We start from the raw sequence: 71,915 nt of genomic DNA, 5'->3' as shown, positions 1-71,915 counted from the left end.
TGAAGCAGCATCAACCTTCTTGGCAAGTCTTTTGTGTCTGAATCTGAGTCCGAGAAAGCAGCCCATGACGATGACAAGCAAGAGAAGAAGCAGTAGAGAAGCAGTGAGAGGTATGGCGAATCTATGGTCAAAGAGAGAGCGGTGGTGTTTTAAAGTAATAGCTGTCGGTGGATGGATAGCAGTACTGGGGGCGGCGGCAGTGGTGGGTTGCTGAAGGGAAGCCACGGAGAAGGTGAGAAGAGACAATAAGAAAATACTTGAAGGGATGGGCCAAAACCTGCAGACAAATAGATCTCTGGTTGGAACAAGTCTCATACTGCCAGAACTCACAGAAACATCATCTCTTATGCAGCAGTCTTAGATTTGTGTATGGTAAGTGAGGGCTTATATGGAGTCAGAATCTGACAGCCTTCTTTTAAAAAAAAATATACTTGGAAATTAAATAATTATTCAAGAACATGATTAACTTATTAGCACCGGTTGTTTACCTGTCAAGCAAAATTTTGTCCTATTTTTTAAAAGTAAACAAGGACTTCATCTCTATTAGCAAATATTGGTCAAAAGACATGCTACATGACTAAATGATTGTTTGAAAAACAAAAGGTAACTCTTGTAATATACAAGTTACAGAGAAAAGATTTGTGATCTGCAGAAAAAATGTTTCGGAACGCCGTGCAACTGTATTACATCGAAAATTTTAATTTTTTTTTATTAAAAATTAATTTTTTTTTTATTTTGAATTGTTTTGATGCTCTAATTTTAAAAATAATTTTTTAAAAAATAAAAAAAATTATTTTAATGTATTTCAATATGAAAAACACTTTAAAAAATAACCACAACTACGCTCTAAGTAGGTAATATCACATTAAAAAGTTAATAAATTATATCCACTTTAATTTATATTTAACTATAACTTTTATTTTCATTTAATTTTGGGCATGTTTGGTAGCCTTAGTCAATTGAATAAAAAGAGAATAAACTTCCATTCCTTTTATGTTTTGAAACGACATGAATTTATTTTAAAATCATTACAAAAACAAATTTATTTGTATTTATTTATTCATATTTCTCAAACCAAACATGCTTTTATTTTTTTTTATCTTTATCTTTTTTATTCCGAGTCATTATCGAAACACAATCTTTGTCTTCGTTTGAATACATGGGTATTTTTTATATTAAAAAAATGAATAAAAAAAAAAAAGACAAGCAGCTCTCAAACCTTTCAATTACCATATAGGTTTCAATTTGATCTCCCATCTACCAAAAGTTCAATTTCACTGCTAACAACAGTTGCAATAACTTGTACCTAATCTGTTCACATCAGATGCATAAGAAAGTAAAGTTAAAAACACTCAAATCTCCAAATCAGTATTAATAGTGAGAAAAATAATGTAGATATGAATTGATAGGTTTTGTTTGAAAGGAAATATCATAGTTTTGATACCCGACCCGGCAAGTCGACCCGAGACTGAAACCGGACCAGAATGAAGAAAAAACAGAGAAAGAAAAAATCTGTATGACTCGGTGAGACTCCAATTAAAAACCCGATTACAAACTCGTTGATTTTTTTTTACTAAAAAGATATCGTTTTGATTTAAAAAAAATTAATCCAGTCAAAATTCAGAACCCGAATCTTAAACTACACCGGTCACCAAACCGAGTCTACAAACTATGAAAAATATCATGAACATTACTCCTATGTGCATTTTGATACAAAGATAAATAGTTGTATTCCAGGGAAGGCTGACATTACATCAATAATTATTATTATATAATAAATTTGTTATTAAAATAAATTTTTATATTTTTAAAATATAATAAAGTATATATTTATCGTGTTTGTTTATTCTATCACGAGACAATAACTAAAAGCTACCTAATTTTCTTTTATAAACTCTATTTATTGCATAGATATTATCATATTATGCTATTTAAAATGATATATGTAAATAATTAAAAAAGAAAAAGAAAAGAGAATTGTAGATACAAAGGAAGGTAACAGCGAGACATGGGAGAAGAATTATACTATAAACAAATGCCAAAAAGAAGAAGAAAAGATTAATTTAAAAACATGAATAATATTTCTGTAACAAAATACACAGCACTGGTGGAAGGATTTCAAACATAGTTTTTAAACCCGACTTTTTTCGGGGTTTAGGTTTTAAGATTTGGCCGGATTATTTAAGTTAAATTTTTTTTAAATCAAAATAATATTATTTCAATAAAAAAAATAAAAATTAACGGGTTGTAACTGAATTTAAAATGAAATATGTAAATAATTAAAAAAGAAAAAGAAAAGAGAATTGTAGATACAAAGGAAGGTAACAGCGAGACATGGGAGAAGAATTATACTATAAACAAATGCAAAAAAGAAGAAGAAAAGATTAATTTAAATACATGAATAATATTTCTGTAACAAAATACACAGCACTCGTGGAAGGATTTCAAACATGGTTTTTAAACCCAACTTTTTTCAGGGTTTAGGTTTTAAGGTTTGGCTGGATTATTTAAGTTAATTTTTTTAAAATCAAAATAATATTATTTCAATAAAAAAAAATAAAAATTAATGGGTTGTAACCGAATTTTTGACCGGGTCATACTAAATTTTTTTTATATATATATTTTTTTAACATAGTCCCGATTTTAATTTTAAATTAATTAAGTTTTAGCCAAACTGAATTTAAAAACTATGATTTGAACACAGGAAACCAAGACAACAATATTTATTAATCGTGAAAGGCATGAGAAAGGAAGATGGCTGCGTGCTAACAGCAACACGCAAGTGCTCATTATTAAAGTAGAAAGAAAACAAAAAAGATTGATTCTTTAAATCCAACTATGTGGAAAATAAAAAAATAAAATTGGCAAGTCAAATTTAGGTTGCCTGTTCTTTTCATTGCCATGCTTTGAATTCAAGAAGGCAATCATTCACTCGGAATATAATAATATATAGGCCAGCGTTTTATCATCCACAAATTTGGACCTTAACCTTGAGTAAAGTGAAGTGTTTCACGTAGCTTTGTTATATTTTTAGTTTGAAAAAATATTAAATTAATATTTTTTTATTTTTTTATGGTTCTAATGTGTTTAAGTTAAAAAAAAAAACTATTTTAATATATTTTTAAATAAAAATTTATTTTAAAAGAGACACAAACACCATCTTAAAGCAATGTTTCACTAGAAATTAAATATAATAATAGCCCGCATTTTGTCATCCACAAGAATATTTGGACCTTAACCTGGATTGGATTAGATTGTTTCTTTCTCTCAAACTTTGTAGGGTTCTAATACACTGTAGGTGATAAGATGGTACGTTAAATGTCATTATTGAGATTAATGGTTGATTAGTTGTCAATTTGCAAGTCACTGTTTTATTTATATTATTAGCATGCAATTATGCATGGCTTTTAATTAATGCTTGTTATGCTAAGGCAATGCTTGTTTTTTAATTTTAAAAATATTTTTTAAAAAAATAAATTTTTATTTTAAATTAATAATTTTTTAATATTTTTAGATTATTTTGATGTACTGATGTCAAAAATAACTTTTAAAAAATAAAAAAATATATTATTTTAATATATTTTAAATAAATAAAGCAAAGATTTGAAATATTCATGTTATTGTATCTACAATTCATGCTATTGTATCGGTAGCTTCTCAAAAGGATCACCGGAACACGAAAAGATTTGTGATTTTGGAAGAGAAAATTATATGAAAGAGATAATAATGATGTAATTGCCGATAAATTATTTTTTTAATGAGATGTCACGCGTCGAAACAAGGATTTTATTAAATTTTAAGATTTTTTTTTTTTTTCTTATGAAGATCCTTGGAGGAAGAGTCGGTAGAAAAAATAAATTAAATTCGATAACATGGTGAATGATTGCAAGTAATATTGGTGATAATTGGTGCACATGGTACTTTTTTATCACTCTTAATTAGTATAGATTAGTGGGTGATAATTTAATTGAAATTTACATCAATTTTAAGAAACATAATTATTTCCCCCACTAATTAATAATCAACTCAAATCATTTTTTAGTGAATTAGAAAAACAAAACACATGAGAATTATCATTTTTGAGGATGCAAAATTTAGTTTTCATATACTAAAAAAATATTAAAGGCTTAATGATTATGAGTAGTGTTCACCTTACCAAAATTCTCTTATTAAATTCACTTTTATAGAGTTTCAATAAATGTTTGAGATTTTTACGAGAAAAACAAATAAAAATATTAGTATTACACACTTAGCTTAAACCTAAAACTTAGATCAATCTCGGTTAAAAAAAAAAATAGACAAATAAATTAACAAGGATTGATCCGTAACCAGGACAGGTCTCTATAAAACTTGTTGATTTTTATTTTTTTTAGAAAAAATCTATTTAAAATAATATTATTTTGATTTTTAAAAAAATAAAATTAAGTTGATTAACGAGTTACTCTTAATGTTAGAATGATTTCTAACTCCATTACTCTTTTATGAAACACATCCTAATTATTTATCTTTTCTTCTTCTTTTTTCCTGTTTCTTCGTAGTCAAATCAATCCTCTTCCTAGTGAAGGGATCGTCCAATATGTAGCACCACACTTCTATGTCTCTTTGTTTTTATCAATTAGAGTTCTACCAAATATTCTTGTTGCTATTCCATCTAATCAACAAAGTTTATAAAGTAATTATAGGCATGTGTTTAAAGGGATTAAAGGAAAAAAGAATTATGGAGAGATCGCCTTCCATTAAAAAAAAAAAAATTGAAAAAAAAATCCAAGATTTTTCTTTTGTAAATGGAAGTCGGATCATTTTAGAATACATCTAGTGGTCATTATCATATCAATTCACTAAACTTGACAATTAAACAACTTAAACTTTATATTAATGGGGGTATTAATTGATGATGTAACATTGATATCATAGTTTTCAGACCCGATCTAGTTCAAGATCCGGGTTTTGACCAGGTTACCTGTATTAATTTTTTTATATAATTAAAACGATGTTGTTTTAGTAATAAAAAAAAAATCAACGGATTGCAACCGGATCGCAACAAGTTTTTTCTTTATTTTTTCTTTACTAGACACGATTTTTAATACCGAGTCAGCCAGATCCCAAAATAACCTGTCAGTTTGAATTTCAGAACTATAATTGAAGTCAATCATCATCATCATTGACAGATAAAATTAAATAAGATTTTTGAATTCATATTGTGGTCATTATCATGATATCAACTCGCTAACCTTGACATTTAACAAAATAAAATTTATAATTGAGTATTATTAATTGATGATGTAACATTGATATCAATCATCATTACCGACAAATAAAATAAAATACAACAAAGATGTAAAACCATATAAATATATGATAAATTAATCTTTTGATACGTACGAAAGCAGTGTGAATAAATGTTAAGGCGTCTATAATTCGACGGGTGTTTTTGTTTTTATTCTCTAAAAAGGTTTCGGGTTTCGCATCTTTTCTTTGAAAAAAATACATAATGGCATAGCTGTAATAATACAAAACTCCTTAATTATTTATTTCTATCTCTATCAAGCATTCTTGTGATGAATTATTCCTCTACAACAATTCGTGTAGTGGGAAATTAAACAATTATTTATTTATTCATTAATTTTGTAATGTAAGCACACATGTTCAATATTTGCTACTGAATATATATATATATATATATATATATAATTTTAACATTAGTATTAGAGGTAGTATTTACTATTAGGTCGAAGTAACATCAACTTATGAGTTATATGAACAAATAAATAACTATATTAAAACTAATATGATTTTTTTTATTTAGAAAAAAAAATAATATATGAAAGTAACAAAGAAAAATCTCAATTCTTTTAACGCAATATGTCAATTTATTCATGTAACTCGCTGTATATATTTTCTTTTCTACAATATTAAAAATTTTAAATTAAAATAAGAAACAAAATGTTTGTAATTAAGTAGGAGTTGATGGTAGATCAATGGTGTTTATGATTGTGGTGTATGGTGGTTTTCAAAATAATTTTTTGTTTAAAAATATGTCAAAATTATTTTTAAAAAATTTTTATTTTATTTTTAATATCAGCATATTAAAGCAACCAGAAAACACTAAATTAATATTAAATTAATATTTTTTTAAAATAAAAACACTTTAAAAAAACTCTTAAAAGCATAAGAGAAACTATGTCAACCATCCAAAAACCTGAATAATTTCACAGGGAAAAAAGAAAAAGGGAAAGAATAAAAAAAAAAAAAAAGGAAAAGAAAAGAAAAGCAAAAGAGCCAGGGAATTTCCAATACTTTAACCTGTTCTCTTGGCTCTTTCCTGCTGGTTTGACCTTTGTGTTGCAGGAATATTACATTGGAGTAGTTATTTTATTAATTATTATAGAACAGTCTGCTGGTAGATTCTGTCAAAATAATAATAATAATAATAATAAATTTAAACGTGCAAAAAGCATCAAGAGGCATAGTGATTTATTAGTGATTTATTTCTCTAAATTGCAGCCATGCCATCCTTGTCATGAATCTCTTACCAAATCCAACTATTAATCAATTATACATATATTTTTTAAATTTGTGTGCATACGCCATAACCCGTGTTCCATTTTTATTCTAATCTAGTTTCAATCACAATAAACAATCACTAAATTCAATTTATAGTTATTAAATGATAGAGATTGGATGAGATAATCTAAGTTAATAATTTAAAATGGTGTCATTTTTGTTAAAAAACCATCTTAACCTAATATCTTAAGCTGTTATGTAAGGTTCTAGGATTTGATTTATATTATTTTCTAACACACTCCCTTAAGTGAAAGCTTTTTGGGCTTGAAACTTGCACAGATACACATTATCTTGTTCTTAATTTTTATCAAATAAATAGGAGTGGTGAGATTTGAACTCGTGACCACTTGGTCATCAAGGTTCTGATATCATGTTAAAGAACCATCTCAACCCAATAGCTTAAGCTGTTAAATAAGGTTTCAGGATTTGATTTATATTATTTTCTAATAATTTTAATTAAATTTTTTACAATTAATATGTTTTTAACTAGATCGTTTGAGTCATGATTCTATTTGATTTTTTTATCTAACAAGTTATATCTTAGATTAATTAAATCTCGGGGTGACTCGCCAAGCCGAGCATGATTTAAAAACCTTGTTATATAAAATGACTTCCTAATGGTTGTGAGAGTGATTGACCATCTACACCAAATCGCTAGGATTTCATTGTCTTCCCGTGTGCCAAAACAAGAGACAAAGTTTAGGGGTTTTTTTAATTTTTTTTTATAAGGAAAATAAGAATCAATTAGAACAGGAAACGCGCTCCATGCATGTATATTTCCGAGAATTCAACCTGCCGAAATTGAAGAAACACAAAGAAACAAGATAAAGGACAAGCACTCACAACCACCTCTATATCAAAATTGTCTTTCAATGGTTTCTCAATAAAGATATTCAAAACATAAGAATTGTTACTACACGTGTATTCCATGGAGACTTTTTTGCAAATTGTTGTGTTATACACTATTTCAAGTGTTTTTCGAGATGTTTTTATTGGAGTTTTTTTTAAAATTAATCTTCTTAGTGTTTTTGAATCGTTTTAATATGTCAATGCCGATATCAAAAGTATTTATTCTATGAAGATATTTTTACAAATTGTTGTTATGTTATATATTATTTTGAGTATTTTTCGAGACGTTTCAACCAGAGTTCTATTTAAAAAATTAATTTTTATTTAATGTTTTTTAATCGTTTTGATATGCCGATACTAATATTAGAAGTATTTTAAAAAACAACCGCTACCACTATCTCCAACATTCTTTTTATTCTTCAATGGAGGTTTGAAATGATATAATATCATGCCAAATGACTCTTGTGTAGCTAATGTAAGATTGATTCATGTTGTTAAGTTGATGTGGACATTCTTTTAAATATGTAGTGGGCTTCAATATACATTGGCCCAAACATTTCATTTTTTTTGCCACCTCTTTGGGTTACGAGGAATACCAATTGGACCAATTGAGGGCCCATAAACTCCCATGAAAAAACATGACTTTAACCTCTTTGGGTTACGAGGAATACCAATTGGACCAATTGATTTTTTTTAGTGGCTTTTATAATGATAATTAAAATATTTGTGGAACCATGAATCCCTATCCAAACCCAACACCAATCTTGGCTTGAATCTTGAGTGCCCTAGATCGAGTCCTGGATGGCCACCGAGCACCCTGACCCATGTCCAAGCTCGTACCTAAACATCCATGCCTTAACTCTTGAAGGTGGCTCCAAAAATACATGCTAGAAATATAAAAAATCTATTTTTAAAAGTTTTGATTTTCAAAACTTGTTGTCAATTTTATTTTCTCGAAAACCATAAACAAAAACAAGATTTTCATATCTTAATTAAGTCAAACTATTTGAAATGTAAAATGAAAATTACTTTGAACCTTCCAAAGTAAAAACACTATAATATTGATTTAAAAAAAAATGTGTTTGATGAGGTGGTGTATGATGGTTTTGCAAAAGTATTTTTTTAATTAAAAATACATCAAAACAATTTTTTTATATTTTTAATAATAACACTTTAAAATCATAAAAAACACCTAAAAATCTTGATTTTTTTAGATGAAAAACAGTTTTAAAAATAAGATTAATTCCATTATCAATTAAGATGGTCTTTGATTTATGCTTCTTGGAGTGGCTAAAATGTAAACAGAAAAATAACAGCTTAAATATCCACATCACATGAAGCAGAGGTAATCGGAATGGATGGGGCTACGTAGAAAAAAAATCCATGCAAAATGTGTATCAGTGTATGCAATTAATGAGCGACACACCCAATTACTTATTACATCAAAGTGTAATTATAATTATTTTTTAAAAATATTTTTTACTTAAATCTATATTAAAATAATATATTTTTAAATTTTAAAAATCATTAAACGAGGGACAGACAGCCAATTGATTAGTCAACTATTATTGTTTTAAGTTTTCAAATATGATAAAAAAAATACTAATGATAGAATATGATAAAAAAAATATCAAAATTAAATAATTATATTGTATTTTTAAAGTGAATACCTACTTTTTAGTTTGAAAACAAACGAAACATTATTTTTAAATTAAAAAAAAAAACTAAAATCATCAGTTTTAAAAGGAAAGAGAATACCAAACATGCACAGAGTCTTTGATTCATACTTCTTGGAGTGACTAAAATGTAAATAGTAAAACAACAACATCAAATGCCCACATGAGAAGGGAGGTAAAGTGTGCAACTAATAAGTGAGCGACAAAGACACAACACAGTTTATTTTTGGATTTAAAAATGTGTTTGGGTACGTTTTAAAAATATATTTGATTTTAAAAAAAATATTAAATTAATTTTTATATATATATATTTTTATAATTTTAATGTATTGATATAAAAATTAAAAAAACATACAAAAAAATTATTTTGATTTAAGTTCAGGTAAAAACACTTTTAAAAAGCATATTGCACCATAATACTAAACACGCACAACAAGCAGTCAGTTGCTTTCACATTGTTGCCAAGAACTTTTCGGTAATGTTATTAAATTCAGCCAAGCTTAGGTTTTAAAGTAAACCAAGTGGGAGATGACCTAGTGTTACTCAACTGGCCTAATAGGTGCGCATATGACTGGGTCGATAACATGATCAAAAGATTGATGTCTTATTCCAAGTGCAGGAGTGTCGAAGTAATAAATAACCCGACAAGATCGGGGTCGAACCACATGAAGGTTAACTATATAAATTATAAATAACAATAACAACAACAACGATGATGATGAGTTAAAGATGACTTTAAGATGTAAGATTAATATTAAGATTAAACAATGATAAAAATAGTTGTCAAGGCTAGAAGATCCACTAGTGGTATTAGAAACAAGTATAGTATAAACTCTTTGTATTAATCAACTGGAAAATACACACAAAGGAGGTTATAATCGGATGATTTATCCTTAATAATTCATTATAAATTGTTAACATGATCATATTAATTATCTTATTTAAGTAATACCAAATTTTAAATATTGTCAGGAATTCATAATGCTACCTTATGTTAACAACAAATCAAGTTTCTTTCATAGCACATGTGTAGGTTATACCATATGGTGGCTATGAAAGTGTCAATCATTTGCTGTACCAAGTGTTATACAACACAAATCTAGATTAACCATTTAACAAGCAATGTATTAATAATTAATAAGATAAAAAGATAAGACATGTTAATAACAAACTTTCTTGGATATAGACATTGAAGTCCATGTTGAGCTTATATTATAATTCTAACATCATTAGTGAAACCTTTTCACCTTAACATAATAAGCTTAACTAAACATAATGAAGAAGATAAACATAAATAAACAATATAAGAACATAAGTATAGTAAAGGAAATGAAAAGCATAAATAAGAGATTAAGAAAAATATAACATGAAATAAAACTTAAACATTACAAAAATATAAAGAAAGAAATAAAGAGCATGATCTTGATCTGAAAATTAAGATGCCTAAATGCATGGCAAATGCCTCCTTTTATAGGCCAAAATTCGGAACTATTGATTTGATGACTAATTGTTGAGTGGGTGGCCACATCTTGACTTGATGACAATCCTTATCTTTTTATCTGCTAAAAACATCATTGCTAACGTTAGAATTTGAACAGATTTATGTCATAAAAGTTCTAGGAAATTGTCTCATCTTTCCAACAAAATAAGAATAGGTGCATTTGGACTTTTAGAACTCAAGATATGGGCCGAACACTGAATAGTATCAGGGCTGCAGGACAGATTCATACTTCTCTGTTATTGCTACAATTTGAACTTGAAACAGACTTTTTAAATCTTGAACTCCTCATGAAAGTTTTAGACCTATGTATTAGCTTTCTATCCATATATATCATACCTAAATCAAAATTCTACAGCTCCAGTTATGATTCAATAACCAAGTGGTGTTTCAGTTTGGACTGAACCAACATCTCTTTTCTAAGTTTAACCCTCTCTTTCTCTTCTTAATTTCAATAGTTAAATTCATCAATCAATCCCTTGTTTTATGTGATAGGCTTGCATTTAAGATGGACATTTACCATAAATTAAATGTATTTTATATTATTAGATATGCTATTATAAAACATGCTCTAACTAAAGAGTTATTGATACTTCAAATGCAAAATGATGTTATAAAACCTTGATAAAAAAACACTTTTAAGTACTAATAAATCGACTTAACAAAACCAAGTGATTTGCTTCTTTTTCTTTTTTTAAAAAATAATAATTTCAAAATGATGTTGATTTAACATTTTTTTATATAAAAAAAATAGATTGAAATGATGATGTTTAAAGATTGACCTAGGTCAAACCAGGTTAACCTGTCCAACTCATGACCTAGGTCATGGTCTTGGTCGGGTATAATAACTTTGTTTTTTTGAAATATATTTTTTATTTAATTAAATGATTATAGAAAAAAAAACATTTACAAGAAAGAGAATAAATAACATTATTGAAAAGAATTGTATTTTTTTTTTATCAAAATTGTCTTTCTTAATCATGTGATTTTTTTTACAACAAAAAATATTGTTTTTATTAGTAGCATGATTCATTGAATAAAAAGCCACAACAATCAGTAAAAAAAAAAGTTTGGAAAAACTACGATGATTGAAAATAAAAAGGAAAAAAGTGTATATTTTTAATTAAAAAAAACTAATTTTAATGTATTTTTAACCTATTTTCATATATAGACATCTAAAAGCACCATTAAAATCTTAACAAACGAACTTTTCAGCTCAAAACACTGCTAAATTGATTCAGAAACATAAAATTAAGCTTAGAAAAAAAATCCACTTTTTAATTTGATCTATTTTTTCAACTATCTGACGACTTAAAACTATCTCAATATACTCATCTCATCAAGAAGAATATATTGGCACAAGTTTCTTTGTTTTTTTTGTTTTTGGTATATGGCCAGCTGAGTGTTTTTTCTCTCATCCACTATTTTACAACAACTCAACCATTTACCGATGACCCTCTTTCCTCACAAAATCTAGGGACCAAAAAGTATAGGAATAAAATGTCAAAACCTTAATAAATAGGGACCAAAAAGTAAAAATAATAATCTTGAGGACCATAATTTCTAAAAACACATCTTATGAATAGTTTAAAAAAAGAAAAAGAGGATAGTTTTTTTTTTAATTAAATGTTAAATTTAGTCTTCCAAGTTTCAATTCAGTTTTAGCAATAAAATTAAATTCTATCTTACCAAATCAAGGCAATAATTTAATATGGGGATATTTTTTTGATATCGTTATAATCCTATAACAAACACAAACTAATTAGAACAAGGTATTAACCTGAAATGCGAGTGAATGCAATGTATAATGATGAAATTAAAAATAATAATTTAGTGGCTGAAATAAAGAATTCTTTAAAGATAAAAAAGTAAAACATGATACATGCTTTGTTTTCAAAGTAAAAATAACATGTATGGGTGTTTAGTAATTCAGTGTAATATACTTTCATAAAAGTATTTTTTTTATTGAAAATATATTAAAATAATTTTTATATTTTTATTTAATTTTTATATTATCATATCAAAATTATGATAAAACATCTAAACAACATCAATTTGATATATTTTTTTTCATGCGAAAAACAGTTTGAAAAACACTTTAAAAAGCTAATTGCACCACATTAAGATCCTGTTTGTTTTTACGCTTCAAAAATAGTTTTGAAAAAAATAACTTGTTTTATTTTTTTCTTTGCTTTAAAATTAAGTTTTTGTATGTTTTTAGATTATTTTGATGTAATGGTGTCAAAAACAAATTTTAAAAAAACAAAAAAAATTATTTTAATATATTTTCAAGTGAAAAATACTTTAAAAAACAACCATTATCATAATACCTACTAATATTGATCAACATTAAAAGCATAACAATATCAAATATGCACAAAGTCTTCTATTTATACTTCTTGGATTGACCGAAATGTGTAAACTAGAAAACAACAACATAATAAAAAAAATAGGTATGGCTACGTTGAAAAAAATAATTTCCATGCAAAATGTGGATGCAATAAATGAGAAGGTAAAGTGTGTAACTATTAAATGAGGGACAACCACCCAATTGCTTGGTTGTTTCAAGTTTTAATGATCTAGAGCACACTTGTAGATGCAATAAATGTTTAATAAAAAAATAAAATCATATATGAAATATATTTCATAAAAAAATAAAAAAAATAAACAAGATTTACCAAAATGTGGATGCAATAAATGTTTAATAAAAAAGTATCGGATTCGATATATATACGTGAAATATTATCGACTGAATAAATGGCTTTAAATTTATTTCAGTCTTCCATGTATTTCACGTAGACTAGCACACGTGGTTGTAGTTTTGAATGAGGTATTATTACCTTCTATATATATAAATCTTTTTCCAATTTAGCACTTTTTTCTCGATCCCTTTTATTTTTTTTATACTTTAAATTCATTTTTTTTTCTAATCTTATTCTCAGATCTTTTTTTAATAATCGTGGGAGTTTTTTTTGGTTCGAATATATATATATATATATATATATTAAATTGATATTTTCTATATTATTAATTTTAAGCAAGGTTAGAAAAGAAATTAAATTGAATTACTTTATTTATCAATATCATTTTTCTTCTTAGTTTCATCTTTATAATTTTTTTATTGGTCAATAAAATTGTTTTTAGATCGACCAAATCAACCAGCCATATAATAAAAACTCTCAAATTATAATTTTGTTCCATGTAAAAAGTTGAGTTATAAAATTCTATTTTTTATGGGTTTCATCTTATTTTTTCTTTTAATTTTTTTTCTTGAATTTTCTTTACAAGTTGACAAAACCAACCAAGTTTTAAGATTGACCCCTTCAATCAGATTAAATAATAATATTAAATAGCTTTCTACGGATTGAATGTTTAAGAAAAAATTGATATAAACCACATCGTTGTGCAGTTATGTAAACTATTTATAATTCTAAAAAGTCCTCAATCTACACCTACCTAACAAGCTCTTTTTGGTGTGTGTTGTGTTGGCCTGGAAATTCTTGCTATATATATATATATGTGTGTGTGTTTTATTGTTCTACACAAGCATTAAATCTTAAGTTTATCAAGCTATCAAGGCATGGCTAGGCTCTCACACAGCATCGCGATTCTTACGAAGTTGCAGGTTTCATGCATCTTCATTTTATTAACAACTGTAATTCCAAATGTGGAGGCTACAACCCACAATCTCACATGGAAGGTGGCGTACGAGTACAAGTATCTTGACTGCTTCAAGAAGCTAGCTATTGCCATTAATGGACAGACTCCTGGACCTCATATAAATGCAGGTAGGTAATGGATGGAATGATGGAACGGATTCAGTGAATCAATGTGCAGCAATGCCCGGGGGGTACTTCACATACCAATTTGTTGTTGACCAGGTAATATTAATTTCTGATTATTTGATTTGCAATATGATATTTTATGTATATAAACACAATTAATTCCTTTATTTATCATGTAATTTCAGGCAGGCACCTACATGAACCATTCGCATTATGGAATGCAAAAATCATCTGGGCTCTACGGATGAATTACTGTAAATCCTCTCCCCGGAGAAGAAACACCCTCCCACTACGAAGATCGGGAAATTATCCTTAGTGATTGGTACCATGACTCTGCTTATGAACATGCCGTTAAATTGTCTTCAAAACCATATGTCTGGATTGGAGAGCCTCAGGTTAGAAAAAGAAACCTTTTTTTTGTTTCCTCATGTTCTGTCCCATGTGTCAAGTCAATTAACTTAAGAGTCGTTTTTCCAAACCGGCCTCGAAACCTTAAACATCTTTTCGATTAAAAATTATTTTGTTTTTGTTTTCAAACTTTTGTAAACTATAGAAAAATGTCTGTTTTTGGATATGGAATTTTAAAAACTACTATATTTGATTTTCTGAAAAACAAATTGACAAATATCAGTCATAACTCGTTCGGTTTAATTTGTTGTGTTTCATCTCAGTCCCTTCTGATTAACGGAAGAGGGAGGTATCAGTGTGAGCTTCTCGGCGTCTCAAACCGTGACCAATGTAACGGCAGCAGTACAGAATGTTCTCCAGATGTGGTGAAAGTAAAGCCTAAGCAGACCTATCGATTTAGGATTGCTTCCTTGACTTCCCTCTCGGCTCTTAGTTTCCAAATAGAGGTAATTATTCTTCAATAAAGAAAAGAAAAGGTTGAGTCTGTATGATCTTGTTTTCCTTATATTCTGTAAGAAATTCTGCTATGCAGGGTCATAAAATGACTGTTGTTGAGACTGATGGGGTGCATGTGGTTCCGTTTGTTACTGATAACTTGTACATTTACTCCGGTGAGACATACTCCGTCTTGGTAACCACCGATCAAAATCATTCGAGGAATTATGGGATTAGCATAAATGTGATTGCTCGAAAGCCTGAAACTCCGAATGGATTTGCCATTTTAAACTATGAACCTAATCCCGTCGATGCTCAGCACCTACCACAGCCACCACCCGGCCCTCTTTGGAACGATACAGATTCGCAAAGAAACCAAAGTCTTGCCATAAAAGGTCTCCCAGGTTATGTTCCGGCTCCGCCGAGGACAGCAGATAAAGTACTTCACCTTTTGAACACGCAGAACACCGTCAATGGCTACAAAGTTTGGGCAGTAAATAATGTCTCACATGCTCTTCCAGATACACCTTACCTTGTTGCACTCAGGTTAAATATACCAGATGTCTTTGATCCAACCCCAGCCCCCGAAGACTACGACCATAGCTATAATATCTATGAGATTCCTGAGAACACAAATGCTACAACTAGCACATCCATTTACAGGTTGCCATTCAATAAAACAGTGGATATTATACTGCAGAATGCAAAAAGTATGGGAGGTGATAGTGAGACACATCCTTGGCATCTCCATGGACATAATTTCTGGGTCTTAGGATTTGGGAAGGATAAGTTCAATCCATCGACGGCTTCCTTGAACCTGGAAAACCCAATCATGAAGAACACAGTGCCACTTTTTCCTTATGGATGGACTGCCTTGAGGTTTCGAACTGATAATCCAGGAATATGGCTTTTCCATTGCCATATTGAGGCTCATTTCTACTTGGGGATGTTGGTGTTGTTTGAGTCAGGATCAGATATGGTTACAAAGCCACCACAGCAAAATATGGGCTGTGGAAAAACCAAAAACTACATCAACCCTTGAGGCATTTGCTTGAGGGTGACAAATCCTCTACCTCCATATGTATCAGTAGTTTTTGTGCTTTCCCAGCTATGGGGTTTTAATTTCCATGCCAATAAATAGATAAATAAACGAGCATTGTAAGCTTGTTTTCGAGTGTACACTAACAAAATTATCCATGCATTTCTGTGGACAATGCGAGAAATCTCCTTGGAATTAAATTAAAAAAATTAAATATGAGGTCTAATTAAGTTCAGTAAGTAAAACATTTAGGGATGCTTACCTAAAACACGTAAGAAAATCTTCTGTCAAGAAAATTCATAAAAAATATTTCTATATCTATCAAAACTCAAAATTCATATTTTTGTAATACTAAATAAATAACAAAATTTATAAAAATCACCATTAGAAAATTGAAAAGCATCGATGGAACATGTTTAGGAAAAAATTCCTTCGGTATTTGAATTGCCTCCAAAATTTCCAATAAAAATCTGTCCTTAACAAGTTGCTCTATAGCACAGGACACTTGTGGCTTGAGTTCAAAATCTATCACAAATTACATTGACCTACTTCTTTTACATTTTTTTTTTATATTCATTTTGGGCTTTAAGTATGAGAATCCAAGGAAGAAAACCATATACTCAAATGAGATAGAAACAAAATGCTTGATGAAAAGTAACTTGTAAAAAAAAGGTGATACCTCCCCTTTTCACGAGGATGTGATGTTGCTGTGATACTTTCTAGACTGATTTTGGATAGTTTTTAGTTAGTTTAAAAGCTATAAAAAATCTTAATTGATTTTCTAGATATTATAAGCAAGTAACTGGTTATGTAAAAAAAAGATATTAACTCTCCTAGTACATGTCTTACTTAAAATAAACTTGCATTGTTTTTTTTTTTTTTTTTTGCTATGGTTTGATGGTGTTTTTATTTCTATCAGCTTACTATAGTGGGTTTGTTGCGATAAACAAACCTTTTTTTTCAGGTAAGAACTTGGTTTGAAATGGTAAAATATCCTCAATTATTATTGAGACTTGTATTTTAGGATAAACTCAAATTTTTTTGCTATTGCATCATTCCAAGTAATATTTCAGGTAAAATTCCTTGCAGTTTTTTTTTTTTATCCTTATATTAAAGGTGAGTACTAATAAATCATTATTCCCAAATAATATTTTTAGTATTAACCTTTTTGTAGGTTTTTTATCTTACATTTTTTGTAAGGTTATATAAAACTTATCTAACCCATAGCCTAGTATGTCAAAAAAAACTAGTGAAAAACATACTAAAACATGCAGGGAAAGTTCAATAGCCATGAAAAAGTATTTTTCTCGCATGTTTTAGTGTGGCCTTACCAGAAAAACATTTGCCTTTGTTTTTTTTTTTTTCTTCAATCATTTTATGTTTTATTAGGTTATTATACTCTTATGACTCTGATAACAAGTTTAGCGGGTTACCTGGTTGACTAGTTTTTTTTTTCTTGTTTAACCTTTTCTTCAATTTCCATCCTTTAATATCGGGTTAATTAAGAAATAGGCTTTATAATTTGTTATATTTGCTTTTTATTAGGTTATTTTAGTCTCATGACCTGAAAATAGTACTTAATAGGTTAACCTGAATTGACTCAAATAATTTTATTTTATTTTTGTGTTTTTTCAATTGAATTGTATTTCAATTTTATCATTTAATGTTAAATCGGTTGAGAATTGAGCTTTATAATTTATTTTGATTTGTTTTCTATGATGATATCTTAGTCTCATAATAAGGATCGCGAGTTTTGATATTTTAACCCTAGTTAAATCAAGTTGTTTTTGTTTTTTCTTTCTAAGAGGTTATCTCGTTCTCATATTTTTCAACATTGGATTTGTCTTTTATTGGGTTGTCTCCATCTCATAATATATATTACGAATTTGATAGGTTAATCTAGTTGACTCAATTTTATTTTATTTTTTTAATTTCATCATTTAATATTGTGTTTGATTAAGAATTAGGTTTAATGATTTATTTCAGTTTAATTTTTTTGAGGTTATCCTGACCTCATAACCCGAGAATAGTGCTTAATGTATTAACCTATATTGATTTGACTTATTTTTTGGATCATTTTTTTATTAAATTTTTTACAAATCTCATCGTTTATTATTGGGTCCAACAGGATCAATTAAGAATTAAGTTTCATAATTTGTTTTGATTTTTTTTATGAGTTTATCTTAGTTTCATAATTCGGGTTAAATTAGATCATTTTTTGTATTTTCTTTCTATGAGATTATCTTGATCTCATGACTCGGATTCTTGAGTTTGATAAATTAACTTAAGTTGTTTTTTTTTTAAATGATTGTTTTTAGTTTTTTTTTTTAATATTAGATGATTAAGAATTGAACTTATAATTTGTTTCAGTTTTTTTTTATATAGGGTTATCTAAATATTCTTTTTACATATTAGAGAATTTTAGCATAATCTAGTATTCTCTTGTCAACGTGTCCATTAACGAATATATAATGTGTTACATATGCGTTTGCATGATAAAGATTGGTCCATTGAATAAAATTAAATCTATGGCTTTACATTTACCTTTATCTTTTGTGGCATGTGAACACGTGTAAAAAAGAATAAACTTTTCTTTTGTATCTCTTACTAATTAGTCAATTTTTTTGCATCATCATCTTCTTCTTTTATATGCTTTAATTAAGAATATATCCTTGTCTTTAAGGAGATAATATATTATTATGCCATGCCTTGTGCCTTCACATTGGATAATCACGTGTCTCCAACACGTACGTTGCAAAAAAGTTGTTCTAAATTATTAGATATTGTGCGATATTTTTTGGAATTCACTTACATTAAATTAGATTCATGGATTATTATAATAGTAAATTTTGCTCTTAGAATATGTAATAGTTTTTCAAATATTATTTTGTTTACGATGACTTTTCAGATTACCATTTAAGAAAAGTAGATATAAAAAAACATTTTTAATTATAAATTTTTTTAAAATATATATTTAGTTAAATTTTTTTCGAAAAGAATCTTTACTTGCAAAAAAATTAATAACGTATCTTCATAAATAAAAATTGATTATTTTGGTTTTTACAAAAATCAAGGTTTAAAACACAATTACGTGTGAGGTCAATAAAAAAAAAATTTTTTTTGACTAATGAAATAAGTTTTTTCTATGTGATTGGACAAAAAAACAAAAGTTATTAACATACTAAATGGTCTCTAAATTTAGCTCTATTATGCAAGTGGATTTAGAATCTAGTAATTCTTGAGCCAATCTAAATATAAAAAAATTTTAAGATATAATTGACTTATTTTAATTTTATTAATCAATTAATAATTACATAACCTAACAAATAAATAATTTTTTTTTTATTAATTCGGGTCAATCAGGGTAAACCTGTTTAAACCATGACTTAGATTTTATGTGAAATTGATATCCTAAATAAGTTTAATAACTATTATGTTTCAATATTAAAAACTTAGATTAAACGGTTTTTATTTCTTAGATGTTGGATTGGATAGGAAGTAATTTGCTATTTGCGTTATCATGTTTTTTTCGAGACTAATTAAGCGGAGAATGTGAAGAAAACTTTTTCTTACAAATGCAAGGAACTTAATGTTAACTCAAGCGGCTCCTCACACATGGGAAGAGAGAGAAAGAGAGGGAAAAAACATACAGAGACAGAGTTTTCTCCGAAATTTTCAATTCAAACAAAACAGAAAAGAAAAGACAAATACTGTTCGAATATTAAGTGTTGACGGCAGGGAACTTGAGTGGGAGATTCACCGTTCTTGTACTTGACTTCTAGTTTTTGTGAACTTCTTGCTCATCATGTAGGCATTTCTGATCTTTGGTCGGTACAGTACAACGTTTGTTCATAATATATAATTTAAGCTTTTTCAACACTGACAGTTCCTTGATGCTAAATTTTTTTTTTATTAATATTTATTTATTTCAAATTTGTTTCTAAAGCGGCACTTGATTATGTATTTCAAACTTTACTGAATCAATATGAGAAAATGTATTTTTAGAATAGTTTTAAAAAACATTATGTTTTTTTAACTCTAAGAATTAAGGAGTGTAGTTCAACTGATAATGTCACATATTTGCTTCTTAGAGGTCTCCAGTTCAAGTCTCACAAATCTTAGGGTTACTGGAGACTTACATGGTCGTTAACTTTAGAACCTGTGGGATTAGTCGAGGTGTACACAAGCTGATCCGGAACATCTATATTAATAATAATAATAATAATAATAAGTAATCATACACAAGTTAGTCTAAGAATATAGTTATTGTGAAATCAGTTTTTTTTTTTTTTTTTGTTAATTTCTTACAAGTGAACTGGTTTTATTGTATCTAGATTTTGATTTAATTGGGATTAAAGCTTGATTTTTATTTCTTTAAGCAAAATTAAAGTTATTAATGGTTTGTTTAATAATATGGTTTAATTTGATTTTTAAAATGATTATTGCTTGAAAAAAAATATTAAATTGAGGTTTTTTATTTGTGTTTTTAATTATTTTAATATGTTAATATTAAAAATAAATTTAAAAAATATTATTTTAATATATTTAAAAAATATTATACACCCATTACCAATCTAGAATGTTAACAGTTATATTTATTTGAGATGTAGACACCGTTTGGCATTACGTTTGTATCCGCGTTTCATTAAATTTTGAATTTTTTTTTTGCTAAAATTGAGTGTGGTTTGTACCTTTTGGATCGTTTTGATGTGCTGATGTCAAAAATAATTTTAAAAAAAATAAAAAAACATCATTGGCATGTATTTCGGCACGAAAAGTTATTTGAAAAGTAATCGCTACCACACTGCCAAACACGCATAACAAAGTTCAAGGCCCCCAAACATCCCTGTCTCCATTCTTTTGGGCTCACCAGAGGCCATTCTTTGGCATTTGGAAGTTACATCTTCTTTTATAGGATAACCTTTTTTTGGATCCAAAGGGGGAAGATGACCACCGAACTAGACTATAAACATTGATAAACAAATTAGTTCATGGTTATATATATATTGATAAACATTGGTAAAAATATTCTATTAAAATATATTAAGGGAATTACAATAATAAAAAAAATGAAAAAAAACCCAAGAAATATGATGAAGTATCATTTTTATAAACAAACTTATCGACAGATTTAAATATGTTGATTAAATACATTGACAAATCTACTGAAAATTTTAATTTATAACCTAATAATCAACCTTCTTCTCTCCATTCCTCATCTCTTCTTTTTCTTCTATTTTTTCTCTGCAACAAACATCACAATCCTTTTTAACTTTGTCACAAATCAACTTCTCACTACAAATCCGACCACCAAATACTTTGTTTGTCAATATCCCTATTTTGATTCAAATTTTATTGAGGATTTTTTACTTCAAGTAAGCAAAATTATCCATTTTTTAAATTTAAACTCAATTTTAAAATGTTAATTTCGATTGCATATTTTTATAGTATGTGTATCTTGTTTTGATGTTTACTTGTTTTTATAGCTTTTTTTCATAGAAATTTGCATTACAAATGTATAATCTGTACATGTTAGAGTTTGTTTGAGAATTTATAAATTTTTATTTGTTTATAAATTGATAAAATTTAATTTGAATTTTATGACTTAGATGTTTTGTGATAAAATAAATAATAATTTATTTAATGAGTTCGTTTTATAAAACATGTTGGAAAAATACTATTTATTACAACAATACTTCCCCCTCCAAAAATAAAATAAAAAAAATCAGACATTGTTGGTTCTAGAAGGCAGACTCAACCCACATAACCCATTTTATTAAGGTGCATGCTTGGGTTTATATATATACATATATATATATATATATATATATATATATAAATTTATTTTAGATTGATTTTTATTTTAAATTGGTTAGAAATAAAAATACGATAAAATCCAACCAACTGACTTTGCTAAATTTAGATGGGATCTAATTAGGTAAACTCCAAGAATTGTTTTTTCAAATTCCAATAGAATAAATTATAGTTATTAAACCATTTGATTGGTTAGGTTGTTTATTAGTTAATTCAGAACTTGATTTAATTAGATTTTATTTTAAATTAATTTAAAATTTAATTTGTTAAATCTAACCAACCAAGCTAAATTCAAGTAAAACTTAATAGGATGAATTTCAATATTTTTTAGTTTTTATTTTAAACAATATCTTTTATTAAAAAACCAAAATGATATGGTTTTAGATTTCCCGTAAATAGGTACCTAAGATTCGGGTGAAGTGAGCCCCTAGCAAAGTTTTTTCTTTTTAAAATAAAATCCCTTAATATATGCTATCTCAAACTTCTTAAATGAAAATTTAAATTTAAAAAAAAAAAAATCAAATCATCATCGTACTGCCACAGACACTTAAAATACCCAAAAACCTCTCCTTAATCTCTCCGAACAAACCAAACTATAATAAGTATCTCTCTACCCGCAGATTCTCCTTTTCCGTTCTCTTATGAGACGGAGATGATTTGTTTTCAGCCAAGCAACACAAAATCAGTATGGATTTTTCTTCCGCCTCCGCCTCCCCTCTCTGCCGCTCGCCGCGCCGCACTCGCAGTCGTAGATGGCGTCAGAGTCGGACTTGTACCGCTGTGGTTGTGGTGGCTGCACTTGTGATTACCACTACAGCCTGGCTGTCTCTTGTTTTCTCCGGCACTACTGCACGGTGGTGTTGGCATAGGCTTAAGAACTGGGAAGGCAGTCTGCATACGCTCCCGTGGAAACCACAAAGTCAGAATCCAAATGGGGTTGAGGAAGAAGATGAGGATTTGTCTCTAGAAGGAATTGCTCCGTCTCTTCCATTAGGAAGAAACAGGAACCTATCGGAAGAGGAGAGACGAAGAGATGGAGCAGGGCTAGCGTTAAATCATATAGTTTTCGGCATTGCAGGGTCTTCTCAGTTGTGGAAGAGAAGGAAAGAGTTTATAAGGCTATGGTGGAGAAAGGATTCTTCAATGCGGGGTCATGTTTGGGTGGAAGAGCAAGTGGATGATAAAGAATGGGATGAGTCATTACCAAGGATTATGATTTCGGAGGATACTTCTCGGTTTCGGTACACGAATCCGACCGGACATCCTTCTGGGCTTCGGATTGCGCGCGTTGTGTTGGAAACTTTTCGACTAGGTTTGTCTGATGTTCGATGGTTTGTTTTGGGAGATGATGATACTATTTTTAGTGTAGATAATTTGGTTGATGTATTGAGTAAGTATGATTGTAATGAGATGGTTTATATCGGCGGTCCTTCAGAGAGTCACTCTGCTAATACTTATTTTAGTCATAATATGGCTTATGGAGGTGGCGGGATTGCTATAAGTTATCCTCTTGCCGAGGCGCTTTATAGTGTTCTTGATGATTGTCTTGAGAGATATCATAGGTTATATGGAAGTGATGATAGACTCCACGCTTGTATTTCGGAGCTTGGCGTTCCTTTATCAAGAGAACACGGGTTTCACCAGGTTTGTTTATCTACTACTACTGCTTCCCTCCTGCTCTTAATCATTTTATAATTGTTACCTCTTAGACAACTTGTATTTTATTAATTATTATGTGTTGTGGCTTGTGCTGCTAAGAAGTTAGTAGTTTTATGTTGAAGTCAACTTAATGGATTGAACGTTGGCCATGAAAAAATCTGGAGAATTAGACCACTTGAATTCTAGGATTTAAGTTGTGGTTGGTTTGTTATGGCAGTGGGATATCAGGGGTAGCGCTCATGGTCTTTTATCTGCGCACCCGATTTCACCCTTTGTGTCAATTCATCATGTAGAGGCCGTGGAGCCTATTTACCCCGGGATGAGCTCTTTGGACAGTTTAAAATTGTTCACCAAGGCCATGAAGGTTGATCCTATGAGCTTCTTGCAGCGATCAATCTGCTATGACCATGCACGCCGGCTAACTTTTTCTGTCTCGCTTGGTTATGCTATTCAAGTGTTCCCGAGCATCGTGCAACCCCGGGTCCTTGAGCGCTCAGAAATGACTTTCTCTGCTTGGAACAAGATTCATAATCTGAATGAGTTTGATTTGGATATTAGGGGTCCCTCCAAATCTGTTTGTAAGAGTCCAGTCCTCTTCTTCTTAGAAGATGTGGAGAGACAAGGCAACACTACTCTGAGTACATATGAGCGGGCGGGGAGATTGAAAGATGATTTGAAAAGAAAAGTTCTCTGCTTCCCTCGTTCGGTTCCTCTTCCTTACGTGGGGCGTATTCAGGCTTTGGGGTATCCTCTAAAGAACTGGCATTTGGTGAGTTCCTTTTGTATTTTTTTTTTCCACTCTCAGCATCTTCTACTCTGATTTTCAAACTTTTCCTTACAAGTTAAATGTTAACATTTTAAATATATATCATGGACAGTCACCACGTCGCCTGTGTTGCAAACTGAATCAAACAAGTGATGAACTCCTTACAATATCAGTGAGACAGTGTGGGAAGGGATCTTTTGGTTCTTTTGCTGATTCCGTGTGAATATGAATGGTAGCACTTCGTCCACTCGATATCATTGTTGGGGAGGTTACTTTATGCTTGAAGAAGGCCCTTTCCCAGCCTGTGCTGTATATTGTACAGCATCATTGTTTGGCTTCCTTCTTGCAACAGTGGTTTACCGAATGGCATCTGGCATTTTGAAAACCATGCTAGCAAATTGCAGATATGAGAGTTTCTTTTTTATGCAGTCGAGTTTAAGATGAGATCACAGACCTTCACTTCTAGGACTACATTCTGTGCCTTCCTTTTTCTTCGGAAGGTAAATAATTTGAAGTCTATATCTAACTTGTAGACATTGCTAATGATGTGAGAGACAATTTTTGATAGTTTACAAATGAAAATTCCAAGATTCATTTCTCCTATTTTTAATTGTCTGTGTTTTGCTGTGAACTCTAGTAATTTTATTTTTTTCTTGTACCTTCAACTCTCTGTCGAACATTATTGTTTGAGCAATTAGATCCTTGATTGTGCCACCCACTCATTGCAGTAGATGTTCAGTTAAATATCATCCCAATTATTTGTTGTTGGTTTGATATGTCCTTTTTACTTTACAAGGAAAGCCCTTGATAGGATTTTCTAGCATCTGTTTGACATTCTGTTCTAATGAGAACCCAGTTGACTATCTTACCACATTGTTCTGCTTTTCTGCTGATATGTTGGATACAACACGATGGGTTTTACCTTAACCCCATGCAACTCATTGAGCACATCACCTTACAATCTTGTATTCAATTTGCGTACTTTCAGTGCTCATTAGTGCAGATTTTTTCTGTATTATTCAGCTTGTATCATACTTATTATGGTCTAATTGTATGGATAATACCCATTATTTGGAACTAGTAAATTTGAAGGGTTTGCTGATCTACACAAACCCCCCTTAACCCCATGAGTCTTACCTTAATCTCGTGCAACTTATGAGCACATCATCATATGGATTCATATGAGTGCATCATACACAACCCAACTTGCATATTGTCTCCAATTTGTGTACCTTAAGGACACATTAGAAAAAAGAATAATGTGTCAAAAGTTATGTGGTAGTGTTAGATAAGTCTTTGGGGAACCATGTCAGCAATTCAATGCTGTTTAATTGAGACGTGTTTATATTTTCTCACATTGCCTTGTGCAGTTTTTCTCTCCTATGGTGGACCTACAATGACTTGGAGTTCATTGCCTCCGGTCAGTTGTTGTTATGCTAACAAGAGCTAAATCATCCAATTAATTCATTATGTTTGTTGCCTTATTGGTCCAATTACGACCTTATTCTAAAGCTCTCACACTCTCCAATTTTGTGTCATGTTTTCTCTTTGGAAACCTTGGAAGGTTAGGGATGCAGGGTTTTTGTGAGTGAGATGAAAGAACATTTTGGTAATCTTGTCAACAAATTTTTTGTAATTTGTGATGATTGTATCTCATTCTTTTAGTCTGAATCTTTGTTTTTTAATCTATGAGTTGCTAGTTAAAAAATGCTTTAAGCCATACGTTTTGACTTTTGCATTAAGGAGTCGCTCTTACCTATCTTTGTCATAAACGAATGAGATATTTGGGCATCTCTTAGTTTGTGAGAAATTGTTTGAGCAAGACCCTAGGAAGCATGGAAATGACAAAGTTCAATTGGTCTACGCAAAAAAGAATAGTCAAAGTCATGTTTCAGCTCTTTCTTCATGAAACCTATCCTGTTTCTAACCTTTTCTGGAGTGATATCTAAGGCTCAGACTAGCATCTTAATGGAGTTTTTTCTCTCTCTTCTCATTCATTGTGTTGACGTGGTTGTCCTCTTGCGTTATAGATTTCCTAGGTGGTTTAACTTTGAATAATCTCTCCGCATAGGACTGTCCGTATACACAGCTGGTTCTTGACTTGATCCCTATACCATTTCCAATCATTCTTCTTGAGTGAAATAGACAACTAACGCAAGATTCTCCGTGTAGCCGTGTTACTGGAGGCCCTATCGGTTTTATTCATTCTTTTCTGGAGAAGATCTTCCATCTTTTCTTCCATATGGATCTTTACTTGAGAGTTCTCATGATTTTGGTTCATTGGGTAAATTAATTGCATGTTTTTTTTTTTTTCTCGTGCAGTCCATCCCATGTCAATACACCTGTCTGTCTTAAACTACAAATGCAAGTATAAACCATAGCATGAAGGAAAAACTGTCCAACACCAGCAATGCTTTTTAATAGCTTTACATGGAGCATGTATGAAGAAGTGAGATGCTTCTTCTATTCTTTTATTTTCTTTGGCGCAGCTGGGCCATCCTGGACTTGAACCAGAGACCTCGCCCGTGAAGTAAATCATCGCACCTACGGTCCAGCCGATTGGAAGAGAATCAATAGATTCCTTTTCGGGTGCTTTAATCTTTATCCATCAACTAATATGGTTTAGTTACTTCCAGATTGCATAACTAGCAAATCAGGGGGGATTTGTGGCCGAGAACCTCTCAGGAACTGGGAGGTTAGCTGCATAGAAGTTGCAAGTTGAGTGTGAACTAGTGCATGCACTGTACACCCATTTCATTAGTGACTAAAGCCAGGGGTTTAAAGTGGCTTTTGAAGGGCCAGATACAGTTTGATGGCACAGCAAAGCATTAAGTGCCAGAAGTGCAACTTGTTCATTCTGATGGGTGCAAGTCGTTTTAGCTCTAGTGGGAGCTGTCGCCTTGATAAAGTGGACAATTAACGATGCTTTAGGAGTCGTTAATAGATCACTTCAAGTGACGGTGACCCTTTTTTGACTTGATGGGATTTGGCTTGGTAACCTAAATTTTATCCTTATTGTTTTCGTTTTCATCCTAGAATTTCTTCCACCCGTTCACAACTTCATAAGCATGTTCTTACTTTGCTGTCTAATCAACCATGGAATTTTACTTCCAAGCGAGTCCAAACTCCAATGGTTAAGACTTGAGATCTCACTAATGTTTTGAGGACAATCTTTTTACTACAGTCATTGCTGCTGCGGGCATGCAAGACCATCAATGTATGAGCCCAGCAAGGCTCGTTGGGTTTTCTTTCTTGGAAAAGAAGACTCGCCTGAGTTGACTCCAAGGGATTCAGAGTGTTTGATGAAAGGAATAGTGCTAGATTACATGTATGAGAAGCGTTTGTTACACATTCTTGTCAGAAAGAGAACACCTTGGCTAAAAACCTGGAACACAAGCTGCTGAGACACCGAAAAGAAGAGGAGGTGGGTGTTGGCAGCGTCTTGCGGCGCGGCCGTGCAGGACAAACGAGTTTATTTGACAGTGTAGTTGTGGTTGCTTTTCAAATGAAGTTTCATGTCAAAATGCATGCCGATGATATTTTTTATTTTTTAAAAATTATTTTTAACATCAGTACATCAAAATAATTTGAAAACGCTAAAAATATATTAATTTAAAGTTAATAAAAAAATAAAAAATTTTGAAATTTTTTTAAAAAATATTTTTGAAACGCAAAAATAGATCGAATTCAATTTGAGGGAGGACTAGGCGGGCTTTTTTTTTTTTTTTTTTTTTTAGCGTGAGGGATGAACCCTATCCTTAAAATAATGAAATAGGGTCGTCTTTGAGTTGCCGTAGGTTTTTTCTTTCCTTGGAAAAACGAAAGGACCTTTGTGTTATGTCGACTGTGTTGTGTCGGGCTTGCATTTTTCACTCCAAATGCGTGGAATATGTCGTCGTGATATGTTTTGCAAAATATTTATGTGGTAAGTTCCGATAATTTAAGATTTTATTTGTATTATATGGTTGAATATGTCATTTGAAATATTTGACTAGCTTCATCTTCATGAAATTAAAAAGTATCGGAGAATATATTCTTAATCAATCAATCTCAAGACTACATCACATTTGCCCCGTTTGAGAATCCTCATGTCTCCCTTGAATTCGTGGCCTTGCACGAACCAAGTAAATCTAAGACTTTATGCATCGCACAACATGACATTTGACATTTCTATTTGCTATTATGACTGCCTTTCAAGTAATAACTTTCAATCCCTTAATCACTTATTAATCGTAAAACCATTCGTAATTTCATTGTCAATTAGGATTATAATATCTTTTCCTTTTGACAACTCCTGTAATAAAAAAATCATGTTTATTTTTACATTTTTAAAAATATATTTAAAAAAATTTAAAATTTTTTATTTTTTATTTACTTCAAATTAATATGTTTTCAGTGTTTTAGATTATTTTGATACGTTGATTTTAAAAATAATTTTAAAAAAATAAAAAAATATATTATTTTAATATATTTATTAGTGAAAAGCAGCAACCGTAACCACACTTCCAAACAGACAACTTTTCATCATTAAATAATAACCCAAATTCTTCAATCTTGTTATTCTCCTTTCATCATTCTCCATTTCTTCATATATTCATTGTAAAACTTAGAACACTGCCCATGTCTTTTTTCTTTGCTCATGCAAGTTATTCAAAGGATGTTTCAAAGATTCATTCTTGGAATTAATGATTAAAAGTTTTGACTGAAAAATTACTCAATATTATCTAACCTTAAGATCTTTAGCATTTGTTTAATATTATCGTTTAACCCAATATGATTCAGGCAAAATTCATTAATGCAAAAGCTTGTAGATTCATCTTGTCGATCTTCCTGCTTTGCTCTGACCATCGTTCTTTATTTTCCACCATAAATCCTTACCGTTCTTGGTGGTTGCACTGTATTTGCTCATCCAACTCCATACAATGCTCTTCATAAGCTTTTAGCTTATTATTGGTTCAGTTTTTTATTTTTAAAAGTTAATTAAGTCTAATTTAATTAATGGGTCTTTCAATTGAGCTATTTTTGAAAAACAAATCTGAATTATAGGTCTTTAGTTTATAATAAGGTTTTTTGGTTTGTTATCATCTAGGTAAATGTTTGGTTCATTTTTTATTATCATTTTAAAATCCAAAACTAAAACCAACATGATTTAAAAAAAAAAAAACTAAATTATTCAAAAAAAATTGAAAAAAACACTCAATTCAGCTAATTTCCAATCATATTCTTACATATATTTTAAATAGTTTGACAAGTGGGTGTACCGGCAAGAAATTCGAGACAAGGGAGGGTTTTACAGGTAATATGAAGTGGATGAAAAAAGAAAGGGGAAGCAAGGAGCATGTGCGCACTGCGCACCCATATGGCCAGAGACTTAACGGAGAGAGAGGATGCCGTTGGTGGGCTGCTAAGACGGTTTCACAGATCCAGGAAACGCCACGCACGTTCTTACACCTCACAAAATGGGCCCCTTTTCACAGCTGTTCCAATCTGTTCCTGTCTTTTCCTTCTTTCCTTTTTTTTTTTTCCCGCCCCTCCACTCTTATTTCATCAAATTTTTATTTCTCATTTTCTTGATCCGTTGAAGATTTTTTAGGTGAAATTAGATTAATTATGATAGATTTTGGTTCCCTCTTAGAGTAATTAATGTTCCCTTTATTAATCTTATTGAATGCTAAATTAATTAATCACCTTTATTTTATATATACAATATAGTGTTTCAAGACAGAAAATATAAAGATGGTGGAGTAAAAAAGAATATATTCTCTTAAATTTTCTGTTTTAAAAAATTTAAAAATTTACTGTTACAAATATATTTATTTTTATCCTTATAGACGTTTATATTTTTGTTTTTTATGTATCCGTACATTAAATTTTGGTTGTAAGATCGGATTTAAGATGAGAAATATTAATTATACATGGAATAGTTGAAATGATCCGAGTTTAACTCAACTTGAGTTCATTCAATTCATTAAAATGAGCATTGAATCTTGATAATTAACCGGACAAGTTAAATTTAATTATATTAATGAATTAATGAGAATAATTAAAGATTAGATTCGAAATATATATTCCCGAATGTAGAACCTATTGTTTAATAATATATTTATAAAAAAAACTCTAAATATGCAAAACCATTGGTGTATCGAGCTAAGCTAGCACACGCAAAAATAAATTATGTAGTAAAAAGGACATAAGATAGCTTATATATAATTATGAATTATAATATATGGTTTCCAAGTGGAGTCCACAAATCTTGAAATCATGGAGGCAGTAAGCTCCCTCCTCCTCATCATGTAATGCTCACCATGTTATATATTCTCTTTTAAACCCTAATTTAATCTGCCCTAATGTCATGTGGGTATGATTAGAGGCTCGATGAAACAGCTTCGAAAAGTGTGTATATATATATATATATATATATATATAGTAGTAAAAAAGATGGGGAAAAGGAAAGAAAGAAAGAAAGAAAATAAAAATAAATAAAAATGTACGAGAGAAATGTGCTGTCAAGAATTGTGTGTGTGTGTGTCATGTTCTTGAAATTGTAGTTAAAAATGTGGTGATGATGAGTGCTACAGAGGAGCAAATGCCCACAGCCATTAACCTACAGACCCAATCACATGGAACTTATTAGGATGGGTCCGATGGGACCAGACAGAAACTTTCCTTTCCTTTCTTTCTTTAACTTTCCTCTCATGATTTCAATACCAAAATAAAAATAATTCAATTTTAGTTCTTTCTTAATTACTCACTTCTCTCTCTTTCTTTTATTATTCTTCTATGGATATAGACCAAGATATTTGATCCTTTAAAATGAGACATTTAATTGTTTATGTCTACTAAATTTTTTTCTTAAAGTTAATAAAATTATAAACTCTTATGAAACTAATTGAATGAAATAAAAAGAAAAAAATTATTATGCAAGGTCGAACATATTAAAAATATTATTTAAAAATAAATATTTTTTTTATATAATAAAACTCATATGTATAAAAAAATCTTCAAAAATTAAATATAATTAAAACAACTTTTTTTTTTAAAAAAAAAATCTATTAAAAAAAAACCTGTAAAACTCGTGGTTTAAGTCATAACACCAATATAAACTAATAAAAAAAATGGAAGATAACCACAAAACCATCGTTTCTTTAAAAAAGAATGTAGAATAATAAATATATAAAAGAAAATGAGAAAAGAGGTGTGTGAGTGTATAGATTAAAATTTACAATTTACGGTAAACAAACAAAATAAAAACTATTTAATTCATGCTCAATAACTCATTCACTGCATCATTTAATGAAATAACTTATGATTAATATGTTAATGTCTTTGTCAATCCTTAACTAAAGTTTTATTTTCATTAACCAGGAAATAATCTTCTCAACTCGTCTATTAGTCAGTGCATTATTTCCCTTGGCTAGGTATTAATTTTTGACTCGTCCATTTAACTGGGTATTATTTTCATTAAGCAATAAATAATATTTCATATCGCTTATTCAACAAGACATTATTTTCATTAATCAAGAAATAATCTTTCAAAAACTTTTTTACTGTTCACTTTTTTATATTTTTTTTTGGTTTCATCCTATAAAATCTGGTTCTTTTTAAAATTAAGTTTTATCATTTTTCCATTTTTACTTCTAAGTTATTCTATTTGCATGATCTAGCTTGCATGTTTTGGTAACCTTACCCGAGTTTGCAAGTGTTTTATTTTTTTAAGCTTCTTAGGTTGCAAGTTTTCCTTTTGAGCTTAGGTTGACTTGAGGAGCTTTATTTTGTCATTTATTTTAATTTTATTATTTAACATTGGGTTATTTTGGAATTCAACTTTGTAATTTTTTTTTTTAACAAACATTCATTTTCTTTTGGTTATTGTTATCACCTTTTCTCTTTTAAAATTTTTTCCATTTAGTGTTGTTACCTTTTTCCATCATATAATTAAATGAAGTCATCTTATTGGAACGAGGAGGGTCTATGACTCAAGTCGTAAATTTATTTTTCTTCTTTAAAACACATTTGCAGCACCAAGCATTTTTTTTATGTCAAAAAAATAGTTTAATCCACAGCGAAACACAAACCACTTACTTAGTTTACTACTAAATAAGAATTGAATAGATTGGACATGTGTAATGGATCCAAACACCAAATTAAATATGCATAGGCATGGGCCTAATTGATGTAGGTAGTTTTTAGGAAAAGTTATTTTTCTTAGTTATTATTATTTTCTATTTAGTTTAGAAAAATATTTTACTTTATGATGTTTTTATATTTTTTTTCTTATTTAGTTTAGGAAATCAGATATATAAGATTGGTAATTTTATTTTATTTTTCCTTTTTAGTTTATGAATCCCTAAAATAACTCAATAATTATTGATTGGGACTTTTTTCTCTGCAAGGTACACCTAGGACTAGTATAATTAGGGTTAAATTTTTATGAATTAGGATTCTGTGTGATAACCTTATTCAATTTCAATTATGTCTTTCTAGCTTGTTGCCTTCTTATTTGTGTTTTTATCTGTATTAGTTGATATTAGAGTCTAATGAACCTAATGGTTATTTGCTTGTTATGTGTTGAAATAATCATAGTTGAAAGAGATAATAAAACAGCATGCTGAAGTATAAAATATGAGGAGGTTCCTCATCGAAAAAGAAACGTTCAAGAATTGATGATAAAATAAATGTAGATATGAATTATAGAATTAAAAATAGATGCTTAAGAACTAATGATAGAATATATACTAAGATAGATAGCAAAGTTAACATGTCAATTGATAAAGGTGAGGAGTAGAAGATTGTGAGATGAGTGATCACAAGTCCATAGATAGTTTTGAGAACCCGTTTCAAAGGCATAAGCACAAGAAGAAACTTCTTGATCATGATAGATATGATGTTATAACTGAAAGTTTTGATGATTCTAATTCTTTTAAAGATTGGAATCAACCATTAAAATTCAATGAGGATGATAAAGATGATGCTGAATGAGAAGATTTAGATGTAAAATTCTTGGTTTGTGATGTTTATGAGAAGACAAACAAAATAGATATTGTTCCATATGTGACTTTTGTTGCAGCACGTTGTAAAAGATGTGCCTCACATTTTTTTGAGGAGAATTTTTTAATTGACGAGATCAAAGTTGATATTCTTGCATTATAGATAAAAGTTGTGAATCAGATTTTCAAATTTTCTCCTAATTCTAAGATTGATTTTATTGTTAGGGAGACTCAACATGTTGACATATATGATGTGTTTATTGGAAAGGTTTATTATGTAAAGAGAATGAAAAAATTTTATTGCACATTCACGAGATCAAGGAAAGAGCAATTTGAACTTGAGGATAAGTTTTTTCTAACATAAAGATACTGATGTATAAGGATTTTTAGAAAAAAAAAAATAGTTTATTTAGTTATTATTATTTTCTATTTAGTTTAGAGAAATATCTTCCTTTAAGATGTTCTTATAATTTTCCTATTTATTTTAGAAAATAAAATATTGTGATTGATAATTTTATTTTATTTCTTTTTAGTTTAGGAATCCCTAAAAACACACACAATAATTATTGATTAGGATTATTTTCCTCTTCAATATTGTATGCCTATGACTAGTATAAATTAATGAGGTTGTTTAATTAACTTGTATACGCATTTGCTTTCAAATAACTTCTGGTTTGTATTATATTAAATAATATTAGTAATTGTTTTATTAACATATAATATTATATCAAAGACAATAACTCTTTTTTATTACATGGGAAATAATTACGATGGTGAGTATAACAATATTGTATTATATTAAAGACAATAACTTTTTTTTATTACATGGTGAATATAACAACAGTGTGTGTGTGTGTGTTTTTTTTTAACCAATGCGTACGTGTAAAAAAGAATCTTGTATGATTATTTATGCAAGAATATACTTTCAAATTAATAATTACCGACTAGATATATAAGACCTGCAATACATTCAAACATCAAATCATATAGGCTTAGAAACACTACCATTCATGTTGTCTTAAAAAAAAAAAAAAATTGTTTCATTAATATAAAAAATAATTACGAATATAACAGCAATGTATGATTTATAAAATAAAACTCAACGACGCATATGTGTAAGAAATAATCTTGAATTATTTGTTATAGATTTATTTATTTTCAAATATAATGGCCATGAGAGGTTGCTACTATGATAGTCATGGAAATTTACATGGTTGTTAATTTCAAAGTCCGTGGGATTAATCAAAATACGCGCAAGCTAGCCCGGTTACTAATGTTTATAAAAAAAAATTCTTGAATGATTTGTTATAAATTTATTTATTTTCAAATAATTACTAATTAGATGAGACATTTGCAATACATTCAAATATTGAATCAACATGCATACAATCATATCATATTAAAAAAAAAAAACAATAATTATCTTAGTGAATAAAACAATTTGTGATTATTATTATTATTATTATTGAAAACACACTCATGAAATTAAAGAAGAATCTTGAGTGATTTGTAATACTGACTATATGTGATATATGTAATACATTCAAATACAGAATCAATTATTATTATTATTATTATTATTACACACAATAAAATATCAAATTAGATATGAATAGACACACAACAAATCATATTATTTCAAAAAAATAATAACTTTTTTTTTAAATGAAAAACAATTACAATGGTGAAAGTGAAAACAATGTCCAGCATATATCAAATGTAATACATTCATACCAAATCACACGATCATTTACATTGTATTTAAATACTGATACGAAATATAATTGTAAACATAACAAAAGTTTATATATCTGTTTTTTTTTCAAGTGATTTATTATACATTTATTTATTTTTAAACAATTACTAATTAGATAAAAAAATATATGATATATTTAGATCGGAATCCATAATCCATCTCATTACGATCATCACCGATATGATCTATATACATCATTTATACACTAACAATTTTTTTCGTATTGTAGTTATTACATACCAAGAACAAACGGCTATTGAAGGTGTGTCCATAAATGATGCGTATATGGTATAAATTAAATTAATGAACAGTCATTTTAGCCTGATTTAGTTGGTTTGGGTTGGGTTAATTTTGAACTATGGTTAAGTTGGAGCGTACATATTATTATTATTCTTGTATTTCTATCTTTGTCCAGCTCAAATCTTACAAGGAAAACACATAAAAAAGGAAAATAAAATAATATTAAGTTTTTTGAATTGAAATTCTTTAAGAAATCAAAGAAAAAAGAATATTGTGTTGCCAATTTTAATAAAGTTAAAGCAATGGACCCAATTGGACGTGGCCATGTCAATGCTGGTGGAATTTATAGGTAGATATTAAATATTATTGGAGATGAAAATGGAGATGGTTTGCAGAGAATTTTAATCTCAGAGATGAGGTGATGGGTTTGTACTTGTGGGGTGACTGATCCATCCTTTGTTTTTTTTTTTTTTTTTTTTTTAAATGCTATTGCTGTTATATATCTTTCTGTAGCTACATCAAATTAGTTATGATCTTAGAAAAAATAATTTTATTTTTTCAATTAGTAATTTGTTCAATTTAAACTCTCTGTGCTTTGCTTTAAGGAAACAGGACAGGGAATTAATCTTTGTTATATAACTTAATATATGCTGGACCTTCAAATATATATTTATATATATATATAAACTATAGTTTAATCAATATTAAGATGCTATTATGTTTGAAAAATAAATTAATTTTTATACTCTATAATTAATGACATATTTCCATTGTTCTTAACTAATTAATTATAATAATTTATGTCAATCTTCATAAGCCTATTAAAGCTTACATTATTATTTTATATATATTTATAAAATGAGGAAGACGTTATCATTATAATAGCATGGGCATTTTATTTTTATTTTTTGATATTTTTCCAAAATATATTTAAAAGGGAAAATTCAAATCATTATCACCACAATATATATTCATTATTTTTCCCGTCTTAGCCCAAAAAATACTTCCATCCAAGCCCCCCACCCCCAAAAAAAAAAAAAGATTTTTACCTACAGAAATGCATTTATCTTGATCCATCTCCAATTGAATATGATCATATACTATACCGTGGATAAAAAAATTATTTATCTTAAGTAAATAAAAATAATGATCAAGAAAATGTTGGTAATAAAAAAAGGGTCATAAACAATTATTAGCTGCAAAGTGAGAGAGAGAGAGAACTGCTGACAACACAACACACAAACTCTCTCTCTCTCTCTTAATCATCAACATCCTCATAATTTGCCATCTCCATTCATTCATCTCTCTCTCTCTCTCTCTCTCCAGCCCCATCCTTCCATTTCTCTTTTACACACTGTCATGCTTTGTACCAGTGTATAGTGCAGCTGATGATGATGATGATTATTATGCTCTTCTTCTGATATTCTTTTTTTTTCTCTTCTTTACTGCTGGCTTTTTTTTTCCTTGAATTAAAAACAAGAAAAGGGTTTTTTTTAAAGAAAATAATAATAAATCAAATCTGAAGAAGAAGCAGCAGCTGCAGCAGCTAGCACTAACTCATAGGAATTCTTTCTTGGCTTTTATTTTATCTTTTCCAGTTGTCTACTCTCTCCCTCTCTCTCTTTTTTTTTGCCCTTTCTTTTTAACATCACCTCCATCTTTCACCAAAACTTCCCTTACTCTCTCTCTCTCTCTCTCTCTCTCTCTCTCTCTCTCTTGCTCTCCCTCTCAATTCTCCTATCTTCTTCCTTAATCCCTTTATGCTCTAGTGAGGGAGGGGACAGAGGGATCAATAAACTATTGCTTGCTGAATTATTATCATAGATGAAGAGAGATCCTCAACCTCGAGAATTGAAGATTTAATATCAAGAAAAGTGGAGAGAGTTGAGTTCAAGGATGCAACAAGGAGGTGGAGAAAGAGGGTCATCACAGTCACAATATGCAGTGTCACAGCAACTGCAACAACAAGGTGATATGCCTTTACCTCCTTCTACATCTGCTGCACTGGCAACCCACATGCAGCTGCAGCAGCAGCAGCAGCAAGTAGTAGAAGAAGCATCACCCATTAGCAGCAGACCTCCTGCCACTGCTGCCACAACAAGTGGTGGTGGTGTTATGAATTTGGATGAGTTTATGAGACTTTCAGGTGGTGGTGGTGCAGAAGAAGATATTGCTGGAGAAGATGCAGATCGAACAGGAGGTATTGCTAGTGGCAATAGGTGGCCAAGGCAAGAAACACTTGCCCTTTTGCAAATTAGGTCTGAAATGGATGCTGCTTTTCGTGATGCCACCTTAAAGGGTCCTCTATGGGAGGATGTTTCAAGGTAAATGATAATGATAATGATAACAACAACCTTTTTTGCATTTTTTTTCGAAAAAAATAATATTTTTATACCATTTTTGTCTTAGATCTCCATTTCTCTTTAATTCTGTAAACAGAAGAAGCACATGGCGTCTTCTATCTCTTTCCATCACGATTCACGAGTTAGCTTGGCATCTTTATTTAAAAAACGAGAGAAAAAAAAATTATAGGCTGCATGAATTCTAGCCAATTGGCTTATAACCCATCACTTGCTTTCCCTTTCTTATCAATCTCAATGGAAGAAAAATTGAAAATCCCAAGAGGAATATGATAAAGATCGATTCTTTTTCTTTTGCAATTTCTCATTTTTGTTTTTACTATTAAAACCAGCAGCTTTTTTTTTTTTTTAGTCTTATCTCTCTCTGCACCTATATTAAAAGGATTAATAGATAATTGGTATGGGAAGTGGAGAGGAAGTCAGTGGGCCTAAAGCTATGAAAGTGAGTGAGAGAGAGAGAGCATCATCTTCTTGTTTATTAAATTTAAATTAAGGTCAGAATTTGGATTGCATAAGCAGAGAAAGGATTTATTTTGTATGATTGGATCATTGGCAAAAATTAATTTTTTTTTTTTATCATTGAAAAGTACTCTGGTACTACTTGTGGTAATAAAGTTGAAATATGATGGAACAGGAAGCTAGCAGAGATGGGATACAAGAGAAGTGCCAAGAAATGCAAAGAAAAGTTTGAGAACGTGCACAAGTATTACAAAAGAACAAAGGACGGTAGAGCTGGCCGTCAAGATGGGAAAAGCTATAGGTTCTTTAGCCAGCTTGAAGCTTTGCAGAATACTGGTGGTGGTGTTTCTGCTAGCATCAGCAATGTGTCTGGTGTTGCTCCTCAGCTGATTGGCACTGCAACAACAAGCAGCCTAGATGTTGCTCCTGTTTCTGTTGGGATTCCTATGCCTATAAGAACTCCTCCACCTTCTTCTCAGGTGCCTCAACCAGCTTCAAATATTGGTTCCATGTTTCCTCCTGATTTGGGGGCAACAGTGGCGCCTACAGCTGCTGCAGGTGCCCCGGTTGGAATCAGCTTCTCGTGGAATGAGTCTTCTTCTTCTCAAAGTTCTGAAGACGACGACGACGACGAGGATGAAGGTATATTAGGAGGGCAAACATCAGCCATGGGTGCTGGTACAAGTCGAAAACGTAAAAGGGCATCATTATCATCGTCGAAAGGAGAAACACATCGTATGATGGAGTTTTTTGAGGGGCTAATGAAGCAGGTTATGCAAAAGCAAGAGGCAATGCAACAGAGATTTTTGGAGGCGATTGAGAAGAGGGAACAAGATAGGATGATAAGGGATGAAGCTTGGAAAAGACAAGAAATGGCTAGATCGAGTCGTGAACATGAGATTATGGCTCAAGAACGGTCTATTTCGGCTAGTCGAGATGCAGCTATTGTTGCCTTTCTACAGAAAATTACTGGCCAAACTATTCATGTGCCTACGCCTGTATCAATTGCTCCTCCAGTTTCACAACCACCACCACCAACACAGCCACAGCAGGTTCAAATAGCGCAATTGGTCACTGTCTCAACACAACCACCACTGCAACCGCAACCCATGCCACTGTCACAAGTAACACCACAACAAAATAAGCAACTACCCCAACAGCAACATCACCAACAACAGCAGCACCAACAAGTTCATCATCCACACCAACCACCATCCATTTCTTCAGATATAGTAATGGCGGTCCCGGAACAACAAATAGCACCACTGGAACTTGGAAGTGGTGGGAGCGAACCAGCATCATCAAGATGGCCAAAGCCAGAAGTTCTTGCACTTATAAAGTTGAGAAGTGGGCTTGAAACTAGATACCAAGAAGCCGGGCCTAAGGGACCACTTTGGGAAGAAATCTCAGCAGGGATGCTAAGGTTGGGCTATAAAAGAAGTTCCAAAAGATGCAAAGAGAAATGGGAGAATATCAATAAGTATTTCAAGAAAGTTAAAGAAAGTAATAAGAAACGGCCAGAAGACGCCAAGACTTGCCCTTATTTTCATGAACTCGATGCCCTTTATAGGAAAAAGATACTTGGAAGCAGTAGTGGTGCCGCGGGAAGCACCTCCGCTAGTGGCTTTGACAGCCAAAATAGGCCACAAAAACAGCAGCATCAGCCTCAAGAGAGCTTAGAATTGGATCCAATGCCACCTCCAATGCAGCAGGCAGTGCCACAACAGACACAAGCCACAGAATCACAAAACAAAAACGGGGCTAGCGTTGATGTTCAAGCAAGCAACACAGGTTTAGCAGGAAGTCCCTTTGGAGAAGGAAATGAAGGAGCAGAAAAGAAGGTAAACCTTAGTTTTGTTCAACAAAAAAAAGAAAGAAAAGAAAAGAAACGAACTTATAGTACTGTTATATAGTTATATTGCCTGAAGTAATCAATGCTCATTTATTTGATGCCTACTGATTCTTGCTTTCATATTGAAGCCAGAAGACATCGTGAAGGAGCTGACAAAACAGCAGGGGACTCAACAACAACAACAACAACAGTTAATGGTGGATGACTATGATAAGATGGAGGAAGGTGACAGCGAAAACGTAAATGAAGATGAATATGATGAGGAAGACGACGGGGACGAAGATGAAGAAGAAGATGAGGCATTACAAGAGGAGAGGAAAATGGCATACAAGATAGAGTTTCAAAGGCAGAACACAAGTAATGCCACCAATGGAGGAGGGTCTGGGGCACCCTCCTTTTTGGCCATGGTTCAATAGTACCATTGTCAATATCCTCAGATCCCAAAATGTACCATATGTGTGCAGAAGCTCAAATCAAACAAAAGTTATCTAACAAAAATATTTGAGTTCAAAGCCTGACAACCTTAAAAAATCTTCCTTTTTGTTTCCTTCCCTCCCTTTAATTCCATTTCCCTTCACCCCATAAATTCTTTTCTCATCCTGTCCCTTTCCTTTCCCTTTTCTTCTATCCTTCTTCACCATAGTAGCTTTGCTGCGATGAAATGTCATTTTGCATGGCAATCATCGCCACTATTTGTATCACTTTTTCTTTCAATTTATTGATTTGTTGTTGAATAAAGCACCTGTTTGTTCAAGACAAGACAGGAGGATTGATCAAGGAATTAAGACCAAAATAAGCTTGCCTAGCCTATCTGGCTCGCTAGCAGCCAGCCAGCCAGCCAGCAAAAGCTTAGTCATTTATCCATGTCAACATCATCAAAGAGATCATCAGACTGAAGACAGCAGCTAGCCCAGAAGCAGCCCAGAAGAAGAAGCTGTGGAGTGATAGCAAGAAATTATACAAGTTAATTAATTAGAGCAATTAATATGCATGCTGGTAATTTGCGATCGTATAATCATTAGAAGAAGCTAGCTGATCTTGTTAATTAATTAATTTTAATATTTTTCTTTGATTCATAAGCATTGCTTAAGTACTTTCTCTTGCTTTGCATGAGCTTAATGACCAATCTTGGGTGGTTTTCTAGGAATTCTTCATCTTTATTTACAATGTAATCAAACTCTTTTTTTTTCTTTTAATTCAGCATTCTTACAGTGATTAATTACAATAATTATTCTCTGCTTGCTTATATTAAATCCATATTAAATTTTTCAAAAAGATAATATTTATTACTCTCCTTAATTAATTTTTGAGTTAATTTAGTAATGAAGTCGATGACTAATTAATCAAACTTCTAAGATCAAATTCCATTAGAGCATAAGTAAAGCCAATTTGATTAGGTGTTATTAATTAAGTAATAACTGTGGTTTCCTAATCTTAAAAAATTATTGCTTCTTTTTTTGTGTGAGAAAATACTTAATATATTTTCAAGTGTATATATGTGCACGTATAGACAAAAGTATTGCAAAAAAAAAAAAAAAGAGGGAAAACAAATTAAAGAAATTAAAGAAAACAAAACAGCGGTTCAATTACAGCCAAACAAGTGATAAGTTTTTTTTTTTTTAACCTAATTAGATGCATTGTATTAAAGAAATTACAATTTCGTGCTCCTTTGGCCAGAGTGAATAATTCAGTAGCCTTAATTGGTAATATTGGCAATTCTTACTGCTTCGATACCAACATGTAAATCTAAGAAAGATTTAGATTTAATTAATATAGATAATCCAACTCTCTTGTTTAGTGTTAATTATTAATTTATAGGATTTTATAGTATTTTTAATGAAGAAGGATATGATATATATAAGTGGAAATAATAATTAAGAAAGTCTATCGTACATTTATTTAAGGAAAAATAAATAAATAAATATTGCACTGTCATGGTCTGGGGACAAACAACATCATTGACGCATACAAACATTATTATATTACAAACAAAATAATGTATTTCCAATCAAAACAGCTGTTGATGGACTGTTTTTCTTTAAAAAATAAATAAATAAATAAATCTCCAGAACCTCAGCACAGATTAAGCAAGAAACTGTCTCCCTCGATCACTTTCTTCCTGTAGGGTAGAAATGAAGTTAGGAATCTGAATTTCAGTGGTCCAATTTATTAACTGATGATGGCAAACACAGCGAGCTCTAGTTTTATCCTTTAATTAATTATTATATATCTGACAGAGAAAGAACTCATTTATTATTCTAGTTTTTTTATATATTTTTTACCTTTAAATCAAAAGTTAAGAGATATCTATTTATTATCTTCTTAAATATATAAATCTTGAGAAAAAATAATTTTCTTATGGTCATTACTATTATATAAATTTTGAAAAATAATTTGAGAGCAACCACTTTTATATATCAACATACTTGAACATCTTTTGTTTTTATATTTAAAATTGTGTTTGGAATGTATTTAGAATTATATTTGAATTACATGAATTGTTTTTCAATTAATTATTAAAAAAATTTATTTAAATGTATTTCCAAGCAAAAATTACTTATAAAAAAACAATATACTTCACAATACTAAATAAAATAATAATATGTTTGGGAGTGCGGATTTTAGACACTTTTCAAATTTACCTTAAAAAATAATTAAATTTATATTTTTTATAATATTTATTAATGATTTTTTATATGCAAATATAAAAAACAAATATGAATCTAAAACTTTTAAAAACTAATAATTATTGTTATACATCATTTATTAGATTATCATACTAGTATTGAACTTATGTTGGTCCATGTAGTGATTACAATTATTCTTCGTGTTGAGGAAAAAGGTAATCTTCAATGATGAAACTGCGATCTTCGAAGATAATTTTTTTTTAATTCTTTATTATTTCTGAAATTGGCTCAAGTTTACAAATAAATTCTTCATAATTTCTGACACTGCTTTAATTATGGAACATGAAAGTATTATAGATTGGTCTAACACTAAATCAAGGCTTTAACCATGGTGTATCATCTTCTTCAATTCGATGTTCTTTTTTCGGTTATGTATTTGTTGACTTTTTTTTCTTTTTTTGTTTGCTTTTTATTTTTGTGATTCTCTTTTCATTTTTTTTTTATACTTTTCTTTCTTGTATCTTGTTTTTGACTGGTTAGCTCTTTTAACATATCAATTTATTCCAAAAAAAACAATTATTCCTCATGCTACAGAGAAATTTCTAGTAAATATTACAGTACCTGTTGGAATATAAATAAATATAGTTTGAGCTAGAACTGAGATTGAAGAGAGATTAATTTGTTTTAAAGATACGAAAACTAATCAAAATGAAATAAAAATTATGGTACTGTCGGCTAAACTTCAAAATAAAAGGAAAAAAAAGGGAAATAATTAGAAAATGGAAGAGGTTCCGCAGCAGTGTAATAATGGGGGATCTGCATTAATTTTGACAAGAACCATCAGCAACAGATGTGCGTAGCCATGTTGAAATTGCTGTCCCATAATTCCCCACTCACTACACATCCAACTAGCTACAGCCATGGCTCTCTCTGCATCTCTCTCTCTCTCTCTCTCTCTCTCTCTCTCTCTCTGCCTCTCTCTCTCTCTCTCTCTCTCTCTCTCTCTCTCTAATCCACTTATCTTGTAAATCTTACATCAAAGCATGGCATGCCCTACCCACGCATGTGCTTTCTTATTTTTCCTGCCCATCACCACATTCCCCCCACTTCTTCACCCTTTCCATTGTAATTATTTATTTCTTTCAATAACCTATTTATGCATTTTTATTTCATCAATTGCTCCCTTTATTATCATTGATATACATGTAAATGTTGTCACTTATGCGATATTTAGTTGCGTTTGCTTAGTGTTATAGCTTCGTCGTAAAAACAAAAAAAAAACCATGTTTGGTTGAAGAAACGAAGATACAAATATAAAAATAAACCTGTTTCTAAAATATATAAATAGAGTTTCCCTTCTATTTCAATTCTCTTCATTTTTTTTTATCCCAAAATAGCAATGATACGTTATCTCAGTAATTGATTCCTCTTTTCAAAATATTTAAATGGTGAAAATCAGGTTTCCAAGATTTGATCAGTTATTTTAGTGTTGGCAGATGTAAGCAAGAAATAATAATAATAATAATAATAGAAATATCAACAGTACCAATCATACAATTTTAGGCTCAGCACATGGGAAAGAGTAGTTTGGTTGGTGTTGGCTACCACTTATTAGGGTTTATATATATATATATATATATATATATATATATATATATATATAAACACAACCCAGCCTGGACTTTTCTCTTGATTAGTTTTAAATATGCATCAGACGTTTTATTTTTCAGAGAGGAAGATGGGAGATCGATAGAGTGGGGATTGGTGAAGAATGGAAGGAGCATGCATTAACTGTTCTTTGGGTTTTGCCAATAATTACTGAGTTAATTTCTTATTAAATTATAGGGTTAGCTTTTGACTAAAGTTATTTATAATAGGGAAACGCCATAAAAGTCCTAGCAGCAATAAAACCGTACGTCTTCATGATTTTCTATGCTCACATATATATATATATATATATATATATATATATATATATATATATATTAGTTTTCAAATCCAATCTAGTGAATGGAATGAAAAGGGATTTTGAATTATTGGATCAACTTTTTTTATTAAAATAAATATGTTTTTTTTATAGTATTGATTTAATTAAGTTTGGATTAAATTTGTTCATATCAACCAAAATTATTGTAAATTTTATTGTTTTATTAATATTTCTTATTTGATTCAATTAAAATTTGAGTTTGTAGTTGCGTTTGCTTTTTAAAATATATTTTACTTGAAATATATTAAATAAATATTTTTTTAAAATAATACTTTTTATATTAGCATATCAAAATGATTTAAAAATATATTAATTTAAAGTAAAAAATAATTTAATTTTTAAAAAAAATAAAAATAAATATGGTGAAATTTTACTTCAACAACTTAGGTTTTGAATTCTAAATTTTCCTGATTGACATGACAAACCTAAAGTTTAACAACTATATATGCTATTTTGTTTTCAATCGTCATAATTGAGTTGGACGTTATCACATAATAATGAAGAACGAATTATAACGGACGGGCTGCAGCTGTCAGGAGCCTACATGAAAGCACCACGCACACGAAGATATTATTTTTTTTTCACTTTTCCAGGGTTGTAAGGATTATTATTGTCTGAAGTTTATTCAATGATGAGTTCAGTTCAAATCAGTTCATCTAATTATCATCAAGTTTGCTGGCAGATTAATTAAATTATGCTGAGACAGTGCACTGTTTACCTGTGGATTCCACGTTTGCTCATTTGTTCCTTGCCTACGGTGAATGTTATTAAACTCGTCTGATGTAACGGTTAACCTCATAGGTTTGTTCATCTAAATTTTGATTTTAGTGAGGTTTTATATTAAATTAGATCTCAAAATCTTTTTCCTTGTCATCTTAACTATTTTTTAAAAAAATTAAAATAATATTATTTTAAATTAATCTAGATTGATCTGGCTATCTCGTAATTCAAATTTTAAACGGGATCATGAGTTCAAATGAATTTTTTTTTTTTTTGATAACCCGGGATGTCTGGACCAGCTTGAGCGCACCACAACTAATCTCCAGGCTCATTGAACATCCTGCAAGGCCAGTAAACAAGTAAGACACCGCGGGGGTGACAGGGTACGCATAAAGGATCGAACCTAGGATTTTTATAACCATGGGATATCCTTAGTTAGCTAGTGGATATCCACGCCCGACAATTGATGGTAGCACATAGCATTAATTTACGAGATGAAATCAAACATTTTGGATACTTTGAGGAATTATTTAAGAAATGAAAAGAATCCACTTATCCAAGCAAGGAATCTCTTTCTTGGGTTGCACTCTTTTGAATCGAGTGATGTAATCTCAAACAGCTTTCTTCGAAGGCTTTTCGCATGGGTAGAGAGTACCATTGGACCGAGAGGGCGTTGCCCTATTTCTTCAAATTGGTGACGCAGGCCTGTCAGATCCCACAATGATTGTAAATAAATAAAATTCAAGCCTCAATCCGCCGGTCACATCACTTGTTCTTGGAAGAGAGGATATTCCCAGATAGCCGCAAAAATGGAGCAAGCAAGCGTCTTTTTGTCAAATTGACGAATGGGTTGGTTTTACAAACAAGCTCTGCAAGAACCCTCATCAGGTTTCTAAATCATCGCCCGGAAACACAATCATTTCAACCCACGGAGCCCGGAGACCGTACCGTCACCTGAATTCGATGCCTGGCATTCACAGATGCCACTTTCCGGTCTGAGGATAACAATTCAGTTTTCAACAAGACTGATGATGAGTAGAGTTGCACTTGCAGAAACATTTTGTACTCTCGCATGGCATCTACTTTATTAATGTCAAGACCAATCATTTAATGATTCCCATCACTGCACTTACCATTTTCCGAGCAAAGAGGACGCCGTGATTTGATCAGAGGTGGGGAGGACGTGAGCCGCTTAACGAATACGACGACAACACCGATTCAGTCAGGCAGATTCTCAATTTAAAAAAAAAAAAAAAAAAAAACTAGCACAGTTATCAGCAAGATTTAGCACAACACTTGAGAAAATTAAAGGGTTGCACTACTCCCGGTAACACAATCTCTTTATAGATGCTTTTCTGAAGTGTGATAACAAAAACTCAAGATTCTCGCCTATGATAACTTTGTAAATAGCTTGTCAAGGACAAAGGACCACGCTTTCATTATGCGAGACTGAAACTCAGACCTCTACCTAAACTAAAGCCAAACAGTAGATTACAGGACATATGACAGATAACTTAAGAGGGGTTTTATTGCTGACCATTTGCATCCATCTCTCTGAGTGATCAAGTTCACTTCATGGCCAGGTTCCACGATTAGGATGGGAGCTATAAACACGTAAATGGCAAGGGGTATAATGAAACGAAGGCCTGGAGGAGAAACTTTCATTGCCTCAGCTTCAACAAAACATGTTTCAAGAAGCGTGAAAGAACATTCCAAAATTGAGATTCTATGGAGAATGGAAGGAGTGATCCTAAAGGTTAGAAGTGCCTCAATCCATTTACTGCTTGCTCTTACTTTTCATTTTTGCCTTAAACCTTGACTTCACCATTAGTATCTCTACTGTGTTTAAGAAGTTCCCGACTGCCATAAAGACCAAAAGGACACCACAGAAAATAACCTGCCAGAAACGGATTCTGTCACCAAATTGAATGAATGCTGCAAATTTGTACGGATGTAGATTGCTGGATCTTAAAATGGGGGAAAGAAAGTTATAAAAGCATACCTGCCACTCGTAGGTGACCCCCTTGTATGCAGTCCTGAGCAGCTGTAGTCCAACATATGCCTCAAAACCCTATATCAAGTCCAGAAGCACATACAATTATTCAGGTCAAAACTCAATTCCAGAAGCACTACAGTATAATCAGGTTGAACTCAGGCCATCATGCTTACTTCAACAATTCAAATGTCAAAATTTCTAGTAGTAGATCACACTAATTGCATTATCATTTGAAAAACCTAATGCTTCTTCAATTTCCTTCAAACAAATGTGCAGCTGAAGAGGAAGCCTGTTGATGCTTTGTTAAACGAGCACAATGCCTGCCAACCCAAATGAGGCACTCGTGATTAAACTAGAATTTCCTGCCTGTTGTGAAACCTCAGAATTTGGTAGAAATGAAATCAATTCAGCACCATTTACTCAATTCCAGGGTTTGGAAAGCTCTAAGCAACTGATATGAATTCCACAACTTGTTAGAACCATTAATTTCTGTATGATGGCAAATTGCACCACCAGAATTGAACATTACGCACATACAAAGTCGGTGCAGTTTGCTTCAGAATTGACCGTTGACAACTTTATCCCAAAAACACCCTCCTCGTCTGCTTCGCAAAGTTTTTTTTTGTTTTCCTTCAACACCAATCTTGTCCCAAAGACACCTTTGGAGAATGGGAAGATGGTCACAGCAAATTAATTTTGAGTTGATTTGTTGGTGGCAGTCATGATTTTGTTAGGTTCAATTTCTTTCAGTTGCTTTCAATCTCAATACAGTTGGTTTACTCTTTAATGATAGAGGCACATCCTTTATGTGGAAATCTGGATCCTCTCACAATCAAGTTGCTAGTGGTAGTTTGGATGTTAATTTCTCAAAAAGAAAAAAAAAACATATCTATGTCTGAAAGATTCAGGCAAAATTGGTTGAATGTTCACTCTTGGTTTAGGCAAACACAGAGTGGTTCTATGGTGGTGTATCATCTGCCATGTCTATCCAAACAGAACCCTCTTTTACATGGATCGCTGCCCTGCTCCTTGGAAACAATTTGATCCCGCATCTATGGATACAAGCAGTTCATTGTTCCCTTCCTTTCCGCTCCAGCCTTGAATGCTACTAATAAAGTCTACAGCAATGGTCCCTTGGACTTGGAAAGTAATACAGAAAATGGCTAGCCCATAGAATATTTGTTAAGAATTTATATCCTGCACTTTCATCTCTAGTCTATAGCTATCATCTATTGTTGTGGAGGCTTGGCAGGTAGAAGATTAGTTGTGGTTTGGTTAAGTTCAAATAATAAAATAAAGTTTAGATAGAGGTGGCAGGTATAAATGATGCAGGAGCAGCATCAAAGCAGAATGTCAAGTTTGTTGGGTTTCTTTTAGTTGGGTTTTTTTCCTTTTCTATTTTGGTTATCTGTTATTTTATTAGGATTTATTTGAACAGCTCGGATTAAGTTATTTTTAAGCCTAGGATTTCTTTTAATAAGGGTTTGCATAACCATTGAAGGGCTACCATTGTTGTAGGGGATTATAAGTATTTGTACGCGAGATTTTATAAGAAAGAGTTATTTCTTTTCCAGGCCATGTAGTCCGGAAGAACAGCCATAGCCATTGGCTGTGTTGGATCTCTTTCACTCTCTTTAATCACATCAATAAATGAGAGAGATAAGACAGAAAATGATGGTTGGGAAGAGGGCAAGTTGGGTGAAAGATGTATTTCGAGTAACTCAATTCAAATGAATACCACAATTTTAAAACAAGTTTCAAATCCAAGAATTCAATTAGAGAATCAATCAATTCAATTCACTTAAAGCATTGAAATCAATTCTAGTTTCTAGTCAATTCCAAACAAGTGGTTCATTATGCTCCTTAGCCTACTTCATTCAAGTAAGCATGTCTTTGCATCAAACTCAATTTCACAGCAAAAGAACATGAATTTCCTAGCCCACCAAAATAATTTAGTGAAAACTACAGCCTTTGGCAACCAGGCTGGAATGAGTTCATGTTTGTAATGCAATATTCAATTGCTATCAGATTAACACTTTGCTTCATTTGTTCAAACCATACAAAGTATATACAAAATTATGTCTGAGATTATGATTAGTAGAAAGATGCAAAGAGCAGGCCTGTTCCATCTGTATATGAGAACATCAGTTAAGAGGTAGCATAAATACCTGCAGAATGAAGAGTATAGGACACAACAGCCACAACTGCCCATCCACACCAGCTGTTTCTCCCCACACAACATCCATTCGCTTAGCCTAAAATAACAATTAAACAAAATAGGATTGAAAATATAATGTGCTAATTAATATGCATATGAAGTAGAGACAATTCCTATTCTGCACAACAGACCAGTAGACAAGCTTCATGAAACCACACACCTCACAAGAATTAAGATGGAAACAGACCACACCAAAAGTAAAGCATCCAGTGATGCTTTGCAGGGCATACAAGTGATTTTAAGATGATACCTTTCCCAAAGCAATACGGGTATAGAGTCTCTGGCGTTGATATCTATTTTGCAAAAGCATTGCAACTCCTTGCATCATAGCCCATTGCAAGAACAGTTGTACCCCTCTCTGAGAAAGATTCAAGGAATTGTTAACAAATACAAACAGACAACAAATTTAGAATCTAATGGAAAAATAGTAACCTGCTTCTGAGCACAATTTGGTTGACCTTTAATCTCCCATGTGAGACTAACAAGGGCCATAATCATAGCACAATAGTGATGGTTGATCCACCTGCAAAAACATATTATCTACTTTGTTGAGATATTCTTGTGCCAATGCAGGGGTAATGAAACTGGCATTTCCATGCATGATGATGAACATCATACTTTTGTGAATGCTCTAAGAGCAGAATAAGCCTTATGTGAGAGCAAGACTATTAAGCAGAAATGGCCCAGAAGAATGGAAAACTAAAGCCAGATAGACCACAGAGCTCAAAATTAAAGTGCTTATGACTCTAAGTTGTAAACCCACTTTAGATTCTCCTGCCTAGACCACACCTAGGGAATGGTTTTTAAACTAAGCTGTATTCCATGGTTAAGAAACCTACCAAACAAGAAAATTCTAAGGTTTCCTACTTTTTTTTCCACGTTCTATATGATTTCATCATGTTCCAAACATATTTCTAAGAGGGTGATGAAAGGAGAGTCTATAAATGATTAGTTTCTAGAGCTGAAAACAAAACTGAGCTATTGTGCCAAGTAAAAATATCATTTTCAGTTTTTAGAAGTTTCACCTATTTCTTGAGGTGAAAGGCCTTTTAAACTCTTTTTAGGCTAACAATGAGCCTAGAAGGACAGCTTCATATGACAACAGTCTTTCTGCTAGGAAAGTGGTGGTTTTATGCATCAATCATCATACCACCATCAATCCAACATCCTTCTTCACAAGATTTATGGTTTGGTCTTTTGTTTCTACTGCTCAAAAGTTATAATTTCACAAAATGACAAGTTGTTCAAATACAGAACATTAGTTCATAAGACTGCTACAGGCATCTAAAACTATCAACTGTATATGGAGTACCCGCCAATTAGGAACAAGTACCAAGCACCAAGCACCAGGAACCATTATGCTTTGCTACTCAAGTCCCTAAGCAAAAAATTGTATAGCTTATGACTAAAACATCACTTCCGCTGTAATAGTGCTGAGTGCAACCTATGATTCTATCCGCTGAGTTATTGATGAGTTGCGGACAAAAGAAGAACAATAACCTCATGGCTGGAAGAATGTGGCAGATCACCAAACAAAAAAGGCTTAGGATTCATGTTGCGAGAAAATAGGTAGAGTTATTAGCTACATCTAATGAATGTAGCCGGTTCTTTTACAATCATGGAATTTGTGAAACTCAAAAATGTGGAAAGCATGAATGAAAGATTGTTGATAATGACAAATGGTGAAACTAGCAATTACTAGAAGTTAAGATTGTGGAACTAATACCACCTTAGGGCCATAAATACAAAGACAGGAAGAACATGAAAGTATATACACTTCACTAACTGAATCAAGTTAAGATTCATCAGCAGACCAGCTAGAAAGCAATAGTTTGTGGTTGCAAACAAGAAGTCTGCTTGATCAAGTTGCATGTCTTCAAACTAAAGAAAGGATGTTAATCTCTGTTATTCCCCCCACCCCCATCCCCCTCTGTTTTTTGCACTTTTGATTGACTCCATTACAGTAAACTTGGAAGTCTTCCTAGTCAAGGTCCAACTAAAACTTTAAGGAAACAACTATTCATATGGCACAATGCAATGAATCAGCTGCTACAATATATTTTGAGCCAATCCAGAATGCTCAAAAAGAATTCACCCAATAAATTCTAACTGCTTTAAACGCATTGAATTATTAGCATTTACCATGCAGAACACTATAAAGAGCACACAAAGCTCAGACAACATATTAAAGCACGGAAAAGCCAGAATTGCAATTACCATGAACGAATATCGCTTCCATTGGCTCTCAATATATTCTCTCTCAAAGTCAATCCAGTGTAGAGAAACAATAGCCACGCCTATCAAAGCACAAGCCAAAAATGTAAAAATCTGATCTTGCACGAAATAAGAAAATATCAACAAAATCTCTCAATTCATCAAAAATCCAACAAATTACCTGATACAATTGAACTGGAAACGTAGGCAAGCACCCATTCCAGACCCAAGACCTCAAACAAAGTAAAACCGATGGGAAAAATAGAAACAAAAGTGCAGTCCTATCCTGCTCCCGGAGAAACACAACACTGTAAGTTTTCAATAAAATTTTAAAAGAGATAAAATTAAAACAAAATAAAGCATACCCTGTAACTGTTATACTCCTCTTTAACCTTGAACTGCACATCTTTACGAGAAGCACGCACATTAATCGGTCCCAAAAACATTTTTAGAAAACGTCCTGCACGCAAATATCAACAACATACCTCATTAAGCTCCAGAAAATTTATTTGATTTGTCCATTAATCAATTAAGAATAGTCCAATGATAATAATAGTTAAAGAATTACATCTTGAGGAAAAAAAAGACCTTGAGGCTTTGAGGGAAGAAAAGAAGAAGCATCTCCATCAGCTATAATACATCTTGCTTTCTGTAAATCTTCTTCAAGCTAAACAAAACAACACAAAATCAATCCATCAGAAGAGCAAAAGAGATCCAATTTACACAACAACAGAGCAAATATTCAATCTAATTAACTACCTTGGCAGCTAATTTAGGAGCGAGGTGATTGTTGCGGTCAAGGAGAGAACTGCAACGCCGAATAGAAGACTCAAGAGAGAGAGCTTTTTGGCGAACAGATTGCTCGTCGTTTGTAGATTTAGCAATTAAAGAAGCAGCGGTTTCTTGCAACTCCTTCGCTTGTTCCACCACTCGACCTACCTCTTCCTCCACCGTGTCCTCCGCCGCAGCCGCCATTAACCGGTGTGGCTTTCTGCTTCTTCTATTTTAATTTTTCCTGGTTTGCGTGATTTTGGCTCTTTTTTCTCTCTCTTGTATAATAAAGTTATGTGATAAGTGAAGATATCCTCGTCTTTTTGGAAACAGAAAAAAAAAAATCCTCTGCATGCATAATTATTTATCAGGTTATACCTGACTTGACTGGTCATTATATAATATTGAGAATTTAAATTTAATTTAGATGGAGACTTTTATTTAAATTAAATGATATATTAATTTGATAAAAACTCCGCCCATCTTAATAGTTTTAATGATTCATTTAATTTGACTAAACCTGTTTTAATCAAGATATTAACTTGGGTTGATTTAGTGATTGATTAATTAATTTAATGACTCAAAGCAATTATTTTATTGTGTGAGCAAACTACAATTGAGTCCTCTAACAATTATAAAAGTTTTGATTATGGTTCTACTTGTTAAAGTTTGAATCAAAGAGAAGAGAGAAAAGAGCATCAAGATCTATCTCTAATTGGCTTTCGATCTCTTTTATGTGTTGGATTAAAGGTGTGATTTGAGATTAATTAGCTTAATTTGATTTTTAAAACACATAAAGGGAAGAGCAATATTTTTTTTGTTTTTTTTTTTAAGGGGTGTCATGCAAGAAACAATCATGTGTTTTTTTTATGCCAAAACTAAGTTCACGCCTCTCATTTTTATTATCAAAGGTACAATATTTATGTGGGACTAAAAAATTTATGAGAATTTTATTCATTATATATATATATATATATATATCTAAAAATATTAATGATGAACAAGGAAATACAAACCCAATCCATCTATATAATTTAATAGAAATTGGATTTTTTATATATTAATATGGGTGTTCGGATCTGTTTACGTGTATTTTGATTAATCTCACGAATTCTGAAGTTAATAACTATATAAATCTCTAGTGGTCTTGAGAATTATAGAATTCGAATCAATAATTTCTAAAAAGCAAACTTAAAATCTAAGTAGTTAAATTACATTTCTCATAATTAAAATGAATTTTCCACATACAAGCAATGGTTTATCAAATACTATATTGCCAAACATGCATTTCTCGTGATGTCACACAACTTTGAGTTTTATATATGAATTTATATGGAATTAATTACTATAAATTAACGGTTCAATTGAAGACTTTTGGCAAAAATAAGAGACCTAACTGAATTTAAGTCATACTTGAAGGAGTTACATTTTAAGTAATATATTTTTATCACACGAAAAACAAACGTTAGATAGAATTGACCAAATGGTTTGAAAGGATCGAGGTTCGTTCTTGACATATGAAAGACTTTTAGGTAGGTGATAGTTTTGTGGAACAAATAAAGATTAATTTTTGTAAGAATAATATGGCAAATAATAATTAATTACATAAGAGATATTGTCTGTGTCATGTACCAATAAATATATTTATTTTTTTATGGATAATGTTGTTGGGTTTCAAATTAAAACAATGAAGTAAAATTTTATTTACTACATAATACTCCAATAAAATCAATTTAATAAGACTTCAATTTATTTCATTCAAAAGATTATTTGATACATCACTTTCAAACTATATTTACTTATTAAACTAAATCCGTCTACCGACTAGTTTGATGGGTTAACAAGAAACTAATTTGGATTAAATTTTAAAAAATTTAGAAAAGTATTTACCTGGTTAAAATTTGATTTGATTTAAAAAAAAATTAACAATATTATTTTAAATTAATTTAAATTACTTCATCTAATTTATGATTCAGACTTAATGTTTAACCAAGCTTGATATATTTGTGTCTATTAACATATATAAAACACACAAATATATTAAACAACAAGTTCAAAACTATAAAAAACAATTGTAGGAAAAACAAAATAACTTATAATAATGGAACAAAAACTATTGATTAGTCACATCCACAAAATGCTTCACGCCTAGTAGATTCTCCTTCACAAGTATTCAACTTCTATTATGCTCTAAAATATATTATTTGATTCTCCACCGCTAGCATATGTCTCGTTCCTTTTTTAAACTATAGTATTTTTGGATCAAGTGCATTATTTGAAAAAGTAGATGTGTTATTCTGTTTTCATCTTTTTTTAAACTATCATAATATTTTTGGGTCAATGTTCATATATCAAAACTAAATATTTATCCCATCAGGTTTTAAATAAATTATTTTATTTTTTGAAATTGGCAAGGAAATTTTCCTTGGCTTCTATAACACATTTTTATAATTTATAAGGGTATTTAGGAATGCGGTGCAAACCGCATTTCACCAAAATTTAATTTTTTTTGCTAAATTTTTTTTTATGTTTTGGATTGTTTTCAATGCACTGATCTCAAAAATTAATTTAAAAAAAAATAAAAAAATATATTATTTTAATGCATTTTGACATGAAAAATACTTTAAAAAGCAATCACAATCACATTTCCATTCAGTAAATTGTTTCTTTATTTTTTATTATATTTTTTTCTTTGAATTTTATGTAGAATTTAGAGTGATTTTTGTAAAAAAAAAAAAATTATGAATACAAAACACCCAATTACTCAGTTGCATCGCACGATAAGTGTTTGGCAGAATTTGGTGAATTTTTTTGGCAAGATCACATTAAATTCTGCTACCTGTTAATTATGCCTTCTCATTAAGGCAATTTAATCTTTATCTTAATTGAAAAGCCTAGAAATTTAAAGTAAAAATTCTATGGTCGACAGCACAAATATACATATTAGTGGGTGTTTCGAAAATATCTCTTATCCTACAGCTATTTTGATCCTTATCCTAATTTTTATTTTTTCTTATCATAGACTTATTTCTTAAAACGTCACCTTAATAGATCTGCCCAATCAAATAACAAAAAAACCTAGTTGGTTTAATTGTGCTTTACCGAGTTTTAATTTTTTCTAGTTTAATTTAAAATTTAATTCGGGTTAAATTTTAAATTATAAGTGATTAATAAAACCATACCAATTTTCACAACCTAAAGCAAGTCAAGCACTTTAAATATTCTTTATTGTTAAAACATGGAAGTAATTTTAAAGAGAAAAACCCCTTCTTATCCTATATCTATATAAATAAAATCATATTTACTCCTTATATTTTCATTTTATTTAATTGCGTTCAAATCATGACATTTATCAATCCGATTGATAGAAACTAGGGATTATTATTTTCGGTTCGGTTTGATTTTTATATAAAAAAAAGTAACCAAACTAAATTTTTTTAAAAAAAAACAACCAAAATCGGTTCAAACCGACCAGTTCGATTCGGTTTTTTAGGATAAAACCGGTTCAAACTAGTTTGACTCGGTTTTGACTCAGTTTTCTAGTTTGGCTAAGTTTTTTTTTGGTTTGGCTCGGGTTTTTTCAGTTTAGGTTTGGTTCGATTCAATTTTTTCGGTTTTGAAATTATAAAATCAAACCAAATTGGTCGATTTTTTTAAAAAAATTTATTGGTTTAATCAATTTTTTTATAGTTTGATTTTTTCCAATTGTTTTTTCAGTTTAATTGGTTTTTCAGTTTTTTTACTTATTCTAATAGAAACCAACAAGGATTGCCATAAATCTTATCATATAAGCATTGAGGAAGAAAAGGGAATTCATATCTTTCAAGAATATATAGATTTGAATCTCTCAAAGCAATTTTTGATAAAAAAAAAATACTATATAAAATCTTTGATTTTTTTTTTCCATAACCCTTTTCAGAACTAGCATGTTTGTAGTGATTGCCTTAGGAAGAAGAGGATAGATTTACAAGTTTTCCCTTTTCTTCTCATACTTCAAATTAGGGAATTACCAATGATCTCAATCAAATTTGATGTAGTTTCTATGAATGAATTACTAGAAAAATTATATAGTAAAGTCTAAAAATACACCTCCTAATGACCCAATAATAAAAGTTTTGAATTAAGAGATTTATTTTTTCTATAGTCTCATGATCGAGTCCTATTGTTATTTATATGATGGCTACTAAAACTTTATATAGTTGTTAACTCCAGGGTTTATAGAATTAATTGAGATATATATAAGCTTACATAAATATCATATTAATAAATAAAAAATAAAATTCAAGGTGCCTCCAAGGTAGAAGACTGGAGAATCTGACTTAAATTCATGGCCTGATATTTTATTAAAATAGACAATCCCCACTAGATTTTCTGACCAATTTTTTTCATTAATTGCAATAAATTAATGAGTGCAACTGCGCAAGTCAAAAGGACTGCAGGCAGCTTTGAAACCTAACCTATAGTCCTTTAGCCACCACAGCCAACAACCAGGTAGGGCTAGCATTTGGTATGACCTTTTGGTAGTAGATCAACTAGCATTTGGCATGACCTCTAGGCCCTCTTTGTTATTTTATTTTTATTTTTTGGATTTTTTCTTCATTAATTTCTTTATTGAAAAGTAACTATTTATTGTCACGCCAAGTTAAATTGGGGGGTTGTTTGTTAATGTTAACTCGGTATTTTTTTGTTTTTGCGTGTTAAAAGGGTTTTTTTGAGAAAAATTAATAATATTTTATTTTTTTATTTTAAATTAATATTTTTATATTTTTAGATCATTTTAATTTTTGTGTTGATATTTAAAATAATCTTTTAAAAATAAAAATATTATTTTAATATATTTTTAAATAAAAAATATTTTAAAAAACAACTGCTATTACACCATTAAATCTTATATATCACTTTCCATGACTGGTCAGATCCGGTGAGTGAATAATTAAATTGACTCGTTAGATTATACCATTTCTTATAATTATGCTAATTTATAGGTGATAAATACAAAATCAATCCAACAGGTTGAGTTAATTTTGTTTGGTGATTAAAGAGGTTTGCTATATCTCTTGACTTTTTACGGCTTCGAACCTTAAAACCAGCTTGCAAAAAAAATAATTTCTTTGAAGTTTAAATACACCAAGTCTATATAAAATTATACCCGTAAAATTTAGTCTCAAATAAAAAATAGGTATATGTTTTGTATTGTAGTATAAAATATTTTTTAATTAAAAATATATTTAAATATTTTTTTTTTATTTTTTTACATCGTCACATTAAAATTATCTAAAAACATAAAAAAAAAACATTAATTTGATATTTTTAAGTAAAAAAATATTTTGAAAAGTAAGTTGTAAAACAAAAATACTCACTCACTGAGCCACTTAAGCACTGTTTGTTTTTGTAGTACAAAAATGTTTTTTGAAAAAAATTGAGTTTTTTTACTTTAAATTATTTTTTTTCATGTTTTTCGATTGTTTTTATATGTTGATATCAAAAATAAATTTTAAAAAATAAAAAAAAAATATTTTGATATATTTTAAAGCAAAATTTTTTTTTAAAAAGTATTGTTACTATAATACTAAACGAACTTGTAATCTGCCTGAAAACCATATACATGGCCATTTACTTATGTAGTTGTTTGTTTAGAAAATAAAGTCAACTCATGTTAATTTTTCAAACTTATAACCTTGATGGTGACTAAAGTGGAAGGTACCACATCTGGAAGCAACTATTTAAAAGCTTGACTCGACCAGACAGGGTTGACTCATATTCTAGATGACCCTTGACTTAGACCAGCTTGAGTTTCAAAAAAAATTGAGGGAGAATTAATATAGTGTTAAAAAACCTGGGTTGACCAATATTTCAGTTAACCTAGGAAAAATCCAGTCAATGAGAATCAAACTTGATATAAAAATAAAATATTAATGAATGAAAATTAAAAAAACAAATTAACTTAATAAATTATTCAAGAAATAACCTAACTTAACTTAACAAACAAAATGCTAGACTTCCTTGTTTTTTTTCTTTTTTTGCAATGGTCACATGAGAATTATATTAAAAAATATATAACAAAAAAACTAAAATAATCTTGAATCCATAGTAAAAAGAATTTATTTTTTAGGAATATTTAAGTATTTGACATGAACAAAAAATATTAAAAAGCTCTCGAGGAACATTTTTTAAGAGTGATTTGGTAATTATACTATAGAACAAAATATGAAATTATTGATTAACATCTTTTTTTTTAATGTAATTACTAATAATTCCCAAAAAAAAAAACTTTATACCCCTAATCCAAGTTTGCCTATCAAAAATAAAATAATAGTTTTACTGTGGATTGCAATACTCACATTCCACAGTAAAACACTGAAATGTTTTAATTTTAATTTTTTAATAAGTTGGAGATAGAAATGTGTGGACTTGGTTGTCTTAGTTTCTTCACTTTTAAGGTAAGCTGTTTTTTTCTCAAATTAGCAGTAGCAATAGCAAGTTCTTCAATTTCTTGAACACTACAAGCTTAAGAACACAACCTAGCTTGACAACATTTTGCTATGTTAACGAGCTAACATTGATTGTTAACCAAATCAAAATGTTGGTTCCTCAGGTTTTTCTTCATTGTGCACAAGATAATCACACCAGCCATCCTGCCTCTTCCAACTTCTTGTAGAAGAAGGTGTTTTGTTCTTAAGAAGGAGATGTCCTAACGGTTAAGACTTGATTTTTACTTGATGGCTTTAGGTTCATATCTAAGGAATAAATATAATGAAGATCCAAGGGGTAAGAGATTCATGGTTAGTAGGTTAATCCATAAAACTCTACAACCCAAAACATATTGAAGTAGAGTTTCAAGTTAAACCTAAAAAGATATTGACGTAATTAAACTCAATTGATTTGATCAAATTTTAGTGATTTAATTAATCGAGCCAAAATGAAAAATAAAAATAAAAAAGAACTATAAAATAGCTCTATTTTAGTAAAAATGATTGACCTGTATCAATTCAATTACCAGCAAGTTGACTTAGTAATCCAAACCTTTTTTGGTTCAGTACTCTAGTCAGGCTTCTTCTTTTTTCCCGGCTCAATTCCCCATAGTCCAAGCTTGATGACATTATAGTTTGATTGAATGGAGGATGGCCATGGCTTACATTTGGACAATACTTCACCTTGTTCAGTCATCATCATGGATTGCAGTTGATAACAATGACTCTGAGTGGTCTGGATTTATGACTTCGAAGAATGTTCTTGTGAGCTTGCAAAATGATGTAAGAACTCAAAAAGGAAAATCTATATTCTGTGATAAGCAATATCCCATATTCTCTTATCGTCCAAACTTTCACTATGATGATAAAAGATGAGAAGAAACACAGGGGAGGGGGGGGGGTAAATTTATCTTCGTTAACATGGAGGAAACGCCTATCCGTTTTCTCATCCACGAGGATATATATCCTTGACAAATAATCTGATTCAACATGTTGGTTACCAAAAAAGAAAGGAAAAGATAGAAAGGAAATGAAAGGGGGTTTGTGGAAGAGTAAGAAATTACACACTACTATGGCTACTCCTTTTGTTTTCGCTTCTTTTCACCAGTCCAGTAAGTTTTGACAGCAACAAGAATTTTCTCAGGGTTAAAAGGTCCACTTTCATGGTCCATAATTTGGCTCTTCCACCTCATGCCATTTGTTATGGTCTGAATCTTCACAAGAACCTCTACTGTATCCCTGAATATCACTGTCCCTTCTGGCCTCAGAATTCTATCCATCTCCAGCAGAATGTGGGTTATGTCACACCTTGAATACAAAAAAATGAAGACATATTCAATCACGAGATTGTGATTTACAAGATCATGGCGATCAAAAATAGCTTTTTTCAGAATTCAAGTGTTACCTGTCCTGATATATACTGAACACCCCACCGGCATGGATGAGATCGTATGTTCTTGGATATGTTGAGACTGCCTCACACCAATCTTGATATGTTCCAATGAAACCTCGTTCATAGATCACACCAAGCGTGTCTGGATTTGAATTGGCAGGAACCACATTCATAACCCACACTGGATATTTTGCCAAGGCTGCAGCAAAACCTCCAAGCTGTGCATTCATGTCCATTATGTTCCTGTATCTGCCTTTGGTGAGAGGACTCATGATATGCTTATAATTTGTCACTCTATCCTTCCACAGATTATTGTCCTCCTTGAATTTCTCAGCAGTGATTCCTGGTATTGAACCACTGCGAATTCTTGGAGGGATTGCAAATGCACGTGCTGGCCATTTCTCCACGGCACCACCAGCTACTTCATCCGAGCTGCTTACTTCTGGTAATGGAGTTATGCAAACTTCCATTTCTTTGTACCTTTTTTGGTAGAGGTGTCAAATCAAAGGTGTTAGCATATCAAATTAGTATACGGAATACTATGAATTAAGAAGTGTATATTTTAAAGAATACCAGCCAGCATCTGGATTGTCTGATTTGCATATATGTGGTGTTTTATAGGTCTTCCTGCTTGCAATGCAATCAATGTGGTTCAGGGGCTTTTGCCAGACTGAAAGATCATCCTTTTCAACCACTTTCTTCCAGCACAGGCGCTTGGCTACATCCTCAATAGCATCCTGCTCTTGCTTCAAGTCTTCTTGGGTTCTTTCCCAACCTTTCCAGTGTTTCTTCCAGCGAATAGGAGGACCAGATAGAATCCAGTAGCCACCAGGCCTTAAAACTCTATCCACTTCAATTAGATACATACCATCTGTGAAATGAAAGAAAACAACATACTTGGATCAATAGAAGTTCGGTTGAACCACATTGATAAATGAAATTTTTTTGGTCGTGTTTGAGCTCCATTTTTATCAAACTATCTTGGGGGGCAGAAATCCATGCTTTACGTGTTATTCAACACAAGTGCAAGGTAAAATCGTGGGCATACCATATTTATGCCACGGTATCAAGCAACGGGAACAATGAGCCATGTCAAAAGCCCTTGCTGGGTAAGGAAGCCTTTGTGAAGCCATGATACCAATCATACCAGGAACTCCCCTCTCCAACGCAAACCAGACCTGTGCTTCATGTGTATCCCTTGGTGCAAAAGACATTGATATAATGTCCCTCTTCAACAGGTATGCACCCCAACTCGCAACCTTAACATCCACAAAAAGGACAAGAACAATACACATAAGACCTAGAATGCTGCTAATTCTCATCGAACAAACATACCTTAAGATACTTGGATAGGATTTGAAAACAGAAGTTGAATCGAAAACTTGATATTTTGGCAATTAACTTACACCACAGCCTGTGTCAATTGCAGTTCTGATGCTTCCATCAGTAAGAGGAATGAGTTCATTAATGTCATCAATATAAGCATCAGCTCCACGCGGGAACATGGTGCCTCCACCGGGGAATCTAAATCGGTCACCTTCAACTTGAATCCAATTCTGCACAGCCTTTTCAATACTAAGTTCTTTATGGGGAATATTATCATACCAGGCATAATCACGGCTTTGAGGCCATTTAAAAGGGGTCTTGTATTTAGGCGGAGCAGGAATCAAGCAAAGGAGTAATTCATCCTTTGTTGGGCAATGCCTCTCTCTATATTTCAACATGTTCCTATCAAATTTCCTTCCCCTTTGAGTATCTTGGCAAGGAGTGTACTCACTGAAGGACATGTCGCATGGTGGAAACTCATTAACTGAAGTAGTGTTGTTGATCTGACTCTGATGATGGCTATCAAAATCCAAGGCAACTGATGATGAAGATGTTGATGGATTAGAACTAACCGCGGCACGATTTGAAACATCACAGTCTGCTTTAGTGATGGACTGAGTCAGATTTGTGAGTGGGGAGGAATGCTGCCAAGCTCCCAAAACATAAAATAAAACGCAAAGGCCACTGACCCCAGCAATCCAAGTTAGGCGCTTTCTCTTTGCTTCTAGCTGATGGTGATGCTTTGGTGATCCATTTGCCATTTTTATTTATAATCAACAAACAACCTGCAAATATCTCAGACACAAAAGAAATGGGCAGAAATAGATTTAGAGTGATGGGATTGTTGAAAAGGCAAAAACATCATTTCATAAAGCTGTCAGCCTCATCAAAATATCAACATTAGACCCCAAAAAGCTCTACTTCCACACATGGACTCGTCATTTCAATATTTATTTTGTGAGAAGGAAAAGACCGGCTGCCAATCTGACAGAAAATGGTGTCCACAATGGAACCAGGTAGCAACCTTTTCATGAACTTATAGTAATCTGCAGAGCCACTGAAGAACTTGGAAAATTCTTCAAGACATGAATAAAAATTAAGGGCAATTTTCCTGATTCACAAATTAGAGGAAACAGGGCAGAGACAGAGCATGGGGTAACTACTCTAAATTCCATTTAAAAGAATTAGCTTGCAGAGGGAAAATTAAGTGTAAAAACAAAAATTAAACAATAAACACGTTTGAAAAAGCAAATAAAAATTCAAAAAATCCCATGTGAAAAAGACATAGCGAAATCATTACAATCTCAAAATCAAACACCAACATATAACAAGATTTCTTCCAAGATGGTGCAAGAAAGTCACAAATATAAAGCTTACTTGTGTGCACTATTTTTCGTCTAGTGGTTAGATAAACAAAGCTTACCTCTTTCAAACAACATAAATTAGAGTGCAAGAATCAATTTTTTCCAACAAAACCAGCTTTTTACAGCCTTTCTTCTTTGCTCTTTGTTTATTTAACCAAGAAAGCACAAACCCCCAAAGAAAACTTCAACAGATCCACAAGAAGCCTTCAAGAAACATGCTTATACGTTTTTCTTAACTGTTAATACAAAAGGTTTGTTATTTCCTTCAAAAAAGAACTGAAAACGAGAAGAAAGTACAGTACCTTAAGAAAGTGATTCTCTCTCAGCTGAACACACCCTTCCCTCTAAAAGTAAAACAAGAATCAACAAGAAGCTAAGAACTCAACATGGGTACTCGTTATTTTCTGTGTTACTATCTCCGTTATCAAGTTGCTAGTAATAGCAAGAAAGAAGGAAAGAAAGCTAAAGAAACTAGCTAGCTAACTAGCTAAAAAAGGTCAAGAAAGGAACATGGAGACAAAGGGACAAAGAAAGGGGGTAGTTGAGGTTATGAAAATGGGTACCATGTAAAGGAAACACAGAAAGTCTCCACCATTACAGGAACAAGAAGGTGGGGTGGAGGACTTGTGACAGAGAGTGTGTGGTTCACTTGGATTTTGTCTTTGTTAATTAATACAATAATGGAGGAAGGTGGTGACTGGTGAGTTTAGAGAGTAAAAGATTTAGTTAAGAAGAAGAGACAATGTGGTGGCAGGTTCTGAGCATTCACAGGAGACTGACCAGCCTATTTTCACTCTCCTCCGCCTAGTTCTTCTCTTTCACTCCCTCTTGTTCTATTTTTGCTCTTCCACTTTTATTATTTTATAAATTCTTTAACTTTTTTCCCTTCTTTTTAGGTTCCTCATCCAATCCACTTTCATGAAACCACGGCAACTCAAGCCTACGACCAGTTTAGTATTTCGTAGCATTGTTTTTTAAATTATTTTTTATTTAAAAATATATTAAAATAATAATTTTTTAATTTTATTTTTAATATTAAATAATCTAAATTTATTTTTTTTTTTTAAAATACTTTTACACCGTAAAAACAAACAATGCAATAATCCAAGTCGTGTTTTTAAAAAATAGATAAAAGTTAATCTAGATAATTTGATGAGTTAAAATATATGTTTTTGATTTAATTAAAACTTAGTCAAGATTTAGTTTAATTTTTTTAAAATAAAATATAATAATTTTATTTTAATTAATTTAGATTAATTTGTCTAACACATCACCACCCAAACTATATTTAATAACTTTAATCTTATCCTATATAAAAACCCTATATGTCCAAAAGCCAACTTGGCCTATGTATTTTATTGACTCTTTCCCTCCTGCTTTCTCTTCCCCCATATTCTTTCCTTTTGTTTAAATTTTCAAAACATAGCTTATAGTAAAAAAGGCGAATATTTTACAATGATAAACCACAATAAACTTCAATGCTAAACAAAAATCTACATTTAGTGAAAATTCATCACTTTACAATGATTTTGTTGTGGAATTTTCACCGAAACCATGTCCTTAATGATTGTAAATATAACTATTAATAACCAAAGGTGAATTTTTTTTTATTTTTAGAACATTTTATTTTCATTAACAATAATAAGCTCGGTTTTTTAATATGGGTTTAATATTATAATAAATTTTACTATTATAATTTAAAAACAAACTATAAATTACGACAAGTTAGGTTATGTCTCGTTAACTTGTATATACAGTACTTCTTAGAAAACCATGACTATTTAGTCATCAAAGCTATATACCATGTTAAAAAGTTATTTTAATTCAATAGATTAAACTGTTACATAATATTTCAAGATATAATTTTATATTATTATCTACCATCACTAAATTTTAAATTTTCTAAACATATTTTACATGATCTCAAACCATACGAGATTTAATTATACGGTATTTCTTTGCACTTCATGAATACACAGTTCTGCTATTTTTTTTTATATATATTAAAAAAAAATCAGATCTTGGCCAGGAATGTTTAAGCAGCAAGGAGTCTAGACTAGTCAAGAACTGTACATGGATGGCCTCCAGAGTAGCAAGGGGGAGGTATTGCCTGTAAATAATAATCAATTTCAGAAGAGCTTGTCCAGGTAAAAGCCACAACAGTGAGTGCAGCTGTTATCCATGCAAAATGATTTCGTGATTGCATTTTCAAGCCTAGGGTTCTTAAGAAATTCCCTTTATTTTAAGATAAAATAATATTATGTCAAGAAATTAATTAATTAGTTTTCAAAATTTTAAAAATTACTCAATTTGTTTTTTGAAAAATTGAAGGGGACTAAATTTATGATCTACTCTTAAGGTAGGTATGGAGTGGAAATAGACTCTCCCCTAGCTAGCTTCTGAATTTCCATCAAACCTATTTTAGGATTTGAACATTAACCTCTGAGAATTATTTTTTTTTTTGTCTTGTATATCAAGTTTGGAAGCATATTCTTAAGTTTTCCTTCTTTTTTTTGTGAAGTATATTCTTAATTTTATATTACACACAAGAGAAGCAAGTTTCTATCGTACCTAGATTGTTAAAGAAGAAAGGCACAAAAAATGATACTTCATATCATATAATATAACTATTACACCGGACTAACTATTAAGTCAAATCAAGTTAAATCAGATAAACTCATAATTTTTTAGTATGAGCTAGATTTAAAGTTGAATTGAAAAAATTAACATTATAAAATTTAAGTTTATTTTTTTTTAATTTTTTATTAGTTAATTGACTTGACTAAACTCAGTTAAGTCTAGAATATTTTTTTACTAAATAAAAACAATGTTATTTTAATAAAAACTCGATAGGTTAAGTTAAATCAAGTTAAGTCAGACAAACTCATGATTTTTAGTATGAGCTAGATTTAAAGTTGAATTGAAAAAATTAATATTATAAAATCTAAGTTGATTTTTTTAACTTTTTATTAGTTAATTGACTTGACTAAACTAAGTTAAGTCTAGAATATATACATTTTAAATAAAATAATATTATTTTAATAAAAACAATTAATTCGAGTTGACTCGATAATCCACACGTTAATTCAACGATCAAGTAATTTGGATATTCTTTCCGAGTAATTATGAATCACATGGGTTAGGATATCTAAATCTAATAATTAAAGGGATAAGATAGCAGAAAATGTTAAAAGTAAATCGAGAAAAAGATTAATGAGGTCAAGCAAGGTAAAAAAAAAAAAGTTAGTTTTTGCTTGGTACCGTAGTATAAGTTGTTTTGTAAAATATATATAAATAATTTTTTTTAAATTTAATATCATTACATCAAAATCATAAAAAATACTAAGAAATACTAATTTAATATTTAAAAATAAATACATACACTAAAAAAAATTATTTTTTAAAAAAAAAGCGGCAAGTGGAGATGAAAAGGGAAAGGAGGAACATAGATTTAGATAAAGTGATTGAAGCTGTTGGCTTTGTGGACATTATCGCAGTCAAAAAGATTAGCATTTTTCTGTCGTTTTAAGCCTCAATAATTGACTGTAAAGCAGTGGTAGCTCAGACACAGATACACCCTTTTTATTCCCTCTGTTTTAGACCAAGGGAGAGCCCAACTAGTGAACTAGGTATCCTATGACTCGCCTTTGTCATCTTCCTCGCTACAAGTGCTCGGATTTCATAAGTCAACATCAATTTAGTACACAACATGTTACTCTTTCTTTTCTCGAGTCCCATACTCTTGGATTTCATCAGTTTTACTCAAGATGATTTTCTTATCAGTTAAAACGTATCGTCTACTGTTGAGTGTACCCTTTAGTAACTAATCGAGCCTTGTATTTCTCGATACAACCACATACTTGTTAATTTTATCGATAATGAGGTGATACAGGACAGATGAAATTGAGGTTTCTTCAACTTCAATGGTGAATGGGGGGCAGAGGCATTCGTTTTTTTTTTTTTTTTTTTGGCTTGATAGTCGATGACTGTGTTGTGAATACTACAGCTTGCGTGTTGTGAGGAGGAAAGGGTCGTTGGATTTTTTCTTCAAAGAGGAACAATACTGACCCTTCACGGCAAGCATTATCCATGACAAGACTGTAGAAAAGATAGCACTGTCCAGAATCCCGAAAGGTAAATACTTGATAAGATCACCTGTCTCATTATTCTTCTTTAACTTTATAAATTTAGCTTGTAAATCAATCCAATTTTACTAAATTAATAAGTTTTTTCGATTTAACTTGAAACTCGAAGCAAGTTCAATGATTTCGATAAGAAAAACAGAGACATGGCTTTCTATAATTGTTTTGATTTGTAAGGAGATGAGGAAGGTAGAGGGAGGAAACAAGAGGAAGCTCCATGAGCGCATGCTTTCAGTGCCCAATCTATCTGACAAGGAGGAAAACAGGGAGTGTGAATTGGAGAAGGAAAGGGATGAATCATGGAGATTTTCCATCCTTGTTGGATAAAAATGTACTCAATCAAGCAAAACGACATGGATTCTTTACCATCCATTCTCCCATCTATCTTTCCAAACAGTGCCAAAGATGGCCATTTCTTACCAAATCCACCGAAGGGAAATTCTACGAGAGTTAATGAAGGGCCCACAAGCAACACAAATTCAAAAACTAGAGAGCCAAGTTTTTCAATGATCTTTCCAACATCGATGAAATGTTATCAGGTACTGATTGCCTCCAGTGCAGCATTCAGTGAAACTGTCCTTGGCTTTTTTATGCTGGGACTAATCGAAGCCAAGATGCAAAAACAACCACAGACAGAGCTCGTGTTAAGGTACCTGTTGTTTTTGCCTTTTAGCCTTCCTGTAAGCAGCGGATCGCTCCTCGTAATGGTCGAGCCCCGACAACCCCACTTTTAAGGGATTTACATTTACTGGTGCTTGCATATTTATAAGACCCGGTTCACGGGTAGATTGATCCACACCCAATATTGTTTCAGGATTGTTATTTTTTAAGAAAATAAAAAGGTTAAAACAATTTTATTTTAAAAGAAAATGAAGTCAAACTAGGTTTCATTTAGATGACTGGATCATAAATGATTAACCTGCCGAATCAACCAGGATTAAATTCCAATTTGGTTTAGCATAAAACCCTGCTCAAGTCCCGAGTCAACAGGTCACTAGGTTGCCTGTGCTGTGCGGGTTTTATAACTACGATTGCTTAGGCATTGCGCACAGCATATCCATTGAGTATTGCTCACATCAAGTATATTGCAAAACTATCAAAAATAAAAATAAAAAAGAAAGAAAGAAAGAAAGACATTGTAACCTGACAAAAGCATTGCTAATTTACAACGCATCACACGCTGCATAGCATAGAGTACAAGGAAACCCCATGTAGGGACCAGATATAGCTGGACCATTTATGCATTTCACTATCAATAACCCGCCAATCTCATCGTACAGGCATCCTCCACCTAACTTGTTTCTTTATAACGCACACAACAGCGTTAACAGTCACGAAGCTGGAATCCACTGCAAAATTGTTTAACCAGCCAAGACCAAGTAATAGATGTGTTACAACTGTATGCTGTTGCTCAACTCCTCGAATTTCTGCGCCACCGATTGGTGATTCCTGCTCTTGTACACTTCGATTAGGGACTGTATTGCCTTGGATATCATATGTTTCTTTTGGTCCTCAATGGAGCTTCCAGCCTCAGACTGTGAGCTTGTCTCCCCTAATGAGGAGCATAGACCCTTAAACCACTCCTCCAAAAATGGGGCTTTCTGTGTGAAACAACCGAGGTTGGATGTAAATCTCAGAAGAGTTTCATAAATAAACTGAGAAAATGCCATGAATATGATACAAAGAATATGGAAAGGCAAGGGAAACAACACAGATGCACTCGTATATGCATGGGAGCTCCCGCTTTTCAGTTTCATTTCATTCCATTCTTACAGGGACTGGTTCTGATACTGATTTATGGAAACATACTTTCTTGGCAAGAGAGGTTTACATGATGTTTTCCTGCGGTGTTTGTGAATATTAAACTTCTACTTTCACAACATTGTACGAGCAATGAGAGATGCTTACTTTCACAAGGAAATCTTTCAGAGGTTGGTGATCAGTGCTTGAAGCGAGACCAAGGACATGCAACATGGTTGCTGTTACCTGTGGCCAAGAAAAAGATCATGTGAAACAAATTTGGAAAGAAAAATACTAGGTTAAGCCAAGCATATCACCCTCTAGCTCTGATGCAAAATGAAATACTCTGTTACAGAAGGATTGCTTGAGAGGCTGTCAGCAGCATGACATTCATAACATGGCAAAGAAAGTTCTGATGGAAATCAGTTCCCCTATAATTCAAAATGTTTTCAAATGAAAATAAATGACAAGGGGGGTTGACCTGCTTCTCAAGGGCAACCCTATATTTAAAATTTGATGGAGCTGAAATCTGGTCTGAACCTAGATTCTCAAGAATATGTTCCAGCCCTTGCACAACATCCGAAAAGGAGTTCCCATAATCTGCATGAAATAAACAGTCAGAGGATAAGGGAAATTTACAGTTCAACTTCGGATTATAGATAGCTACATTTTCTGAATGAATGCACTGGAGAGAAATTCAACAACTGGACTACAGATCATAATTAAATTTGGGTGCAAGCTTGCTGTAGGCTGGTAGCTCAAAACTGTACATGATAATTCGTAATAATTCAACGTTCTGCAAGGCAAACAAAATAATCTTAATCATGACAGATGAAAGTAGGCTCAGCCCTCCTACTAACCAAATGCTGAGGCTGGGACAGTCAGAGCAGCAGCAGCTTGTATCCTGATTTTAAAGTTAGAAGAATCCCGTAGTAGTAGCAGGAGAACACTAAAAACAGATGGAGCCCTGCCAAAATGTACACAAGCGTAATTATATTACAAATTTGGGTTGCAAGCATAAATTTGAAAAGGTATGTAATTTAAATAGAGCACCTTCCTGCCAAGCAGGTAGAAGATAGGTATACATATTTGACTCATTTATCACTATGAAGCTTACAGTTTTCCATGGCACACCAACATGTCAAATAATTTGCAACACCAATCAAAGGCATGCAAACGAGTAAAAACATAAAATATGAGGCGCTTTTATGGAAGACAGTCCAGGTAATAGCATGCAAACAGATGAGCAGGGGGAAATGATAAATATAGCATGAAAAGGGTCCCTATTGGGTAATGTCGATCTAGTGACGACAAGTAAATTGTGAAAGACAGCGCTGTTTTAGTATCACTTACCAATCCATATCTTGCAGTCTTAGTGTCTCGTTTAAAAAGAGGTTACTCAACGCATGACAAACATTCCACTGGACCTGTCAAATGTATATTATTCAAAGGTTAAGCAGAGAACATGGTGGAACTGAGACTCAATTTAAATGCAAGCACAACACAAGGCCAGTGACAGTTTTATCCTAAAATCAGAGCAATGGGGAATGATACCTTAACATTCCCAGTTGTGACACAAGAAAGGAATGCTTGAACCATTTTCTCCAGCAAATGTGAGTCTCCCAATGAAGTTGGATAGCGATAATTTGATGCGTGTTGAAGACCACTGCTTTCTGATAACATCTCAATTTTATTGCTTGATGAGTCCAGATAACCCACAGGCTTATCATGCACACCAGAAGAATTTGTATACTTGACAAATCTAGAAAGATTTCCAAGAGCTCTTACAGCATTTGATTTGATCTGATGGTGAGTAAAAGAGATGTCTCAATAAATATCTGAAAGTATGAATAAACCCGTCTACCGAAAGCTATGAGAAGAACTTAACCTTAACACCAACCCAGTTAAAATATACAAACTAAGCACCAGGGGAAGCTCCAAAAATTTAAGATGCAATAGAAGAGCTCAAGGAGCAAGAAATTGCTGTTAAATAAAATCAAAGAGCACAAACATGCCTGTGTTATCATGTTCTAGAGAAAAATTATCAACCTTAAACTATTGAAACAGGCATATATTAGTCAAATGAAGGTGGTTGTTTCCAGAAAGTTTAATTCATCACATATATTTTCATGTGCAACAGTCTATGGAAACCCCTAGCTGGCACTGAAGGTGCAAGTGAAAAATGAACACAAATTTGTTATACTTTGTTGGTTACTCCATTCCTTGGTGTTTCGAGCAAATGATGAACTGTGCTTGCTCCCCCTTCCGCATAAATGTATTTACCATCAATAAACATATTGAACAAAATCTCCCATGTTAACAAGCAATTGTGAGAGACAGTAAAGTAAGACATCTTAGATATTATCAGAAAAAACAAATGTCAACACCCATTGTGGATGAATGGAAAAATGATAAACTTATAAAAACTGAAAATGACTCTGGCAATCAATTCATTTACCTTGTCTCCATCTTCTGTTAGCCGCAAAGCACGCTCAGTTAAAAATGCCACTAATTGAGGGTTTGTGTTTGAGCCTGTAACAGGAGAAAGAAGAATTAATTAAAATCAATACCAATATGAATTCTACAACATAGTAAATTTAAAATACCACTTTGATATCCTGCAAGTGCACCTGTGTACTTTTTCAAGGGAAATTCATCAATACAGTGACGCAGGGAATCACATATGTTTGCCAAAGCCCATGAGGCAGTTATTCTCACCTGAAAGAAATTAGTAATGCACAATCATCAAGGTCACATACTTACGACAAATTTCAAAAATAAAATTGGAAAAGGCATGATA

The 71,915-nt window shown here is 31.4% G+C and overlaps 6 protein-coding genes and 1 pseudogene across 9 annotated transcripts in view; 3 read left to right on the top strand and 4 right to left on the bottom strand.

The window, feature by feature from the left end:
• Positions 1-437, bottom strand: part of LOC118048986 (probable receptor-like protein kinase At4g10390) — a 1,662-nt gene extending 1,225 nt beyond the window's left edge. The window contains exon 1 of the mRNA XM_035058837.2: positions 1-437. This exon is cut by the window's left edge and continues 301 nt beyond it. Coding sequence (XP_034914728.1) covers positions 1-315 — 315 coding nt within the window. The 5' untranslated portion in view covers positions 316-437.
• Positions 438-14,148: 13,711 nt separating this feature from the next.
• LOC118048989 (L-ascorbate oxidase-like) lies at positions 14,149-16,427 on the top strand (annotated as a pseudogene).
• A 6,138-nt stretch (positions 16,428-22,565) lies between these two features.
• LOC118049017 (uncharacterized) lies at positions 22,566-25,096 on the top strand. The gene is made up of 3 exons (XM_035058878.1): positions 22,566-23,712; positions 23,945-24,496; positions 24,606-25,096. The coding sequence occupies exons 1-3, from the start codon at positions 22,756-22,758 to the stop codon at positions 24,714-24,716; spliced, it is 1,620 nt and encodes a 539-aa protein (XP_034914769.1). The 5' UTR covers positions 22,566-22,755; the 3' UTR covers positions 24,717-25,096.
• An 11,614-nt stretch (positions 25,097-36,710) lies between these two features.
• Positions 36,711-41,343, top strand: LOC118049021 (trihelix transcription factor GTL1). Of its 2 annotated transcripts, none has more exons than XM_035058882.2 (3): positions 36,711-37,800; positions 38,471-40,136; positions 40,280-40,441. In XM_035058882.2, the coding sequence occupies exons 1-3, from the start codon at positions 37,373-37,375 to the stop codon at positions 40,289-40,291; spliced, it is 2,106 nt and encodes a 701-aa protein (XP_034914773.1). In that variant the 5' UTR covers positions 36,711-37,372; the 3' UTR covers positions 40,292-40,441. The 2 variants fall into 2 exon arrangements, with proteins under 2 accessions (XP_034914773.1, XP_034914772.1); XM_035058881.2 differs by having other exon boundaries at positions 36,718-37,800; positions 40,276-41,343.
• Positions 41,344-46,800: 5,457 nt separating this feature from the next.
• Positions 46,801-53,017, bottom strand: LOC118048979 (uncharacterized). 2 transcript variants are annotated; one of them, XR_004687583.2, is made up of 11 exons: positions 52,669-53,017; positions 52,498-52,576; positions 52,275-52,369; positions 52,091-52,195; positions 51,913-51,992; positions 50,128-50,218; positions 49,946-50,053; positions 49,646-49,732; positions 47,651-47,797; positions 47,484-47,552; positions 47,361-47,378 (listed from the first exon to the last, which is right to left on the bottom strand). XR_004687583.2 is itself a non-coding variant. In XM_035058828.2 (10 exons), exons 1-10 carry the CDS (start codon positions 52,882-52,884, stop codon positions 47,259-47,261), a joined length of 1,050 nt encoding a protein of 349 aa, XP_034914719.1. In that variant the 5' UTR covers positions 52,885-53,014; the 3' UTR covers positions 46,801-47,258. The 2 variants fall into 2 exon arrangements, 1 of the variants encoding a protein (XP_034914719.1); XM_035058828.2 differs by lacking the exon at positions 47,651-47,797 and having other exon boundaries at positions 46,801-47,378; positions 52,669-53,014.
• Positions 53,018-59,934: 6,917 nt separating this feature from the next.
• Positions 59,935-64,090, bottom strand: LOC118049019 (probable methyltransferase PMT18). Of its 2 annotated transcripts, none has more exons than XM_035058879.2 (6): positions 63,536-64,090; positions 61,950-62,654; positions 61,592-61,802; positions 61,117-61,414; positions 60,556-61,023; positions 59,935-60,458 (listed from the first exon to the last, which is right to left on the bottom strand). In XM_035058879.2, the coding sequence occupies exons 2-6, from the start codon at positions 62,628-62,630 to the stop codon at positions 60,227-60,229; spliced, it is 1,890 nt and encodes a 629-aa protein (XP_034914770.1). In that variant the 5' UTR covers positions 62,631-62,654; positions 63,536-64,090; the 3' UTR covers positions 59,935-60,226. The 2 variants fall into 2 exon arrangements, with proteins under 2 accessions (XP_034914770.1, XP_073260963.1); XM_073404862.1 differs by lacking the exon at positions 63,536-64,090 and adding an exon at positions 63,293-63,493.
• A 4,406-nt stretch (positions 64,091-68,496) lies between these two features.
• Positions 68,497-71,915, bottom strand: part of LOC118048980 (uncharacterized) — a 12,804-nt gene continuing 9,385 nt past the window's right edge. The window contains exons 20-27 of the mRNA XM_035058829.2: positions 71,746-71,833; positions 71,574-71,647; positions 70,670-70,918; positions 70,469-70,542; positions 69,976-70,082; positions 69,597-69,715; positions 69,284-69,361; positions 68,497-68,976 (exon numbers count right to left, since the gene is read on the bottom strand). Of these exons, the coding sequence (XP_034914720.1) occupies positions 68,767-68,976; positions 69,284-69,361; positions 69,597-69,715; positions 69,976-70,082; positions 70,469-70,542; positions 70,670-70,918; positions 71,574-71,647; positions 71,746-71,833 (999 nt within the window). The 3' untranslated portion in view covers positions 68,497-68,766. The remainder of the gene's footprint in view (positions 68,977-69,283; positions 69,362-69,596; positions 69,716-69,975; positions 70,083-70,468; positions 70,543-70,669; positions 70,919-71,573; positions 71,648-71,745; positions 71,834-71,915) is intronic.

This window comes from Populus alba, chromosome 1 (genome assembly GCF_005239225.2).
Source record: "Populus alba chromosome 1, ASM523922v2, whole genome shotgun sequence".
Classification (NCBI taxonomy): domain Eukaryota; kingdom Viridiplantae; phylum Streptophyta; class Magnoliopsida; order Malpighiales; family Salicaceae; genus Populus; species Populus alba.
The sequence above is the reverse complement of the archived record's forward strand: the minus strand, read 5'-3'. Positions and strand labels throughout refer to the sequence as shown.

Bases quoted from the DNA above. Each gene is read 5' to 3' on its own strand.
- LOC118049017 (XM_035058878.1), top strand. From the start codon at position 22,756: ATGGATTTTTCTTCCGCCTCCGCCTCCCCTCTCTGCCGCTCGCCGCGC. The intron at 23,713-23,944 runs GTTTGTTTATCT...TTGTTATGGCAG, and splicing joins GAGAACACGGGTTTCACCAG to TGGGATATCAGGGGTAGCGC. The intron at 24,497-24,605 runs GTGAGTTCCTTT...TATCATGGACAG, and splicing joins CTCTAAAGAACTGGCATTTG to TCACCACGTCGCCTGTGTTG.
- LOC118049021 (XM_035058881.2), top strand. From the start codon at position 37,373: ATGCAACAAGGAGGTGGAGAAAGAGGGTCATCACAGTCACAATATGCA. The intron at 37,801-38,470 runs GTAAATGATAAT...ATGATGGAACAG, and splicing joins CTATGGGAGGATGTTTCAAG to GAAGCTAGCAGAGATGGGAT. The intron at 40,137-40,275 runs GTAAACCTTAGT...TTCATATTGAAG, and splicing joins ATGAAGGAGCAGAAAAGAAG to CCAGAAGACATCGTGAAGGA.
- LOC118048979 (XM_035058828.2), bottom strand. From the start codon at position 52,884: ATGGCGGCTGCGGCGGAGGACACGGTGGAGGAAGAGGTAGGTCGAGTG. The intron at 50,054-50,127 runs GTTACTATTTTT...AATCTTTCTCAG, and splicing joins CAAATTGTGCTCAGAAGCAG to AGAGGGGTACAACTGTTCTT. The intron at 47,553-49,645 runs GTATTTATGCTA...GACTTGATATAG, and splicing joins CTATACTCTTCATTCTGCAG to GGTTTTGAGGCATATGTTGG.
- LOC118049019 (XM_035058879.2), bottom strand. From the start codon at position 62,630: ATGGCAAATGGATCACCAAAGCATCACCATCAGCTAGAAGCAAAGAGA. The intron at 61,415-61,591 runs GTATGCCCACGA...TTCATTTCACAG, and splicing joins GATACCGTGGCATAAATATG to ATGGTATGTATCTAATTGAA. The intron at 61,024-61,116 runs GTATTCTTTAAA...CTACCAAAAAAG, and splicing joins GACAATCCAGATGCTGGCTG to GTACAAAGAAATGGAAGTTT.